Raw genomic sequence first — 70,187 nt, 5'->3', positions numbered from 1 at the left:
TGTTCCATCTAGTGTTTTCAAATAGAACATGTATTCAAACTTGGGATTGAAAACACTAATTCAATCCTAATTCTGCAGAATGTATGAATATGAGAATTAAATTTAGAAAGCTTACTTGGTGTACTTATGTTGTTCATGATAGCCTTCTCCTGATTTCGCCCTTACGTTCTCTTAGTTTATGGCACTAAGACAAGAACAAAACGTGCATCAGAAAAGACCAATCTGACATATATATAGCAATGCAACAAATTAGTTTCATCCATAAAGAAACTGATTTCATTGCTTAACTGCCTATTCAAATTTCTAACTGCTCATCAACTGTATTTCTATTTTGAATTCAAATAGTATATAAGCTTATCCATAAATAAAATTAATTGACAGCTTACACACATATTATTTAAACTCTAATCAAATTCCATATTTATAAAAATATATGTACATTTGCATATCAGTATATAAATTCTAAGCAATGTCCAATTCCATATGTAAGCTGTGTCATAGCTTACACGTGGCAGTGTAAGCGATGGTGGACACATAGAACTATTTTTTTGAAGGTGGAGCTAATATTGACGCTAGAGCCATTATTGACATAGGACCCGATGGCGACGATGGAGCAATTATTGACTCCGGATCCAATGTCAACATTATAACGGATTGTGGAGGTTGAGCCAATTTCGGCAGTGGAACCTATCCTCCTAAATCTTGCACGCTGGAGGTACATATAGCAGTTTCCTAAAGTTATTGTGTTTGTGATTTTTTTGTTTTTTTTTTTGTTTTTTGTTTTTTGTTTTTTTTTTTGAAATAGAGCTAGTACTGCTGTCCTTAAATTTTGATCTTTAATGAAACCGCATAATATAAAGAGGGGACATTGTGTGCTAAACCCCATAATACAATAAGCATCGAGAGAACATCTTGAAATGAGACTTTTGAGCAAATTTTTGTTTGAATTAGTTTTGTATTTGAATAATATAATTAAGCTTATTATAGGAATTCAAATTTGACTAACAAAGTTTAAAGCACAATGACATCTATGTTTCCAAATAGACCAAAAGCACAAAAATGTGCTAAAATTATCCCACTTACCCCATCAACAGATTTTCATTTCCACTCACTCCATTTAACATAAAAAGACAATTTTACCCTCAACCTAATTAAATAATTACATCTCTCTCTCTCTCTCTCTCTCTCTCTCTCTCTCTCTCTCTCTCTCTCTCTCTCTCTCTCTCTCTCTCTCTCTCTCTCTCTCTCATGGCCACGTTGACGATCAGTCATTCGCTTTCTCAACCGATACCTTCTCGCTATCGTCGGATTTCTTTGCAATTTCAACTGCCGCTGACTCTTCTCCTCCTTGACTATGCTGAACCGATTCGATGACTTCCTCGACCGGAAGAACCGGTTTACCTTCGAATCGATCAACCTCTTTCATTTCTCAGGCGAATTCAACCCTCCTCTGGCTCTGATAAACCTCTTCGACTCTCAGCCTCTCTTCGATCTGTATCTCCCTCCAAATATGCAGAAAAGGTGGTGTTCGTCGACGGCGAGGGGATGGCCGAGTCGGGAGCGAGTCGTTTAGGAGAACTTCGTGTCCGGGCTCGAGTTCTTCTCGATTGTTTTGGAGTCGCTGGTGTTGAGGTAGAATATCAGGCTAAATCTCCTCTCTCTCATCTGTGAAGATGCTGCAACTGCATCTTTGCCTGCGCTAGTTTCATCTCGTTATGCTTTCGTTGGTACTGATATCCCCTATGATTTCTTTTCTTTGTGTTTGTCTCTTGTTGTGAAAAAACTAGTCTCTGACAAATATTTAAACTTTGAGAACGAAGTTTGAAGGCAAATATTTGGACTTGTTTTATTCATTTTGTTTGGTAGTGTATGTAATTATCTATTCAGTTTTTTTTTTTTTTAAATTTTTTTTTTAAGTAATGCAGAAGGAAAGAAAAAAAATTGAATGTCTATTGGGGAGCAATAGGCGTCTATTGGAGGCCAATAAGCGTTTTTAAATTGATATAATCTTTTTTTTTTCTTTAAACAAAGTTTTATTTTTCTAAATTTAGGGAGATTAGTTCATATTCTTGCAACCGAAAGTTCTATTGGAGGATAATAGATATCTATTGGGAGGCAATAGACGTTTACTGGGGGCAATACATGGCTGATGTCTGTCTATCGGGAGGCAATAGACGTCTACTGGGGGGTAATAGACTATTGGGGGCAATAGACGTCTATTGCCCCTCTATTTGGGGGCAATAGATGTCTATTGGGGGCAATAAACCTTTCCGGTGAGGTTTTCAGAAAAGTTCGGTGGGTAGCGGTCAGTGACTGGCCTCCGGCAAAGTCTTCTATGGTTTCTCTCTCTTCCATTCTCTCTCTCTCTCTCTCTGTAAGTAACAAAGGGGTGAGGGTAAAATAGCATTAAAAAAAAATAAAAAAAAACAAAAAAAAAATCTTAACGGGTATTAAGGAAGACCTCCTTAGAGTGTTTTGGGTAAGAGAGAATTAAAAAAACTTAATGGGATAAGTGGGAAAAAAATCTCTAGAAATGGGGTAAATGGACAAAAACCCTTCCAAATATGCAAAAGAAGAAAACTAACATAAGTTAGTCTTTTCAAAGCAGCATTGTGAGGGATGGAGAGTTCAATAATCCAACGATCAAATGAAGTGATTGTTTGCAAAGGAATTCGATAACCAATTGGATGAATGAACCAAGTTTGAACCACCCATGCATGGACATAAAAGAAGAAGATGCTCCACAGATACAGTAAGACTAAAACAGAAAGGACAAAGAGGTTTCTGACCTTTTTTTTTGGGGTAAATATATCTTGCTTAGTTACATTAATTCAAAATCCATGGTTAAGGCCAATTAAGCAGAGTTAAAAATGAGTAAATGACATGCACTAGCAATTAATATGAGCACATTACAATAACTACGTGTGGTATATATATCGGGATTTACAGCTTCTCCTCCTAATCAAAACCCAAACAGTGGTTAATTAAGCTAAACATTCCCCACCAATATCTCCTAGGCACTCGCAGCATTCGGCACTGCAGCAATCGCAGGAGCCATTATTATCACAGCCGCTTAGAAGATCAATATGGAAGCCGAAAAGATTAAGGATGTCCAGGTACAAGCCGACTGCAGCTAAAATGTAGTCATTGTCTTGTGAGTGGCGCTCAATCAGCATGTAGGTGTCATATACGATATAGAAGCAGAAAACAATGGATCCCAAGGCCCCATATATCATCACCTTGGTCTTACCCAGAGGGTAAAATATCTGAATGAAAGCATAGATAACCAGACGAGAAAAATTTAGCTACCGTCCCCAAACTATTTTGCCAAGGCCAATTTGATACCCGAATTCTCAAAAGTATTAATGTGATACCCAAAGACCTAAATTGGTATCAACGTGATGCTTCCGTCAAAATTTTCAGACGGCGCCGTCTGTTTGCTGACATGGCAAGCACGTAGGTCCAAAAAAGAAGTGAAATGACCAATTTACCTTTTTTTTTTTTTTAGAAAAATTCATCTATCGTCCCCAAACTATTTTGCCAAGACCAATTTGATGCCCAAACTCTCAAAAGTATCAATATGATACCCAAAGACCTAAATTGGTATCAACGTGATACCTCCGTCCAAAATTTCTGACAGCGTCTTATGTTTGCTGACGTGGCAAGCACGTAGGTCTCAAAAAAAGTGAAATGACCAATTTACCTTTTTTTTTTTTTTGCTAATTCATTTTTTTCCTTTTCTTTTCATTTCTTTTTCTTCCTTCTTCTTCTGGGATTTTCTTCTTCTTCTTCTTCTTAGGGTTTCGCGGCGCCAAGCAGCTTGGGGCTGAAGTTTCTAATCGAATCTGATACCGGTCGAAGAACCTGCTGGTGCTGAGATGATCAACGACCCGTCGGCGTAAATTGGGGCCGCCGAGTTGTTGAGTGAGATGAGGCGTTCAGCCTGAAGGTACCGTGAGAGAGTAGCCGTCCAGGCGGAGTATGTAAGGTCTCCGAATGGAAGGCGGTCCAGCTCTAGGGATGCCATTTTAGCTATTCTTCTTCTTCTTCTTCTCTCTCCTCCTCTCTCTCTCTCTCCTCTCATTCTCCTCCGCCCAAACCATCACTAACGCCGCCGAGATCCTCTCCAATTCCTGCTACAAATCCATCTCGGCGGCGTTAGTGATGGTTTGGGCGGAGGAGAATGAGAGGAGAGAGAGAGAGAGGAGGAGAGAGAAGAAGAAGAAGAAGAATAGCTAAAATGGCATCCCTAGAACTGGACCGCCTTCCATTCAGAGACCTTACATACTCCGCCTCGACGGCCACTCTCTCACGGTACCTTCCGGCTGAACGCCTCGTCTCGCCCAACAGCTCGACGACCCCAATTTACGCGGACGGGTCGTTGATCATCTCAGCACCAGCAGGTTCTTCGACCGGTATCAGATTCGATTGGAAGCTTCAGCCCCAAGCTGCTTGGCGCCGCGAAACCCTAAGAAGAAGAAGAAGAAGAAGATCCCAGAAGAAGAAGAAGGAATCACGTTGATATCAATTTAGGTATTTGGGTATCACATTGATACTTTTGAGAGTTCGGGTATCAAATTGGCATTGGCAAAATAGTTTAGGGACAGTAGATGAATTTTTCTATAAAAAAAAAAGGTAAATTTGTCATTTCACTTTTTTTTTTGGACCCACGTGCTTGCCACGTCAGCAAACAGACGGCGTCGTTAGAAAATTTTGACGGAAGTATCACGTTGATACCAATTTGGGTCTTTGGGTATCACATTGATACTTTTGAGAGTTCGGGTATCAAATTGGCCTTGGCAGCATAGTTTGGGGACGGTACCTGAATTTTTCTCTAACCAGACAAAGCAAGGCTTCAGACAGGAAAGGTCCTAGTAAGCTAAAGTCCTAGCCTCTCCAAGCAGCCCAGAATGTGTATAGTGTGAGAGTAACAAAAACCACAGCGGTTAAAAACACAGACTCCAAAATCACCATCCCACGAGTGAAAACACAAGTAATTCCGACTTGGAATGCAAGAGAGACGGTGAAAATTGCAACCAACAAGTAGTTAACCGGCTTGAGGTGTCTGAGACAAAGCATTGGGATCAGCACGACAAAGGGCGTCACGAGGATGAGGACGTAGACGGCAATGCCGGCGTGGGTTTTGAGCAAGAAGTGGGAAATTGAAGGGTCCAGTCTGACCATGGCGCCGATGCCGATGGTGGCGAGTAACTGAAGGGTGAGGATGGCGTACACTTTGCCAACGAAGGACCAGCAGTTCATCATCCTCCAGCTTCAGGGAAACCAAGGGCGGGAAGGAGGGGCTTAACCAAATGAGTGATATTCTCTAATCTCCAGTATGCTTCTCGATAGCTAGACAAGGGACCAAGGTCTTCTTTATATAGGCAACTGATCGAGTTATTCCCATAAAGGCAATATTCCTAATCCCAGTAGTCATATGAATATATATCTTTCCTAGTTCATGTACATAAGCGTTTACTTACAATGTCAAAGAGGGATTCTGACCTACAAGAAATTTATTAAACCAGATGAGTGTGCTATTTCATATACAAGAAATTCATATACATAAGTGTGCTATTTCAACCAGATATATGAATGATGCCCAATTTCGATTGCTTAATTTATGCATAGATAAATATGGTTCTACAAGAAATGGGAAGAAAAGGATCTCAAATCTCAATTTGTGGTGATGTTTAAGATAGATAATAATGGTGGAGAAGAGTTTTAGAGGGAAACTTGAGAGGGAAAAAGAGCAAAGCAGTACAGTTTGAAGGGAAAATGGAAGTGGACTGGAGGCTAGGGATGACTAAAAGGACCATTGTTGGAGGTTTTTATGGTCATGTGAGCAACACGTGGTTTCATTTAACTGAATTGTGACGGAAATTCGTCGTAAAGGGTCCAAGCATCTGTTTATGAGTGTTCGGGGTCCTTATTGATCACTTCCAAACTTTGAGTACCTTTCTGTCCGATTGCCCAAAATTCCTGTGGTACTGGTGAAACCCTTCTTTTTCCTCATTCTGTGTTTCTTCTTTCTTTCCTTCTTTTGCAGGAATAGTTTTATCGGTGCTGGAGTGTGTTGAAATTCACGATTAAATTTGATGAAAAATTCTGGAGGATGATATAAAATTCTCCACTGTCAGAGCAAGAAACTTTATCAGTTCTCCCCATCATAAATTCTTGTTCCTTGTTTAACTTGAAGGGAGCTACGACTGCAATTGGACCAGTTTCCCTGACTGATTTGGTAAGGGAGAGGAGAGTGGTCTCGTTTTTTAAAAGGACAGGATCAAACTTATCAGTTAAAAAATAAAATTTTGATAATACCAATGGTCGGACACCAATCCAAAAGACACCTGATTTTGACAGAAGAAAAGTTAATTGTCTGAGACTAACAATGCTTGCCATCCTAGTAGTTTTCACATTTTGTGGAAAAAAAGAAAATAGCACAACAGTTGGAGTACATGTGGTGTATTTACTGACTGCATTAAGCTACAAGGTAACATAACCAACATATCAACAAAAATCATCTACACTGTCCCAAACATCCATAATCAAGGTGAAAATCCATAACTTTCCAACTATTCTGGGGTTTTTTCAAACAACTTTGGCCACAGCTCTCTCTCAATGGTATCACTTGAATTAGTAGCTGCATAAACTAAACACAGAAACTACACATAATAGTGCAACTCCTGCTTCTAAATCGCAAGCTATCAAAAGATATACAGTAAGTGCTTGATGCCTATACCAGAACCAACCATTCATTACCTACTTTTTTGAAACATTGTGGGCCTGTATCAACATGATGCACGCAAACATAATAAACTCAAGAAAAGCAAATAAGCACACATGGTCAGCAACTCTAATGCACAAACCCTAAACCACAACTAGTCTGGCTTACCTTATAGAGCCACTAGGGGAGGAAAAACAACCAAGTTGGTGCGCACTAATACACACCTAGTTCAGGCAGGAAATGTCCTGCTTACAAATGACCATTCAGAGCAATAACATGAGTATGTAGCAGCCATCCATAACACAAGTGACAAGATTTCAAACCATTTTGCACAGGTCACGAAACAAAGCATATAATCACAATTCAAGAAAACATCCAGAACCTCCCCACAATATCCATCTTACATGATCTTAGAAAGAAGCTGTGTTAAAAATTCACAAAGCTTTAATCTTTACACCTATTTCCACTTGATAGTTCAATTAACATCAACCCATCAGACCAAAGGTCCAGCATATTTAAAAAAGCTTTGATCTTTCAAACACAGAACAAGACAGAGTAAGCCAGGGAAGTAAATGCAGAACAAAAATGATAGCAAAGTTTTCTTCCTCTCCAAATTAGCAACAAACAGCAGCAGCAACAACATTCCATTATTGCCAAGTGAAAATTCAAAACACAACATTGTAAAAAATACAGTATGATTATTTAAAAGATAAATAAAGATAGAACACATACAAAACATCTGGTTCAAAGCAAAATTAGCAATAAAAACCTCTAGTTTCCCAACTTGACCCAAATCCCTGAGTCCAATAAATACAACTACTTAGCTTTTCTAATCAAAAACCCTCCTTTCCTTACCACATGAATGAATAAGAATCACTTGAACTCGAAAGAGGGCACTGGAGGCGCATCAAAACTCTCGAGGACCTTCGTCTCGCTTCCGCTGCTGGCCGGCTCAGGCTCTTTGGCTTTCCCAAACCACCCTCCCAACCACGACCCAACGGAGGAGGTTTCTTCCGAGCCGGGAGGCCCGCCCATCTGCGGCATCCCAGGCAGAGCAGCACCAGGATCCTCCATCACCATCTGCTGCTGCTGTTGCTGCTCGCTCATGATTTTGTTGAGCATGATCCCGGCGCCTTCGATCAGGGCCAACAGAACCCCTCCCATGGCGGCGGACCTCGCGGTGGCGCCGAGGCCCTGCCGCATCTGGAGGAAGCCTCCGGTGGCCGCGCCGGCGATGATGGAGTTCCAGGGGTCCTCTTTCTGGCGGAGGTAGACCATGGTGCAGTCGAAGGTGGAGAAGAGTCCGCCCCAGACGGCGAAGCTTCCGCCGACGCGGGGGGCGTTCATGCGGACGGCCTGGGAGCCTCCGACGAGACGCGCGCCCTTGGGGGAGTTGTAGATGCCTTTGATGAAGTGGAAGGCCGCCCCTCCGACGGCCCCCATCCCGAAGGCTCCGCCCACGTCGTCGAGGATTCTGTCCGGGCACGGCTCCCGAGATGTTTCTGGAGTTCCCATCTCAACGCTGGCTTGGCTTCTTCCTTCGGCTTTGAAGAAGAAGAAGAAGAAGAGAGAGAAATGACGAATGTGGTGGAGGTGGGGGAAGAAGACTAGGTTTTGGGGTATTGTGTTTTGACGAAAATACCCTTACTTGTTTCATACTACTAGAGAGGACTCTCTCTCTCTCTCTACTCCTATAGTTCATTTTGCTCTCTATTCTATTCTAGTTCTCCTCCTCCGGCCGCCGTTTGTTTCGTCGGAAAATGTCTTGTGTGCGGCGAGCGGTAGCTAAGGTGGTGAAGGAGAAGAGGCATATAGTTAACCGTTTTCTCTCTCCTTCTTCTTCAACTGCCGGAACCGGAACCGGAACCATGACTACTGCTCCGTTCTTCTCCGGCGGTACTGGTACGTAATCAATCGCCAAAACAAACAAACAAGCAAGCTAAATCTGCCCTGAACTCACTGGTGTTGCTATTGTTGTAGGCGGTTACAAGTTTTCTGATCAGCATTGGAGGATGGACCCTCGGCTCTGGTTTTTTCTATCTGGAAATGCAGGTTTGTTTCTCATATCCATCTCTTATAATCCTTTCAATTAGCTGCCTAGTCCATTTGGGGAAATCCTCTAGTATAACCTTAGCTACTAGTCTACAACAAATAGGGATGAGGTTACTTATTTGGTTGATTACTTTCGAAACCTTTAAGAGGGATGAATTTGATATTGTGGAACCATGCTGGGGAAGCTGGTTTCTAAGGGCATATATACAAAAGGTTTTTATGCTTCAGAGGACATGTGAAAGGAAAATCCTTGACTGAAATATACTCTTTTAGGCTCTTATATCCTCATTAGTTGGACTATTCTGCACATCCTTGCAGCAATTATTCTTGCCATAAATTCCAACACCATCTTGGCAAAAGATGCATCACTTGATAATGAGGCACAGGGGATGGAAGGGGATGACACAATGCAGTTACGCAGAGTTGAGGATGCTTCTGTCAAATCTAACATACATACCTCTAAGTGGAGAGTTTTTACAGATAAAGGGAGGGAATTCTTCCTTCAGGCAAGCATCCTATGCCTATATGTGTTTTCTTTTTTGATCATGTGCTTATTTTGTTTATCTAGTAGCGTTACTCAGAATCATCGTTTCTGTTTCCATCCGCTAGGGAAAAGTGGAGCAAGCTGAAAAGCTCTTTCTCGCGGCTTTACAGGAAGCTAAAGAAGGTTTTGGGAAGAGGGATCCGCATGTTGCATCTGCAAGCAACAATTTAGTATGTGCACTATTATGCCTTGATTAATTTGATTATTGTTTTCTTAAGTTCACACGAGAAACTTAGAAGATTGAAATGGCGAGACCAATATTAGATTAAAAAAAAAGGTTGAATTTCTTTCTTTTGCAAATTTTAAGTAGGTTGTGCCAGCTATTCCACATCTACAGAGTGGAATATGGTGGCTGATAGTCTGGCAAAACATAGCACAGACCCTGATCTGGGTTTATGCAGATTGCCTTCTATGCCAAGCTTCATTGCTCAAGATATTCTGGACGATATTGATGGCCTAGTTAGGCCTACAGATGTGACTACAGCTAGTACTTAGCTTCTTTCTTTTTTTGTCTTTGTTTTTTTGTTTTTTGTTTTTTTTTTTGGCCTTTGGTTCCTGTTGTACCAAAAAAAATATATTTCAAGTAGGTTCTAGTATACATACAGCTCAAATGTAAATAGTAAGGAGTTTATTTGAGTCAGAAACTTCATTGTTAATCCACGACAAAGTTTAACTTGTAATTACTTATACCTGAAAAATGTGTAAAATCGTTTTTTGTTTCATGAAAGTATTTATGCAATATATTTCTGGTTTTGGGGAACCTCGGTCTTTGGTGAGAAATTATAGGTTTCTATTATTGTTTCAGGCAGAGCTCTATAGAGTTAATAAGCTATATCATAAGGCAGAGCCATTGTATTTGGAGGCCATCAGCATACTGGAGGAGTCATTTGGTCCTGAAGATATACGGTATACTGTGATTAATCTGCACATTATGATGGAGAATGCTTACATGTTCATTATTTTATGATAGTAATTAAACAATTAACCATGCATTCGTGTTAAATAACCCGCATAATGCCATTTGTATGACAATAGTATGTTGCATTTCTATAGTTCAATAGCATATTACATATCAAAAACTTTGTTATGGTAGTGTCAATGAATTCAAATGTCACTATCTCTTCCTCAGTCAAACTCGAGTTTAGAGGGGACATACTTGAACTTTGCGTCTTTGTTTTGTAATAGAGGAAGGAACAAATAGAGAGATTCTTTGGGTTTAAATAAGTTGTCGGAGAATGAAACGAATCCCACTATATTGCTGTTCTGAAAGATGATACCTATAGGTCTGGCACCAGTGAAAGGCCATAACGTTTCACCTTTTTGGTGATAAAAAGTCGAACATTTTTGTTCCGGAAAGTTGCTCTATGGTGGTGAATAAAAGTAAGGTTTATCAAGAGGATCAAAGAAACAAAACATATTTAGAGTCTATGTACTGGAAGAAGAGAGTCAGATTGCAAGTTCATTACGTTGTAGTTCTGATTGCATTTTGTTAAAAGTAGAGTTTCCTACAGGATATTTGAAGTCAACTAAGACATATCTGAACATATCAGCATTGACTTGGCATTTCTCATGATTATATTACAGATTTATGCTTCTAGAGCGTTATTACACCATTCACTGTACCACAGGAAGGAGAAACACAAATGTACCTGCATACTTTAGAAGTATGAGCACCTAACCCAAAACTGTTTGGAAATGAATGGAGAAGCCCAGAACAATATAAGTGTAAGGCTAGGCTTCACATTCCCCTTGTGGGATAGTCTGAACATATAAAACATATAATAAGAATCTTATTATTAATGATAGTTTATGCAGTCACTTGGTTATGTTTGTATACTAATACTCTCTCTCTCTCTCTCTCTCTCTCTCTCTCTCTCTCTCTCCCTCTCTAGTTATATATACGTATATATAAATATTATATATTTATATAGAGGAAAGGAGTTTTTTTAAGACAAGCTTAGGAGATACTATGGACAGTCATAGATGAGAAAATTTACAGGAAGTCAAAACAGCACGAAGTTTGCACCTTAGAAAAAATTACTGTGTTCTTCCACAACACCGAAAGAATTAAAGAACAAAGTGTAACCTTAGATTATATATATTTCCTCCCTTTATTGTAAACTTCAGTGGAGTCATTTCTTCTTCTTTTTCTGGCATACAAAACTTTGTTCCTGTTTTTAGTGTCATAATAATTTGAAGTTGTATACAGAGTGTATAGCCCAGGGCTAGAATTATTCACTATGCATTTTCTCGTCTGTCCCTTCCACACATTTCTCATTTCTTTCCTTAACTATTTTCTCGTTTTTCCTTACTGTATCATTGACTCACTAATGCCTCATTCAAGATGACCTGTGCACAGAGTTGGGTCTGCCTTTCATAATCTGGGTCAGTTCTATATTGTACAGCGGAAGCTGGATGAAGCCCGTGTTTGCTATGAGGTGATAACTTAAAACACTTTTACTTCCTGTATATGTTTTATGATTTTGAGTCTTGTGACTATAGAGATTTTCCAAGAGTATCTATGAACTTTTTTGGCATTCAATTAAATCGCTTTTAAATTTTAATCATTGGGCTTTTCCTATTTTTTGGTGATAAATTTTCACAAGTATATGATTACTTTGTCAGTCATGCTCATGATCCAGAACATGGAAATTTTTGTATGTTTAGCCAAGTTTGGTCAGTCATTCTTAGCTTTTTAATTTTTGTTTATCTAGGTGCAGCTTGTATAGATGCAATTTGTTATATGTCTTCTGGACTAGCCGGTTCTTTAGTGGATCTTCATTTTTGCGCACATCCACATCCTGAGTATTCTGCTGTGTAGGGCAATGATCGTAACCATCCATCCCTTAGGTCAGGTACTGTACTGGCAAAAAATCATCCCTATGCAATACAATTTGGTTATCCAGACTGTGTAGATGAACACGGTTTGTCAGATAAAAGTGAAGTGAATACAATGGTAATCAAATGGATAAGATAATTAATTTTTGGGAGGGGTCATGCTTGAAGGAGGACATAAGAGATGGATGGTTCCAATCAATAAACTGCCAGCAATGTGTGCCCAAAAATTTAGGCTGACTCTGCATCCTTACTGTTTCTCTTCATTAGTGGATAGAATTATTTGATTTGTCTCCTGCATCATCTCACAACACATATTCAGCATCAATACACAAGCAAAGCATTATTGCCCTTTTGGAACAATTGGATAAAATTTTCTTTCTATAATTATCTGCCAATGTTTCGTTGCTCTCCCACATGTTCGTTGATGTCTGATCGATGATGCATTTGGACAGCGTGCTTTGAAGGTATCGGCTTGGCCTATTTTACAATAGACATAATAGTGTAAGTGTTTATGCTGCTAACTTAAATGCTTTAATTACTCTATTCAGATTAAACGCCGTGTTCTGGGTCTTAACCATACGGGTTATGCAGATACTATCTATCATCTTGGAACGGTAGTCTCTTCAATCCTCCATATCAGAAGTGTAAAGTTTTGAATAGTTGTAGTATATAATAAAACTAACATATCTGAACTGATTTGCACATCTGAGTTGAATAGTGGTAGGATTTAAACATTTACGCTCTCTTAATTTTGAATGTTTTGTTTGTAGTTTCTCTGTGTAACTTGTTAAGTGAAATGCAATTTTAACTGCAGGTGCTACACCTCCAAGGAAAAGAGAAGGACTCTGAGGCCCTCGTTCAAGATTCCATTCGAATACTTGAGGTTAAGAGTTATTAGAATACTTCATTCTCTGTTCAGCTTAAATATTATTACTGTCTTACCCTCAGTTGTTATTGGACGATGTAGGATGGTGGTCAAGGAGAGTCGGTTATGTGCTTAAAGAGAATGCGATATCTTGCTCAGGTTTTGTTTTCTCCCACGTTGCCAGTTTGACTCTTATATCAAAGGATGCAATTAAATGCAAGAATTGGATGAATATATCAAAAGAAAATTTGGATGCTTAGATGTACTATCTTGCAAGATTGAACTGAAATTTATCTGAGATTTTGACGGTATTCCATCAAGGGCCTGCTACTTTAGGTCCTTGCTTCTCAGTTAGTTTTATAATTCTTTGTAGGGTTTAATTCATCTATTATTAATCCCAAAAGACTGAACTTGTTAATGCTTGAAATCTTCTGGACTTAGAGTGCCTTCTGCTGTATGCAACAGTTCCTTGATAATTACATTCTCTCTCTCTCTCTAGATATATCTGAAATCCAATCGATTTGAGGAGGCCGAGAAGGTACAAAGAAAGATCCTGCATATAATGGAAATAACAAAGGTTTGGCACTTACTTTTATCTTTATCTTTTTCATTTTATATATTGCTAAAACTTGTTTCGGTTAAGATCTGTTGCATGCTCAAATATATTAGGCGGGCAAAGAGACTATGCATCTAATGATTACAGTCATTATCAAGTAGTCTGCATGGTGATAACCTATCTCTGTTCCAAATCCCAAGGCAAAACTGATGTAAAGCTACGGATGGATTTTTTTTATTTTTGTAAAGGTTTTGATGAAGGGAAAGAGGAACATTTGGTCTATTTTAATTTGTATCTCCACCTAACCAGGAGGGTGATTGGATGGTTGGAAATTTGGTTAAAAACGTTTTACTACTTGGGAAGAGGTGGTGGAGATTTCTTGTCAAATGACATTCCTTATGGCATGCTGTTATAAAACCCTAGTACATGTTACATGTTAATGGATGAGATTCTAAGCAGGGTTGACTAATTTGTCCATCGAAAGGTGTTTCTTAAAACTTGAGTGGGATTTTAATCAAGTTGGTGGTCAGAAATTAGATGAGGGTTAGGTTTTGGGACGAGTATTGCTTTTTGAAGGTACCTTGAAACCTTTCTTTTCTTCACCTACATAGGCTCTCAAATGATCATAGTTTACTCGATTCCACAATGTTTCTAAGTCCTCTTTTTTCCTTCATGGTGGCATTTTCAGTTTTTGGGCCCTAATCGGTATTTTTTTTCGTTTCTTTTGATTTTTAAAGTTGAACACGTTGATATTGAAATGCAAACATAAATAAGTACTTTCTAAGAAGTTGCAAATTTGGGCACTCTGTATGGTCTGTTATGTGGATGGAGAGACTTAATATGCCAACTTTGGTTGTGACACAGGGATGGAATGTATTGGATACAGCAATAACAGCTGAAGGGCTCGCACTGATCCTCCAATCCACTGGGAGCTTAAAGGAAGCTGAAGAGCTTCTTGAAAGGTAAATATTATTGTAATTGAAGAACATAAGAAGTGATATCCCATTAATTCTGACAGAACTTCATTTATATGTTCATTGCAGATGTCTTGATGCTCGAAAAGCCTTACTTCCTCAAGATCACATTCAGGTTTGCCGCTTTGCATCTTATAAATTCATGTCTTTGCAACATTCCCGCAAATGCAGTGCATATATGTTGGGATGCTTATCATTCTTAAGAGCATCTACTTCTTATTTCATAATGAATACAAAAAAAGGTTGTCGTTTAGCATTGTTAATTGGTAGAAGAAAATAATATAGTAGTCATGACTGTGTTCATATATCTTGATATTTTTTATTGTTCCCTGTTATAAATGAAAAGTTTGACTTTAGAAAGAAAAATGAATACATATGCAAACTTGATCACTTGAGTATAAAGGCAGTACAATCATTTATAATAACAAAGGGATTTGTGGATGTTAACAAAATCTTCTAGAAGATTTTAGAAAATATCTGTGAAGTGAAGAGCATTCTGCTTTTGGCAGAGGAAAGGGGTAACCTTTTTTGGGGCTGCAGTGGCTGTTATTTGGCTACTCTGAATGGAAAGAATAGGATTTTTATTTATTTTTTAGACTACAGAGATACAGGGGTAGAGAGCTTTGGGAGACATTTATGCTCTTGTCAGCTTCATGGGCTTTTTCTTGGTAGAATTTGAAGACTGCACACCGGCAAGAGCTAAGGATATTCTCATGTAATTTTTTTTTTCTGGGCTTCGGGCAGCCATTACACCAAAATAAAATAAAAAGAGTACACTCTTTCTTCTATTATTCTAGATTAGAAGGGAGCAGTCATTAAAGGTTTCTGGCTCGGATAGGCTGGTTTAGTGGTTTGACTGCAGTTTAGTTTTTTTCAATCCTTTTATCCACACTGTGGATTCTTGTCCACTCTTTTTTATCATTCTTTTCCATAAAAAAAATAATAAAAAAAATAAAAAAAAAATTGTTCCTGAGGAAAAACAAAAAAAGGAGAATTCTTGCATACAAGATGAAGACTCATATGTAAAAATTATAGAAATCATCAGCTCTCTTGTGATGTTGTCGCATATAAGAGAGAGCATTTACCCAACACCCAGGTCCAGAGTATGACCCTCCTTTCCCCTAACCCATATTTGAAGACAAAAATTGATAAAAAACTTATCAATTGTAGAGACGACTGTTCAAGCTGTCTCTGTATGGCAATAATGTTATGTCATGTTTTTGTTCCATGAAAGTTTTGGCTTCTTCATATATGAAATGTTCAAACATAGAGAGAGGGAGTGAGGAACAGAACGGAGACTGTAGAATTCCAGTTTCATGATTTGGATCTATTCTTACAGTGTTACACCAAAGTTTGCAAAGAGAATTTCAAATGACCTTAATTTAAAATCTGTAGTCCTATTAAATCCCTACAATCCATCAGTATACAACATAATAGCTCTAGTAAATTTCCTTTCATCTCTTAAGTTCAGTCGAGTCCCTAGGCCAATTCTGGGTAAAGGAGAGTTGCCCGAGGTCAACAGAAAGCACAACACTTAAGCTGTAGAATGATCTTTTTGGACAAGAATGACTCCTATAGATGAAAAGTTCTTGGGACAACATTTAATTGATTCTCTCTTTATCTAATTGCAATGCATCTTTTGCGTTCATCTGTTCTACTCATGAAAACATGTTTACCATTAGCCTGATTTTTACTATCTTCATGAACAGATTGGTGTGAACTTGCTTCATATTGCTAGAGTGGCAATGCTCAATTCCGACCAACTGAAGAATATTGACTATCCAAAAGCAATTTCTGAGCTTGATAAGGCCAAAGAAGTTTTACATGAGTCCATGAGGTTTGTTTTTTTGTCATAGTTTTGAGTGAAATAGCTTGTAGTATTAAAATTAAATTTAAAGTGCTCAGTTAGTCACTTACTCAATAAGTCAATATATTTGTAATGCTTACATATCACCCCAAACTACCCGCTATAGATCAAGTTTGAGATTGAAAGCAAAAAGGACTAGGAATGCAATGGAGAAAGCCCCAGTCAAGAGCTCCTGCCATTGTGGGCATCTTGTAAAAAAGGAAAAAAAGAAAAAAAAAGTATGGATAGGGTTTATGGGTATGTTGATAAAAGGGTGGATGGTTTTGTTATTAATGGCGACTTACTGAGTTCAGCTCCTAGTCAGGTTCTTGTATCGTGTTGTTTTTTCTGCTTTAATTTATTTTACAACTGGCGCTTACTTTTTAGCCTTGATCAGCTATCTTTGTTTCCCAATCCTTCCTTCAAACAAAACAGAGAAGATGGGACAATTCTCCATTTTGTTTTCCAATTGTCCAAAATTCTTCATTTTTATTGACTTTGAATTTCCATTTTGTTTGCAGTGTGGCCAAATCACACCACATCCAAAATCAAAATGGCCAAACTAAAACAAGCTAACTGCAACAAAGTCTTATAAAAAAAAAATAATAATAATAAATAAATAAAAAAGCTCCTTTTAAACTCTTTAGTTGCCAAACACCAAAAAGCTGACCAATTTTCAATTCTATCCAAAGTTCTTCTAACTCAATGCTTTGTAATTTTCAAAAATTCTCTTATGACGCTTCATCCAAATGACCCAAAGAACATATATGAACAATCAACTCCACAAAGTTTTAGCTTTGGGACCTTTCCCCAAAGCCTTGAATGTGACTGAAATTGAAGGGTTGGTCGTGTCTTCTTAATGTACTCATGCAGAACTCAATCTGAATAGGATATTGTTAGCTTGTGAGAATTCCAACTTTAATTGGTACTTGGCATGTATTTTGAGAATTTTATAACGTTTGTGTTTTGTTCTTCTGCATGTTTCAGTCTTTCATCAAATTAATGGCATTTTATTAATGGTACAATCATATGCTCTCTTTTTTTGTAATAGGATAGCACAGTGTTCCTTGGATAAATTCATGAAGCAAAATAAGAAGATTCGTAGTAATGGAGCACCAGGTGAAATGGGAAAGAATGGTCAGGTGCCATTAGTCATATTGGTCAGTCTCTGTCTGCCTCTTTCTCTCTCTCTCTCTCTCTCTCCAGCCACCAAATTGCATTTATAAATATGTAATTGGGGTTATTTATGTAGTTCTATTCTATTTAAATAAGTCAACTGCTCTGCATTTAATAATTGCAATTTCTGCTTCTTATTGCTTTAAAATTGTTATCAAGTTCTGTGTGAGACTGTAAGGTAATAGTGGTTGTTGGAAATTCTTGATGTATGAATGTCTTCATCTATTTGTTGATCATGATATAGTGGAATTTGCCCCTTCAACAATTTAGGACTGTTGTAGATTTACAAAATACGAGTCGCTTTTTGATTATTTCAAATTGATTGAAATCAACTCAAATTAAATACAAGACAGATGGATAAAGCAAAGAAATAGAATTTATTACTATCTAAAGTCGATCTACAATATTGTTAGATAAACAGACCATTAGAAAGTTGAACTGCCCAAATTTTCCTAATCACTTCCAGTTTAGTAATATTCTATGTTTTAACAGTTTCATGTGATATCATTATTTGATCAAAACCTTTTTGGGGGGCATATTTTCCTAATTAATTAACATTTAACAGGCATTTTGTCCTCATCTTTGTTCAAACAGTTGATAAGGGAAGTGGAGGCATAGTGTGTGTGTGTGTGTTTGTCAAAAGTTTATGAATGAACATATTTCAGGTGGTAAAGCTGCAAGTTGCATAGGTGATTTTATATGAAAATTTGGAATACATCTTTGGTATTAAGGCATATATTGATTGGCTTTCTCCAGAAAATTTTCAATTCATCAGATTGGAAGTAGATAGACTAGTACCAAAAGGGAATTGTTTCTGTGGTGCAGTAATAACCTTAAAATTAAATGTGACTTGCTTGCCTGGACATCTCAAAACTGTGTTGAAACTAGATAGCGATTCAGGTCTGCCCAAAAAAAAAAAGGGAAAAAAGTTAAGACCTAGTAATTCTGACATCTATGCATATGGACATTCTCATTTTGAATCTGATGGATGTATTGTACTTACAGTTGCAAGCTTCTGATGCCCTTGGCCTTTTGGAGATCACAAAGAAACAATTAAAAGGGTCAAAGGTACTACTTATGGTCTTGAAGCACTAGGGCCTGCTCATAAACTTTGTGTTTTATTTTCTTGATAAAAAAGTACTCTGTATTGCACCTTTGAATCAAATATCAATGTTATTTAGTAAATTGTACCAGCATTTTGCACCTTTTTGTTGGGGTCAGAGTAGGTAAATTGTTTAACAACCTGACATTAGTGGGTAATGGCCTAATGGGTTTAGTGCTAGAGATGTTATATCTGCAAGAGTGCATTAGTGTTAGAGATGTTATATCTATCCTCATAATATTCAATAGATTGGGGGCTGTAGGGTTTTAATCTCTTGCTTCTGGAGTGGAGTTTAATGGATTACTTATTTGGGGATATGTTTTTCAGAGTTTATTCTTCGGGTGGTGAAGTAGACTAAAGTTGAATAGAGGGGCGAGTTTTTAGTGTTTTTTGACACCTAAACAACTGCTTTATGATATTCTCATTTCAAATTAAAGAGTTACAATAGCTGTTTCTGGTAGGTCTTAAATTTTGCAGTCAGTGATGCAATTGTTTAAGGATTAAGATACCTCAGTAATGCAATTGTTTAAGGATTCAATGATGACCCAATTTTTATTCGCTACAACTCTTTTGTGTAACAATTTTTAAATTGTAACCCCCCTCACTAGTCAATTAATCTGCCTATTTGATCTTGCTGATTTATTACTTTTTTGTATAATCTAGCAGTCTGAGCATGCACCTAATATCGAAGTTGAGAATGCACTATTTAAATGTATATCTGCTTACAGAGAGGTACATCTATGTCACTTATTAAGCTTTCTTTAATTCCTTTGTATAGTTTTTCTCTTTTCTTCTTGTCAATGGTTATTAAACATGTACGCTTTCTCTTTTGCTCTTTCTAATACCAATTCAACAATAGTGAGGTTTGATCAGAATAAAAAAAGTGTCATTGATATAAATAAAGATGACTGCATTGTTTATGTACTTGCAAGAAGCTAGCTGTTAATGGCAAAATAACAGAAGAAACCCCTGCAAAGTCACTATTTTCTTATTTTAAAATCCTTGCATTTAGTTAAGGTTGGGAAACTTCTGAAAACTATGTTGTTTTATCAAATACGTTGTTGCAGGGTCCCAATAAATTTTTGGAAAGTAGTCGATCTTTTTGGGTACTGAACTTGGATCCATCTTCTGCTGTAAAAACTCTTGTTTGGATCTGCTTGACTTTTGCCTAGCTACTGCCACATGATCATGTCATCATCATGTTACCATCCAATGATTAAGACTACAAGGCTTCCAAAAAGTTAAATTGCATATGTTTCACCTAAACTAAGCATTGATATGTGAGATTTATTACAATGAATGGATGGACTTAACAATAAAGACCTGCCAAACTTGGCATTGAAGTTTGTGATCTGGATACAAGGTTGTATCATAGATCTGAGTCCAACTGTATAATAGATCTTAGTCTTTGGCAGGCAACTAAGAGAAGAGGTGATGCAGAATTCTCACTGCCTTAGAAACAAGGATCAACCAACTCTGAAGTTTAGAGCTAAAACACAGATTAATTAGGATATAAATAGAAAACTACAAAATAGGAATCACTCCCGGGCTTCTCACCAAACTAGCTTCACACCAGCATACTCTGATAATTTTTATTCATCAAAACATATCTGGCCATTTGGCACTTCCACTTGCTTATACATGAGCAGATAGCTCACAGATAAGACTCTTTGACTTCCCAAACCTGAAGCATACAAGACTTGATGAAGGAAACTTTGAAACTCTTAAACTGAAACAGAAGTATTTGAAAAGACACCAGACTCAAATAGACTTCTATAATCAGATTCATTAATCTTTCCCTCAAAAGCTGCAGTAATTATCTTGAGAGCAATTAATCAAGCCATATGGATAGGGAAGGATTAGGTGCTCTACTTTTCATTTCTTTCGCTCATAAAACGTAAGGGTTTAACTATGATGTCCTCGTCAAGAGGGAGTTGAGTGGGAGAGGAGATCTGGTGCTACATGTGCAATTTAGCTTTTTGGAAGCCTTGAACTCTTAATCACTGTATGTTTTATTGATAACGTGGCAGTTTCTTGGCGAAAGCCTGGCAAATCAGAGCTAGAATTTTTCTAGTATTGTATCCCATTCCCTGAAACGATATTTTTATTAGCAGTTGGTTAATTTTCCAGGACTTCCTTTGAACATCATACATGAACATGTTAGTTTTATCCAGCTGTACTCTTTGAAGTAATTAAAATCTAAAGTATATCTCTGTAGCCACTAATGGAAAGTACTTTGGCAACTCACGATGTACCAAATTTTTCATTTTTGTTTATATGACACTGCAGTACTTAATGAAGCATATCCCTTGAAAATTGTGGCTTATCTGTTCTAATTTTAACTGTTCAATGTAGTTATTTTCTTTCGTCACAATACGTGTGTGTGTGTGTGTGTGTGTTTCTTCTTCAGATTTGAAATACAACGGAGATAATTTTGGTTTTGGTTTTTTTTTTTTTTTGGTCTAATTTGCAGTTCGTAACTGAGAGATCAATCCCTGAGTCTCCTGAAATAAAGGCCGAGTATCTTAAATGTTTGAAGCATCTTTTGAGCTTGAATAGTGATAGCACTACAGAAAGAACACAGCAATCTACTGGAGTCAATTTGCAAGATCTGAGAGACGAAATTAAGCGTCTTGAAGTTGAACTTTCTCCTCATAGGAAACGCAAAATTTGAGCTACTGAGATTCTACTCGTGGGAGTTGTTACAGCCTATAAAGCATCATTGTAGAATTAAGGATAGCCATTAGTGACCTAAGATAAAAATTGTTGCCATTACTGTTAATATTATATCCATTAGTTACCTAGGAGTTGGGACATTTCATTTGTTGATAGAGTTAACCTTTTTAAAGTTACTGGAAATGCGACCCAAAATTGTTACTGAAATATTTCTATTAAAAGGGGTTCTTATTTGTTGTAGCGTTAGAAGTTAGAACAGGTTCTCATACTGTGTTTACTGTTTCAACCATCTAAGATAAAAATTAAAGTTTACATGACATTGAACATTTTATTTTATTTGTGGGTTGCTATCCCAACCCTATTGGCATTTGATTTTTGTTTAATTTTTTTTTTTTTTAGACTACATTTGCACATATTGTTATTTGTTGCGGTGGATGTAGAGTTTAGAAGGCAACAAGGGTATTTCATAAACCTCCCAAGATATTCATGTATTTCCAATGGTAAAGACAACCAATTTTAGAATTTTGGAATATGTCTATTGCAAATAAGGTGAATAATTGGCATTTAGCATATCCAACGAGGCAAGCATGATTCTGAGGATCAAGAGGGTTCGAATCATTATGAGATGTTTGATCCAGTGCATTGTGCCAAGTATGATGAAGCGGTTATTCCACTCATATAGGGAACTCTGGGCTCTATCCTCTTTCGAACGAAATTGATCTCTTTTAGCATATATACTATGACGATTATGGGTGTGTTCAGAGACTCTGCTTTATCCTCATTAAAGCGCCCTAACACCATCTGGGTGTAGTGTGATTGATGGACTAGAATACTATCTGCACGATACTCGAGCTTCAGGCTGATGCAGAATTTCGTTCTCCCAAGATCCTTCATCTCTAATTTAGACTTTAAGTGCATAGAAGTTTTCTCAATCTCGTGTGAATTACCAATAAGATTTATGTCATTGACGTATACTATTATGATAGGAAACTCAGACCTTGATTTCTTAATAAACACACAAGGCATAACTCATTATTCACATATCTCATCCCGATCAAATATTCACTCAAGCCTAATCGGGACAATAAAACAGAAGAATTTTAATTGGGTTGTAGTTTTAAAAATTGTACGTTATAATTTTTATAAAAAAGTTTGTTAAAGAAAAAAAATTGAATTTGCATCTATTCGAACCAATTTATGTTTCCACTTTTGTTACGAATTAACAAAAAAGATATAATGGTTGGTTAAAGCTACTTTTATATCATTCATTATAAGTGGTATTCCTATATTATATTTACATAAAAGCTATTGATATTGACTTCTTTATGTTACCATAAACAGTTATCTAATAGTTCATGTTCATGGAAATTACCTGATATCTAGAAGTATTCTGCGTGGCTGTATACATTCAGTTGACTTAGCAGCAAGAAAACAAATTGATAAATCTGAGGTGATGGGTGATAGATTAAAGGAGGCACAACATATTAACAAATCTCTCTCAGCTTTAGAAGATGTCATTGCCTCTCTTGCTCAAAAGAATTCACATGTTCCATATAGAAATAGTAAATGATCACACAACTGCTCCAAGACTCACTCCGTAAGATTGTTTAGTTACTTTGAGCTTACATAGAAAAATTATGATTTGTGGTCTTCTCATTTGTAATCATTTGATTGGTCTTTGTGATATCATGAAAGCAAGCAAAGACACTCATGTTTGTTCACATTGGCCCTGAGTATGATGCTCTCGAATCAATTTTGAGTGCCCTCAAATCTGCATTACGGGTTCCCTCAATTGAATTTGGTGATGCTTTCTACTCTGCATACTGAAAGAGTAAGCTCACCTAAAAGGTAGGGAACCCTTTTAATGATAGAATCTCCTAGATAAATCTAGATAATATCGCTACAGTTTGTCGTATTCAAATATAACTCGAATTACCTAAGTAAAGGAGAATCCGATCAAATTCTATTTACTTAAAAGACAAGTAACCACACTAGAGTTAGTTACGCAAAGACATTACTACCCGGACATGACATCCTCTATAAAAGGAGGGAAAAGGCACAAACTCCGGTAACGCATCACACTCAGATTATACTTGAATTCATAACTGCGGATAAAGATTCAATTTTCATAGCCGAAGCAATGCATGAGCTTACAGACAAGTTGGGCACCAACTTGACCCACTCAACACCATGCAAAAGCGAAGCTATTAATCATAGACATACTCAAAGAGATGATCAAAGAGATTTACGACTTTTGTTGTTTGAGACTTTTATGGGTTTTCATACTTCCATACACACAGCCACATGTACAACACCTTCCGTGTTGACTTATGGGCACGATGCCATATTTCTACAAAGAGAAGTGAATTTCACTTCTCATTTTAATTTTTCATAGCCGGCACAATGCCTCACAATCCACACTCTATGTTTCTTTTTTTAGTAACTTAAAATTTATCTTGTTATAAAATTTTCAACCAAAATATTTGGACCTCGTTGTAACAAAAAAAAAAACAATTTCAACCAAATAAGGAAAGAATGAGTGTGGAATTCAATTAGGGAGTGTGAATTTCATTCTCCTACAATTTATGGTTTGTGGATTTGCTCGTTAAGCAAGACAAAATTGCATGCGAAAGTTCCCAGATAAAGAGCAAAGTGCTATCTACATTCACCCATAATCCTGACCAAACAAATGTAAAACTCGAATTGAAGGGAATGGTAAGGATGTTAGATAAATCCCTGAGAAAAAGGGAAATCTTCTGACTTTCATTGTTCAACCTTACAGCATCCTTCCTAATAGTTTCACATGAGTCCTGGGATCCCCTATTCGATTTTCAGATTTGATACACGTCACTCTTTAGCACCAATGTACATTTGGTGGACATTACCTGAACACCTTGAACTTATCACCCCTATAGACTGCAGCCAGTGCGCCTAACACAGTTATTTGGTCGACAAATTAGCTAATCATTTCTGACAAATTGGAGCTCTATGCCAGATCGCAATACACTAACAGGATATGGAGACTTAAAATATATAGTGCTGGAACCTTATAGCTTAGAGGTATGAGCAGGGACTTTACTCAAGGCAACAGCTGTCTTTGAACCAGGTGAGCGCCCCAAGTGCTTGCAGATAAAGTCCCCAGCCAACATGAGCTTTTGAAGATCTATGTTGGTCTTCACTCCAAGCCCATTTAGCATGTACACAACATCCTCAGTGGCAACATTGCCAGAAGCACCTTTAGCATATGGACAACCCCCAAGGCCAGAAACTGATGAATCCACTGTGCTGATGCCCATCTGCCAAGATAAAAAAATGTCATCTCATTCTACCATCTTAAGAAAGCATCCTAAGATTATAAGATCAAAACTTCTTGTCCTTACTATCATGCATTGCATCTTCAAAAAGAGAAAAAAGAAATAAGAAAACCCATGACGCATTACAAGCAGAGAGGACATTCAGACAAACAAGGAATTGAACTGCAAGGGGAAAGGTGCGAACTGCAATCAGCTTGCCAAGATTTACATCTATATCATAAATCATGAACCTATTCAAAGTTCACTCCTTTAGAAAACTAAGAGAAACAGCTTGAAGTTACTTGTGAAGTTGGCCAAGATTAGGATTTGGTCAGTTGGCTCATTTGTCAGAAATGGTAATTTACTAGGCATTCTGTATCTTAGAGAATTGTAATTATAAAACAATCCATAAAGTCTTCAGAATCAGGGATACGAACCAAAAACAGCTGCTACATCAGTTTGGTCAACTCATCAACGTTTAAATTCAATTTGATGAATACTCAGCCATTCCTCAATTACAATTCCACATTTTTCATTTGCAAAATTAAGTCATAATTTTGCTTATAAATGAAACGAGCAACACATAATAACCAATCAAGTTTTTTAGACCTTAATTTGCATGAAAAAGGCTAGAATCATCAAAAGGTAAGTGGATTGTATACAAGCCTACTGCCTACCAATGGAACTATGAAAAGTATAAACTCATGTCACTAGGAAGGATCATTGATTTCTTTCTTAAAATAGGGGATTCAAAACCTGAGTTATGTGCTTTTTAAGTCAAAATGAAATGAGTTTTACACATGTTTGTACCCGTCAATCTACCCTTTCCACTTTCCTAATTTATAAGTTAGGCTTTTGCACCTTTTTATGATCTAGTATATATGTTTCTTAGTTGAGATGAATGGAATTACTCATAAAGTCACAAAACCTTACTGACACAAACTCTTTGTTTCAAATGTTAAATGAGTGGCCACAGTACAAAGTGAACATGATTTTTCTTGGAATAGACACAAATAGTCATGCAGAACAAAACCATCTACTGTAGAGTAATCATGTTGGTCTGATTCGTGTTAAAAATTGCCACCCTCACTGATCCTCCCATGGGAACGAGGATGGCAAAGATGAAAAGGAAAGCCACCGATGAGAAGAAAAAGAATTATGATAAGATCATGGCCGATAACCAAGCAATAAAAGAGCTACTTGAAAAAAGTATGCTGGAGAGATCAAGCTTCGCTTCCAAGTTTGACCATTACACGTCAAGCAAATTTGATATTCAACGTCAGAGCGAAGAGAATAAAATCATGCTGACCAATTTGGATTCCATAACAGATCCAATAGACCGTGAATTCTTGAAGAGGAAGGCAGAAGTTATGCAAAGAAGAGCTCGTGAGTCTCAATCACAAGGATCACCACCTACTACATTTGGCTATGGTAACTTTAGTAACCTTAACCAGTTTCAAAGTGGTTCTGAAGCTACATTTCATTCTGGAAATTTTGGTAGTCCTTTACAATTTTCAAGTGGATTCGGAGGAAGTGGTGGGAGTGGAGGAGTACCACATACTAGAGGAAGTAGCGGTGGAGGAGTGCCTGAGTACAATGAAAGTGGTGGATTCGGAACAAGCGATGGTTATGGAGGAAGTGATGCTAATCTACCGGAATACTAGCTAATTTTAGTTTTTTATGTGTAATTCAATAATTGTTAGTTTCGTTATTTTACTTTATGTTGTTGTTTATGTTTTAGTATTTCACATTCTAATACTCTTTTTCCCAGCTCAGAATATATTTCCGAGTATGGTTTTGACGAGACTATCAATAAAACTAGTCGATTTAGTTAAATGAAAATAAGTATATCATAAAAATTAATGGTTACACATTTATTTTAAAAATTCTAAACATATCAAATATTGGGCTCATATTGAAGATCTCAACAAGAAATTTAAAATGATGTAATTTTAATATTTAGTAATATTATAAATAACCCATGTATATAGGAAAAATGAATTTTCTTAAATGTAAAATTCATGTTATTAATGAAAAAAAAAAAAAAAAAAAAGGCAGCAGGTCCCACATTTGGCTTACCAATTTTCAGCCCAAATTTGGCCTAGCATATTTGAGAATGCCAAATTATTTTCTTGGCATTTGGGATATAGGCTACGGTGGGAGGGTGGTGAAGGCCATAAATAGGCTTACCGTGGGAGATACCCTTAAGACATGAAGAGTTGAAGACAACCTGTTAGAGTTCGAGAAACGGCGCCGCTTTGATGGAACCGCTCGATCTCGATCTCTCAGATCCTCGTGAGATCAGGAAGCGTTGATTTCAAGCTTTGGGCTCACGCAAGTAAAGCAAATGACTGAAATGCCCTTGCCGACTTGAAGTCCGCAGGTGAGTAGGAAAAAGGGAGTGATGGGAAATTATAAATAGGATCCGAGGACTCCACGAATGAATCCACTGCTCTCTTCTTCCCAATTTCGGTAGAGAGTGTTAAGTGTGCGCTAGGCTAGGGTTTCCGATTCTTTGGGTTTCCAATTCTTCTGAGGATGAGTAGTGTGGTGCGAAATCAACACTGATAAGACTGCAATTGCGAGCTTTTCAATTCTTTGATTTGTGTCTGGCCGGGTTTTGTTCCATGGATAGATACGAGATAGTAAGGCTGGTTGGTGAGGGGAGTTTTGGGTGGGTGTATCAGGCCATCGACAACGACACCCATCACTTTGTGGCGATCAAACGGCTGAAGCCAGACGGCGATCCGTGGGCACATGTACCGGAAATCCGTGCTCTCACTAGGTTGGAGCACCCCAATATAGTGAGCCTCAAGGGTGTTGAATACCAAGACGACGACGTCTTGTTTGTTTTTGAGTACATGGAGGGGAGCCTTGGTGATCTTATTGATGAGAGGCTGAGCAGTAGAAACCCTTTCTCGGAGGCCGAAATCCGATCACTGAGCCGTCAGGTGTTGCAAGGCCTTGAATTCATGCATCACCAACGCGGGTTCATGCACCGGGATCTGAAGCCGGAGAATCTTTTGGTGAACAAGGGCGTCATCAAGATTTCGGATCTGGGTACTGCTACGGAGATCGACTGCGGCGACCAAGTCCATCATCATTACGTCACCACAAGGTGGTACAGAGCACCGGAGATGCTCTTTCGAGTCTTCGTGAAAAACGAGGGGCTTCGACCTTTTGAGTACGATGAGAAAGTCGACATGTGGGCAATGGGGACGATCATGGCAGAGCTGTTTCTGATGCGGCCTCTGTTCGAGGGTGACGATTCGCCGGATCAGCTGTACAGGATCTGCGAAGTCATAGGGGCTCCTCCTTCTAGGCCTAAACTTGGGCCGGAGAATGGTGTGGGTCTTCGAGCATTGATGCCAAATGCCAGTGAATCGGCCATCGATCTCATAGAGTCTCTTTGTTCTTGGGACCCTTCGAAAAGGCCTAGTGCTAAGGAAGCTCTCCAGCATCCCTTCTTCAAGAGAGGGCAGAATGTTGACGCTCCTCCTGGATTCTCATATTGCACTCATACAAGGAACAGTGTGGTTCCAAAGATGAGAGAGTTATCAACCATGCAGCCAATACTGGGAGTCTAATGAGGCAAGGAGACCAGAGTTGCAGTAGATGTCTAAGTTTCGTAAAAATCTGACTGTTAGGAGTCTTAACAATTTATTTGCCAGTAATGAGGCACAAATAGATCTGATTTTGAATAGGAAGTAATGTAATTGTACAAACTTTGAACTGATCTGTTCTTTTAATGAAGATGGTGACATTCATCACCCTTATTGTTCCATCATTTCTTATGTAACTCTATTGTTAACTAGTCTGTTCTGCATTTCTTTCAAGTAATCTCTAATCTCATTTCTAGTCTGTTCTGCATTTCTTTCATGTATAATCTCGAACGAAAAAGAAACAAAAATGTTACCAAAATATCATCGTATGAGTAAGGAATGAGCCAAGAAAAGGAAAAACAACCTGCATATAATTGCTCGAGGCCCACTATCTAAATTTACAGTACATCCTTCCAAAAGATAAAAGAAATTTACAAAGCATTTCCACCGCAGAAGAGATCCCTTGTTTCTATTGATCTGGTCATATTGAAAAGAACCGCTATGAAACTGCTGGTTTTCCCGTAAATAGAAGTAACTAGCCATAGCTGCCCGCGCGTTTCTGCGGGAGTTATGGTTGTTAGTGAATTGTTAGCAGCCAATTCGATTGAAAACTACAAACCAAAATTCATCAATAAAAATCACAAATTGAGAAATCCTCTCACCCTTTATCAAACTATAACACGCCGATCACAAAACTCTTTGCACCAAAAGCAAGCAATCCGAAAGATCCAACAAAAAACTGCATCAAAAGCCAATCACAAAATCCAATTTAGAGAAGATAGTGAGCAGAAAAGAATGAACCAAATCCAAACTCACAGAAGAAATGACCCACTCACTCAATCTTGGTCATACAACTGCAGAAGCAAAACAAATCCGAGGGTCTCGCCGCCAAAGGAAGGCTTGTCCCCAAGCTCCACTTCTAGCAACTTAATGCAGTCAATGTATTCCTTCTTTGCTGCCTCATGTTCGTCTCCCTTAGTTGTCCATGTCTTCCTCCCCAAACCATGTATCTGCATTTCCAATTACCAAAAGTATCAGAAAATTTAAGGCTCAAATAATATGAGACTCCATCCTGTAGTGTTTGGGGAAAGTTCAGAACCTCTTTTTTATATACAACACTTGCAACTTCAAATATGTTATTCAGAACTCCATTTGACAAAGTTTTGTTACAGCCAAACACAATTCATTTCCCAACATCGCCTCAGAGTGAAAATTCCATTTGATGTGTCTTATGGGATTTAGGGATAATCAAGTCCAAAATATAAAAAGTTCCAATCTTTCCATATATTGATCTTTTTTATATGGCTTTCAATTTTGCTAACACAGAAATATGCACCATACATACCAAAACCATAAGACCCAAATCCCAACCACATAAGAAGAGGACCTTCTAAATCCAAGAAACCATTTTTCCTTATCAGTACAATAATCACTTTGAACACCATTTTTCCCCCAATCATTCCTAAAGATCATATCTTGGTCACACAATCATGCCATCAAGTATCAACACATAAGTACAGAGAAGCCATTTCAAATCAAACAGATTAGAGTCAGCTCAAACATATTCCAAACCAAATCACCGAAATTTACCTTCTTGTCCACAAAGTCGGCCCAGAACTTGGCTTGGGATCTGAGGTAAGGATCGGAGGGCAAGAGTGGCTTAACAGTCCAAACCTCGTCAATGTACTGAAGAGGGGCCCCAAGGAATCTTAAAACTATACACCTTCATTAGAGCAGTTGAAACAGTTTAATAACCCCAGATTAAAGTTAACTATGAGAATTATCTCTCCCAAACGAATGACTACAAAAACCAACTATCTAGAATTAAAAAAAAAAAAAAAAAAAAAAAACACCAACAGCAATCACTCCTACCAACACACATACATAAGCAATAGCAAGAAAATTTGTTCCAGTATGTATAGTAATCAAAGATAAGAAGGGATTGTCATCAAAGAAAAAAAGAAGAGAGATAAGAAGGGATTAAGATGATTAAGCAGCAATGCCACTCCAATTTTAACTTTATACCATCCACAACCATAGGATAAAGATTAAATAAAAAATTTATACCATATGCAACCAAAAAAAAAGATTGAATAAAATTTATAACAGAGAAGAGACTGTCATCCATTTTCAATTTAATTTTATGGCGATTTCATAATAATAGCTTCAAAGGCAAGTTGAGATTGGTGATATAGCTATGACCATCCATTTTCTAGTCCGACTTCTGATTGCAAGGAGCCTTTTTTTCTGTAAAGCCAAAATTAAACATGAAGTGGAAACTGGACATGAATTTGCACTGGACCTCTTAGCTAACCCAAACCATAATTTGCACTACACCTCCTTAATTGTTTCTTAAATGTTCTCTTCTGGAACTATTGCCAATTGATGCCAATAGTTTGGCAAGGAAACCCTCGTAGCTTTGGGAGTGAGGGTGTCGCTTACTTTTGAAAGGAGGGCCTCTTCTTCCCCTGTTTAAGTCATTCACTTCTCACCAAAAAAAATCCAAACTTTAACAGAAGAAGAACAAAACTCAGATAACAAAAAATCTCAAACCTTGGGATTCAACAGCGAACCAATCAATCACAAACAACCCAACAAATCTTTCACAGAAAAGACTCATCAATTGGCACCATCCTCTTCAAATAAAAAGCTTTGCTTGAATTCTAATATACTGAGAGGGCCAAATGTTTTATGAACTATAATCGATTTTCCTGTTGTGCAATTCATTCTCAAATCCTGGTTATTGGTAGTTACCCCTATTGCAGATCATTCTTTTTGAGCTGCTATGATTTTTCTGTACTCTTTAATTTTATCATCAGTATTAATTACAATATTGACTTCATGTCTGTTATTGGGTAAAGTTCTTCAATTTCTGCAGCAAAGCTTTCCAGTTGGTATTTCATTTGTATTTTACTACCAGTGTGTGCATTGAATTGACTCAGTATCTACATAAATTTTACTTCTTTTTCCAGACCAATCCTAAATCCCTAAAAGTTCACCACAGTGCAAATTACAACATCCTTTACTTGATCTCACCCTTAGGGTCACTAAAATCCAATTAAGCCTAGTAACAGACCAGCTATAAACCCTAGCAATTCAATCCGTACACAAAAGAAATAGATAATGGTGAATGTAAAAATCAACCATACCTGCAGCTTCACAACACTTATTTTCCCAACCCCAGTACATTTACCGTTTCAAAAAAAAGTAAACGAAAAATGTACCACCTCCAAAAAAATCTGGAGTTGTGATCATAATGCATGGAAGAGGATTTTCAGTTTAAATTGGAGAGAGAAGAAGAGATCCATGTTGGATACCTCATCATTAAAGAAGGTGGTGGACTATATGTCACTACAACCCAGTACGCTAATACCTGTCATGATAACCACAGCCTGCAGGTTCAAAAGATGAAAGTCGGGTATAAGCTGAAAGAACTTAAAAAGGAAAAACAAAGCAGATGACTACAATATTATATGATTTATTGCCTTACCTGCTGCATAGCAGTCAAATTCTTCTACTTATTGAGAAGCATCATGCTTCTTACAATTTTTCAATTAGACACGGGAAACTGTTCTACTAAAGTTGTGTCTCACCATTTCGCAACTACTTAAGAACTCACAGTTAATCACACGCATAGTGTTTAAACATATACTCCCAGAAAACTACCTGACATCCAGGAAATTTATAGCAAAACTCACTTTTTGTTGTATATTTATAATATTAACTACTCGCAAGTTAAAGCAGTAGATATAAAATACAGAAGTCTAAAGACTTGAACAAAGGGAAGTATGAAGATTAAGTGAATCAAAGTTGAGATTGTTCACCATATATAAGTGGGATTAAAGATGTTTAATTCCGACAGTCTTTTTCTCCATAGCTTCCAACGTACTCCTCAGGACTCATGAGTGGGTTGGGCAGAGGTGACAGGATATTGACAGTATTATAAGGACAGCGAACTTCACTGCAAAAAAGTTTTACGTTAAAAATAGCATCTCTGTTAGAAAGATATACATGTTTTAGATGAGATGCTTACACTTGTTTGTAAGCTCCAGCCCCTGGAATGTCAGGATTGAGGATGTAAAAAGTGCTTCATGTGCTTGACAGTGAAACTTTGTCTAGAATACCGAATATATGGTAGTTAATATAAAAGTATGATTTTTCGATGACACTATATCTGAATGACAAAATGAAAGTTATGGCTTACTTTGATATTGTTTCAATTTGAGGCTCGTGAAAACTGCGAGCGTAGGTGGCGGTGTAGTCCTGATAGCCTCAATATCAAGACTGCGTGAAATACCTCCCACAATGTCACCAGTATATCTTCTTTCCTACATGTTTAGATTTAAACAGTTGTCAATTATGTGTGATATAATTAAATCAGTTGTGTAGACATATATCCACTGCTATCCTTACTGCTAACATCAAACAAAATGTCAAAAGTGTTATTCATGGAAACCACTGCTATCCAGGGTACATCTAATACAATATTTTTCCACCTAGTTTGGCACAAAGCTTGCAGTTATTCTAATAATTTACATAAGTTAATGACATAAATTACAATGCAAAACCATAAACTCCAAAATATTATCCCTGTAATTAACACAAACAGCACAGATAGATTCGAATACTCACAGATTGCAGCCATACCACTAACATCGGAACTCATAAAGTAAGTTCCCGCGCGATGGCCTGAATTTTGTAGTCAAATGCGGCATTTTGATACGCAACCCAATCGCAAAGAAAACCTTGGTTCTATCTGGAAATTGATAACACAAAAATCAAAGAGAAGAACACACATAACAAATTCAGGAAAATCAGCCTGAATAAAACACAACCAATACAAAACAACAAAGCTCAATACCTTTCTCTTTCTTCCTGCAACGATGAGAGATCAGAAGCTTCGAGCTTCTCTCTCGATCGCTCCTACACACCTATATCTCGCAAAAGTCGACCACATCAGAGATTTACCAAACGACAACGTCAATAAAAGCAGGGACAGCTACGTCACTTCTCACCCCGATCTCAACTCAGTTTTAATACGTGCGGTGCTCTCCACAGACCTCTTCTGACTCCCCAAAAATACCCGCACCAATTTTGTGATTCAAACCCAAACCCAAGGACAGCTGGGTCATTTCTCAACGCCGATGAACAATTGAAAATAGTAACCTGCACTCACATTATTCAATTCAGATTTTAAAAGATTATGGCTGACTTTTAATATTCCACGGATTCTGCTAATTCCACATGGAGTTTAACAGATTTTATTAGATTTTTTTTTTTAAAAAAAAAAAAAAAAAAAACCCTTAACCCACCCCACCCTTACATATGTCAGTGGATTCTATAAGGCCTCGTTTGGTTCACGGAAGGGAAATCAATTCCCTTGTCTTTCCTGTGGGGAAGGGAAACTGAAGTTCCTGTCAGATTTCCTTTCCTGTGTTTGGTAAAGCAGGGAAAGCATCCAGGAAATACCATTTGATTTCCCTTCCGATGTTTGGTTGGTACAGGAAAGGAAAGTAAAAATATATCAATGTTTCAATAATACCCTTCTATTTTAAAATGAAAATAACCTGAAATTAATTTTCAACACTACCAACTCAAGCAATCAAACCCCAAAGAAACAGTACTGACTTGATAGTCAAGTTTCTGGAGCAGTTTACTAGTCACAGTCTTGTTTACATTATAATCATCTGTTACTGCAACATATCTCTTCCTAAAGAATGAAGAGCAGTTCAAAATAGATAATAGCCTTACATTGGTCAGAAGTTCAAAATATATCATAGTCTTTAATAAAAGTTCAAAATATCTAGACCATTACTTGAGTCATCATGCTGTCCTAGAAGCAAAATAAAAGAAAACTGAAGCCAACATTAATCTCCAGCACATGCCATTTCCGGGGAACCTAAGATTCTCATCTATCCGGGAAATATAGGAAAGACCTTCAATCCAAACCATTATCTAGTGTTCGGGTATTATCAACTGAGTGATAGCTAATTTCAATTTTCACTTCCCCAACTATATACATATTTGGACCTTACAAATCCCAAAGCACATGCTACAATTGAGTTTTGATTGCATATGTGCTCAACTGTTCTACTTGATTATATTTGTATGGATATAATTGGACCTTAAAAATCCCAGTGCAGATTTTACAAATGAGCTTGATTGCTCATGTGTTCAACTTTCTAAATTACATATCAGTTCTGTCTCTATTGAGGACTCCTACAAATTCAAAACTAACATGAGCAGTATAGCACAAGAACAACCTTTGAATACCCTAGATGATCAAAATTGTAAGCGCTCGCAATCAAGCAGAACAAATTACGGGAAAATTACAACTTCACAGAACAATTGAAATAACCCAAAATTCATAATTCCAACTTACAGCATCCATCATACATGACCAAAATCAAGCACAAACAAAACAAACCCACAATCAAACAGAGAAAAGAATCTATTATATTCTATTTCCATCAATTGGGTATTCCAGAAAACCAATCCTCTGGAATTCCAGATAACCAATCTAGTCCTCATCAACCAAACAATTCTCATTTCGTACACAAATAGAAACACACCAAAGTAAACTAAGAGAACCCAATCATATTATTAACAAGATTAGAGAATTGGGGCCTGACCTTTGATTACTTGGGAGAGAGAAAGCTGATTGCAGAGGAAGAGTGAGCCGAGTGAAAGCTGAAGAAGACGAAGAAACAAATCATATACCCAATCACAAAAAAAAAAGGTAATGGATTTATATATCATACATACCCAATCAGTTCGTCTCCTCTGATAAAGAATTTTTTGGAATGCGTGAGTGTGTAGGTGATGAAAGAAGCGCGAAATAGAGAGTGCCAAATTGAGGCGCGAATGCGTGAGGGTTTGATGGGTAAATTTGGTAATAGTGTATTTGGGCTGGGGTATTATTGTCTAAAATACTTGCAATTAATGCTAGGAAATGAGATGGGAAACTCATTCCCATCAAGTTTGAGTGGAATGACTTTCCCCCATATTTTTCCCTCTGTCAGGAAAGTAATTCCCGAGTTTGTGGTTACCAAACAAAGGAAAGGAAAGACTTTCCTTTCCTGATGCCTCAAATCCATGAACCAAACATGGCCTAAGTCCATAGATTGTTGTAAGAGCAATAAATAAAAGAAAAAATTGGCCAAAACACAAACAATAGAATAAAATTTTGACTTGAAACAAAATGCTCTAATACAATGACATAAGAAACTAAGAAACTATTATTGAATCAAAAGAAATGTCCAACCCATATTATCTTATATGAAATATTCATAGAAAATGCAAAAGAAATCAATACAGAAAATGCAAAGCCAATTATAGAAGTACATTAGAATGATGCATACTCCTCCATTCCAACCTCATTATCATCGTAAACCTCCTGATTCTCATCATTTATGTGTTCCTCATTATTCTCATTGTCATTGTCTTGATCCTCATTGTTATCCTCTTGATTTCCATTGTCATCATTCCACGGCCTATCATTCCACATAGCATCAGCAATGCTAATTCTCCAAGCATTAGCTTCCGCTCTTTGTTGTTGTTGGCTTTGAGAAAGTAGTTCAAGATTTTCATCTTCCATGTCTAGATATGATGAAGACTGATCATCTTCTGGTTCAACGGGAAATTCATCGGAGCGACATTCTTTGCGAAGAAAGTTATGTAGTCCAGCACAAGCTAACACTAACTCCGCTTGTGTCTCAAATGGGAAGGGAGGTGCGATTTTGAAAATTGTGAACCGTGATTTAAAGATACCAAATATCCTTTCAATCACATTCCTCAATGATGCATGGCGAAGATTAAACAACTCACTTGCATTTCTGGGGTGGCGACCTTGACCACCAAAATCTTTCAGATGATATCGGACACCTCGTAGTGGAGCTAAAAATTGGCGTCGATTAGCAAATCCACAATCCACGAGAAAATATTTTCCTAAAAATACAATATATTTTAATTAGCATGTCATACACATAAATGAAGCCAATAGAAAACCGACACTATAAAAAGAATAATCGTCAAGTCTTAGCAAAAATGACTTCCTATATACTGAAAGTTCATAAAAAATGAAAATAGTTAATTACCTTGAGGCACTTCAATTCCATTTCTTCTTGATAAGGCATCATTTAGCAATTTTGAATCATGTGCCAAACCTTCCCACCCACTAAGCACGTATATGAATTCCAAATCGAAATTGCAAGCAGCCAAAACATTTTGAGATTGAATACCATGACGGTTACGATAGCTGCTTACTTCTCGACCTTTTACCATGGTTGGAATGTGAGTTCCATCAATAGCACCAATGCAATCCTAAAATAAAGCCAATATTCAATAAGCGAAAATTACAAAATTTCCTAGGTCATATAATGAAAAAAATTATAAAAAGAAAATTAGGTTTAAACATACTATAAATCATTATTAAAAAAAAACATACCTTAAAATAAGGGTAAAACCTTGTACTTTCCCTAATTTTAGAGGGCACACCTCCAGGTTTGACCATCATTTGTGGTACTATAGTGTTCAAGGCCTTTAAAACTTTGTTGAAGTTTTGACTAGTTGCGAAATGTGAGCGACCAAACCTTTGACGAACATTACAATATCGATCATTATGCCCCACAATCATTAAGAATGTAGCTACCCTTTCTTCGACACAAATATATCTTGTATCTTCCAAAGCAGTTATCTCTCTAATAATAGTGCACAACTTTAGAAAGACATCCGGATACATTCTGTGCAACTGTCGAAAACTTTGTGGGTCTTCCTCCAACACTTTATGTATATAATGATAACCTAACCTGGTAACTGGTCGTCGTTTGAGCGAACACTCAATACGTCGAGGCCTAATCATAATCTCTCTCAACACAACGATTACTGCTTCAATTGCCATCAATAAATACTCAACTTTTTCATAAAGTTCTTCTTCAATTTCTTTGTCATCTATTATTTCTTTTTCCATTACTCTAGGATGAAGTAATTTGCTGCATCAGTTAAAATAAGTGTATGTATAAGTAAACAAAATAATCAATTTAAAACATGCATGCAACTAGAGGAAAAAAAATGCTGAACACAACTAGTGATTGCATTTGTTTAGTTACAGACAAGCAAAATCAATAGATCACTAGCCAACAATAATCCAACCATATCAAGGAAAAGAATCAGAGAACAAATAATACTTTATCAAGTAGCAATAACAGTAAGAAAAAGTACCACTTCATAACAAAATAACAAAAGTCATACAATAGTTAAACCAACAGTACTTAAAATAACTCAGAAGACCAAATGTAATTAATCCAGATTCCCAACAAAATATAAAATACTCTCAATTGAATACACCCCCCTTAGAAACTGTATACAAACAATTAGTGTAGTAATTTGGAAAAAAACTATTTGGGTAAAACACTAGATTTTACCAACTTTTGGATTCTAATATCTGATTTAATGCAAAAGATATCTATATATTTGTCACGGTTGGTATCTCCAACTTTTCATTTCTTCAGTCATCCTCTTGCATGTTGTTCCACTTTTTTCTTTCCTTTCTTTGTGGCTTTGAAAGTTGAAATGTGAAATCTTTCTAGAAGAGATTCATGCCTGCATGTTTTCCGAGTGAATGCTCTCACAGCAATAAAACCCACAATTAATTATTTTTAATAATTTAGTACTAAAAACACTAAAGTATATTTGACACAAGGTACAATTCTCCTCATGCTAAATTATCGTTTAAGAAAAAAATTATTATTCTACAAAAATATTACTAAGCTGGCAGCAAGGGTATCATTACTTTTTTTTTGTTTTAGGGGAATGAATAATATATTCTCACGACTTCATAGAGTCATTGTCAGAAAAATTCAATCACTAGAGCGTAAGTTCAAAGCATCACTAGTGCTATGCCTTTTCAGCCTAATCGGGACAATAAAACAGAAGAATTTTAATTGGGTTGTAGTTTTAAAAATTGTATGTTATAATTTTTATAAAAAAAGTTTGTTAAAGAAAAAAAAATTGAATTTGCATCTATTCGAACCAATTTATGTTTCCAATTTTGTTACGAATTAACCAATTATATCTGTTAAGCTTTTATATCATTCATTATAAGTGGTATTCCTATATTTACATAAAAGCTATTGATATTGACTTCTTTATGGTACCATAAACAGTTATCTAATATTTCATGTTCATGGAAATTACCTGATATCTAGAAGTATTCTCCGTGGTTGTATATATTCAATTGACTTAGCAGGAAGAAAACAAATTGATAAATCTGAGGTGATGGGTGATAGATTAAAGGAGGCACAACATATTAACAAATCTCTCTCAGCTTTAGAAGATGTCATTGCCTCTCTTGCTCAAAAGAATTCACATGTTCCATATAGAAATAGTAAAATGATCACACAACTGCTCCAAGACTCACTCCGTAAGATTGTTTAGTTACTTTGAGCTTACATAGAAAAATTATGATTTGTGGTTTTCTCATTTGTAATCATTTGATTGGTCTTTGTGATATCATGAAAGCAAGCAAAGACACTCATGTTTGTTCACATTGGCCCTGAGTATGATGCTCTCGAATCAATTTTGAGTGCCCTCAAATCTGCATTACGGGTTCCCTCAATTGAATTTGGTGATGCTTTCTACTCTGCATACTGAAAGAGTAAGCTCACCTAAAAGGTAGGGAACCCTTTTAATGATAGAATCTCCTAGATAAATCTAGATAATATCGCTACAGTTTGTCGTATTCAAATATAACTCGAATTACCTAAGTAAAGGAGAATCCGATCAAATTCTATTTACTTAAAAGACAAGTAGCCACACTAGAGTTAGTTACGCAAAGACATTACTACCCGGACATGACATCCTCTATAAAAGGAGGGGAAAGGCACAAACTCCGGTAACGCATCACACTCAGATTATACTTGAATTCATAACTGCGGATAAAGATTCAATTTTCATAGCCGAAGCAATGCATGAGCTTACAGACAAGTTGGGCACCAACTTGACCCACTCAACACCATGCAAAAGCGAAGCTATTAATCATAGACATACTCAAAGAGATGATCAAAGAGATTTACGACTTTTGTTGTTTGAGACTTTTATGGGTTTTCATACTTCCATACACACAGCCACATGTACAACACCTTCCGTGTTGACTTATGGGCACGATGCCATATTTCTACAAAGAGAAGTGAATTTCACTTCTCATTTTAATTTTTCATAGCCGGCACAATGCCTCACAATCCACACTCTATGTTTCTTTTTTTAGTAACTTAAAATTTATATCTTGTTATAAAATTTTCAACCAAAATATTTGGACCTCGTTGTAACAAAAAAAAAACAATTTCAACCAAATAAAGAAAGAATGAGTGTGGAATTCAATTAGGGAGTGTGAATTTCATTATCCTACAATTTATGGTTTGTGGATTTGCTCGTTAAGCAAGACAAAATTGCATGCGAAAGTTCCCAGATAAAGAGCAAAGTGCTATCTACATTCACCCATAATCCTGACCAAACAAATGTAAAACTCGAATTGAAGGGAATGGTAAGGATGTTAGATAAATCCCTGAGAAAAAGGGAAATCTTCTGACTTTCATTGTTCAACCTTACAGCATCCTTCCTAATAGTTTCACATGAGTCCTGGGATCCCCTATTCGATTTTCAGATTTGATACACGTCACTCTTTAGCACCAATGTACATTTGGTGGACATTACCTGAACACCTTGAACTTATCACCCCTATAGACTGCAGCCAGTGCGCCTAACACAGTTATTTGGTCGACAAATTAGCTAATCATTTCTGACAAATTGGAGCTCTATGCCAGATCGCAATACACTAACAGGATATGGAGACTTAAAATATATAGTGCTGGAACCTTATAGCTTAGAGGTATGAGCAGGGACTTTACTCAAGGCAACAGCTGTCTTTGAACCAGGTGAGCGCCCCAAGTGCTTGCAGATAAAGTCCCCAGCCAACATGAGCTTTTGAAGATCTATGTTGGTCTTCACTCCAAGTCCATTAAGCATGTACACAACATCCTCAGTGGCAACATTGCCAGAAGCACCTTTAGCATACGGACAACCCCCAAGACCAGAAACTGATGAATCCACTGTGCTGATGCCCATCTGCCAAGATTAAAAAAGTCATCTCTTTCTACCATCTTAAGAAAGCATCCTAAGATTATAAGATCAAAACTTGTTGTCCTTACTATCATGCATTGCATCTTCAAAAAGAGAAAAAAGAAATAAGAAAACCGACGACGCATTACAAGCAGAGAGGACATTCAGACAAACAAAGAATTGAACTGCAAGGGGAAAGATGCGAACTGCAATCAGCTTGCCAAGATTTACATCTATATCATAAATCATGAACCTATTCAAAGTTCACTCCTTTAGAAAACTAAGAGAAACAACTTGAAGTTACTTGTGAAGTTGGCCAAGATTAGGATTTGGTCAGTTGGCTCATTTGTCAGAAATGGTAATTTACTAGGCATTCTGTATCTTAGAGAATTGTAATTATAAAACAATCAATAAAGTCTTCAGAATCAGGGATACGAACCAAAAACAGCTGCTACATCAGTTTGGTCAACTCATCAACGTTTAAATTCAATTTGATGAATACTCAGCCATTCCTCAATTACAATTCCACATTTTTCATTTGCAAAATTAAGTCATAATTTTGCTTATAAATGAAACGAGCAACACATAATAACCAATCAAGTTTTTTAGACCTTAATTTGCATGAAAAAGGCTAGAATCATCAAAAGGTAAGTGGATTGTATACAAGCCTACTGCCTACCAATGGAACTATGAAAAGTATAAACTCATGTCACTAGGAAGGATCATTGATTTCTTTCTTAAAATATGGGATTCAAAACCAGAGTTATGTGCTTTTTAAGTCAAAATGAAATGAGTTTTACACATGTTTGTACCCGTCAATCTACCCTTTCCACTTTCCTAATTTATAAGTTAGGCTTTTGCACCTTTTTATGATCTAGTATATATGTTTCTTAGTTGAGATGAATGGAATTACTCATAAAGTCACAAAACCTTACTGACACAAACTCTTTGTTTCAAATGTTAAATGAGTGGCCACAGTACAAAGTGAACATGATTTTTCTTGGAATAGACACAAATAGTCATGCAGAACAAAAACATCTACTGTAGAATAATCATGTTGGTCTGATTCGTGTTAAAAATTGCCACCCTCACTCACATAAGGTAAAAGTTTCCATGCTAAAATCAAGACGCACAGCGTGGTTACCTGAAGAGATACTAGTATGTTTGAAAGAGCTTGGCCATAAGTGTCATGGAAATGGACAGCAAGGTTTTCAGTGGGGACCACATCAATCACCTCTTCAAGCATTGGAATGACGGTACCTGAAAATAAAAAAGAATCTAGATCAACTTAACAAAAAAGTGCAACAACTATCCAAGGGTTCAACCGTATATACAAATGTTGAATAATGTTCCTGTAAGAGGTCTATCATAAATTAGGTTACTACAGTTTCACATCAAAGCACATTCAATGCACAATCTGCCTAGTGCCACACAGCATGCCAGCCTATCCGACAATATCTTCCTAAAACCGATTAAGCAATAACTAAACAAAATTACCTTTCCCAAAGTCATTACACAAGATTGTGGGCCAGTAATTCACTTCGAGAGAAAGTTAAAACAGTCAGTTTGGACTTTTCTAATAAGCTCCTTCAGTTTTTAGATGACCCGTAGAGGTGCTTTAGGTTGATAGGTCTAATATACATCTAATAAGTCTAATTCAACAAATTATAGAAAAATAAGATGTGTGATTCATGCGGTTGGAAGGAAGTAGAAGAATTGTTTTTCAAATTATAAGGGCTGAAGTTGCTCTTAGAATACATACAACACCTTCTACTTCCACATGCAACCAATAATTGTCTGATGACCAGTTTAACCCCGGCTTTAGAATAGATACAAAGGCAAAACAGTTGTACCAACTTGAGTGACAACCAACGAAAAGGACATTTACCTGGAGTACCAACACCAATTGTATCACCAAGAGAAATGTCAAAGCAACCCATATCATACAGTTCTTTGGCCACATATGCTACTTGAGATGGGGGTACAGCTCCTTCTGTTGGACAGCCGACAACACATGATATATATCTAGCAAAAGCATTAAATGGTTAGATCAGTTGGAAATAATGTCAAATTACCCCTGATCCATATGCATTGACCATCTGTGGATGAATAGCATCCAAAACTCAGACATTTGTCCCAAGAAAGGTACGTGATGTTCAACATGTTAAATATGTCAAACAATACAAATAAAGAAAAAGACCTAAAAGAAGTCTAAATTCTTGAAGAAAATTTTTAAGGTTCGGAGGGTAGGCTGGGATTGAAAAGTACTATAAGAAAAAAGTCTGTAAGCTCTAAAACAATGTCATTACTCCAGAAGAAGAATTTAGTGGTCTAATTAATCATTTACGAGGCTAGAGTTAAAAAGTCATCACTGGGGACGATTTAAGAGAAACTTAATTGGTTTCTTATATTTCAAACATCTAATGAAGATAAGAACTCAAAGAACTGGAATAGTGTCCAAAAAACAAAGGTGTTAGAAGAGCTATACCCACGAACAGGAATAGAAAGCTTTCTAGCGGCACTAGCAACATCACGGTAACGTCTGAGACTGTCTTCAATACTGCAGTTTATATTTGATTTTGAAAAAGACTCAGAAGCTGAAGCAAAGATGGCAACTTCCTTTGCACCAGCAGCGACAGCAGCCTCGAAACCCTATAAGAAAGCTTTATGACATATGAGTTAACTTCACACGTCCATATGAGTTTAGAAACAATGCTTTCACTAGGAAATGCTCACTTTGAGATTAGGGGTTAAAACGGGAAATCTAGCACCTCCCACATTCCGAATCGCCTCCATTACATCCTTTGCATCTGCCAGCTGAAATTTAAAGGTCAGCGAGATACCATACAATTTTAAATTCACCAACCATAAGTCTTGGGCATGTAAAGAAAACTACACTGGAAAAGATGGCTAGTAGAGAAATTTAATTCAGAGATACTAACAACGTTGATTTATAAATGAAACTTGTATTGGTTTCAAGGGCACAAACATAAAAAAAGATGAAGAAATAGAAACTAATTGGAACAACACAAAAAAGACAACTTTTTTTTACAATTAAAATTTGTATGATTTCAGGGAGCACAAGTATAAGTGGATTAAGAAAACAAAGCTGAAAACCAGACGTAATCTAAAACAGCCCCCAAAACATTTATCTTAGACTACAAAATCAAAAGCTCAAATCCATCAACAGTAGGACACTGGTAGACAGCCTATCGATCAACAAATTTCCATCAACACTAAGATAACGGATGACAAATAGATGAGTTACAAAAGCATGGATCTTCGTTCTAGTATGAATATAAGTTACAATAAGCAAGCATGAATAAAGATTGAAGGCATAAGTTAATGGTTACCTGCGGAACCCATTTGGGAGAGACAAAACTGGTAGCCTCAACAACAGTGAGGCCGGAGGAAACCAGCATTTGTATCAACCTGACCTTGACGTCAGTAGGAACAATCTGCTTCTCATTCTGGAGTCCATCTCTCGGACCCACTTCTACAATCTTTACAAACTCTGGAAAGTTTCCTAAAACCGGCTGGACATATGATATGAAAGTATGAAACCAATTCAATCATATGGGTATACCTCAAAATCAAAATCAAAATCAAAATCAAGAACAAGTATTATTGGGGTTGATATATTTATATGAAACAAGGTAGGTGAGCTGGTACCTTATTGATTGAAGAGGTGAAATGACGACGAGGACTTGAGAAATAGCAAGGCTCGAGGCCTCCTCCGCGTGCAACTGCGTAATACATATTCCTCATCATATGTCTTGATACCTTGATCATCATATGCGACTCGTGGAGAGCCAGATGGTTTGGTCGACGGCGACCGCTACCGTGGAGGCAAATTCTTGGGTCTCCGGCCGAATTGGGATTTTGAGATGAGAACAGGGTTCTGCAAAAATTTGGGTATTGAAATCAGAACAAGACGACGTGGGTAATATCAGTAATTGAAGATGACAAAGTAATTCAAAATCATCATTAATGGGGTGAAATTTGCACCCCCAAAAATGCAAATCACACCCCTTTTTATTATTTTAATAATATTTTTTCTCACATCTCTTTTCACTTCCTAAAATGCCCTTAGGTCAGATCCCTCCTCTTTTTTTTTTTGTCTTTTTTGGTCCGTGGACATCACACGTTGAACTAAAGAGTGGGACTGTTCAAAGGGATTTATCTTGGGCCTAGGAAGCCTTTGGGTTCCCTTGACAAAGTTAAAAAAAAAAAAAAAGAGTGGGATTGTTGACTGTCTTTTCCTTCTACCAACTCAGAAAGAGTGAGCTCCTCCTCTGTACTCTCTCTGAAACAGAGCTCTCTCTCTCTCTCTCTGACTTTTTATTTATCTCTCTATCTCTGAGCTGCACGCTCTTCTGATTCGCATGGTGGTTTTCTGGCTTTATTACGCCTCCGAATTTGTCACATTGTGTTCCCTATACGCCTCTCTCTCTCTCTCTCTCTAGCTAGCTCTCTGCTCTGTTTCATTCATTGTTTGCTTCCTCTGTTTTTTCTATTCCTCTGTTCTCTACTTCATCTTTCATTTTCTCTGTTTCCTTCTTCTTTTTCTTCTTCACCAAAACCCATCCATGACTGTGAGCAACAGCACCGGCAAAGAATGCCTTGTGGTGGAGGTGGTGGCGGCCCACAACCTCATGCCCAAAGACGGCAAAGGCTCATCGTCCCCATTCGTCGAAATCGAATTTGAAAACTAGAGGCTCCGAACCCAGGTCAAGTACAAGGACCTGAACCCGGTCTGGAACCTCAAATTAAAAAAATGGGGACCTAACCTTCTGCAAAAATCAATAAAAGCCCAGATTTTAGATTAATGAGCAAAACAGATACAAATCAATGAATCATACAATTTAATTCCTATCTAAAACTAGAAAAACAGATTCAATTGACAACTGAACACCTTGGGACTATCCGCTTCTCCAAACTAAATGCCAAAACTTGGGGGTATTTGACAATCATTTCTGAAGGCAATTCCATCTTGTTCAAGAAAAAACCATTTCTTGCATTATTTTCTTCTCCGACTTAAATTCTTGAAGGCAGAGTGAACATCATCCTCAACCTCATCTCATCGTATAAACTTGGCTACTTCGATTCCATATCAACTTACTATTCTCAGTACCAATGCACGTAGTGCAGAAAAAAAAATTAAAATTAAAAGAACAGGAAGTAAAAAGGTGTACCAAAACCAGCAAAACTAAAAATCAAGGAAAAGAGAAAGACCAAATCATGAATACCACATACTCAATTCACTGACATAACCTGTGGGAATTTGACAACTATTCCTGAAGGCAATCCCATCTTGTTCACCAGAAAATCCATTGTTTGCATTATTTTCTTCTCCGACTTGAACATACACTGAGGGAACTTCTTCAAGGCAGAGTGAACATCATCCTCAGACCAACCCCATTTCGTCATATAAACTCGGCGACTTCGATTCATTATGGACTTACTATTTTTAGTACCCAATTGGCCTAGTGCCACTACAGATGTTGAATTATCAAAACTAAATCCAATTTCCTTAACCTGACATGAACTAATGCACCAAATTCTTCCTAATCTTGAAGCAATACCTGAGTAAAATGAGCTACAAACAGAGAAATGCATGATTGGGGCTTTTTTTTTTTTTGACAACTAGCAACTTACCAATCTTGAAGAATCCGAAATCGAAAAGTCGAAAAATGAAACCGAACCCAGAAATCTGCTTGAGCCTTGAAGATGTCTAATCGTCTATGCTTTGCTACTGAAAATAGAATACCCAGAAGCACAAAGTAAGAGAAACAGAAATCGATTGAATACCCATAAATCGATTGAAGAGTGAAAAATAGAAACCCAGACTTACCACCGTCGCACTGTCAGTCCATCATGGCGTCACCGTCGAAGAGAGAAAAGGCGTCCGTGCGCCGTGCTGCCATGCCGGGGGGGTGGGGGGGGGGGAGAGAGAGAGAGTGGGAGAGAGGCGAGCTTTAGTTTGAGTTTAGAAAGTTTCAATGGAGATTGGAGAAGAGAGAGTCTGTCGTTGTTTTGAGGAGAGAGAGAAAAATAAGAAGGGTTCTATCGTGGAGAGAGAGAGAGAAGATAGAGACCAAAAAAAAAAAAAAAAAAAAAGGGATCTGACTCAAGTGCATTTTAGGAAGTGAAAAGAGATGTGAGAAAAAATACTATTAAAATAAGGGTTTTTGTCCATTTACCCCATTTCTAGAGATTTTTTTCCCACTTACCCCATTAAGTTTTTTTAATTCCCTCTTACCCAAAACACTCTAAGGAGGTCTTCCCTAATACCCCATTAAGATTTTTTTTTTGTTTTTAATTTTTTTTAATACCATTTTACCCTCACCTTTGTTACTTTGAGAGAGAGAGAGAGAGAAACCATAGGGGACTTCGCCGGATTCCGGTCACCGGCCGCCGCCCACCAGATTTTTTTGAAAACCTCTATTGCCCCCAATAGACATCTATTTCCCCCCAATAGAGGTCTATTGCCCCCAATATTAGAGGGGCAATAGAGGTCTATTGCCTTAATAGGCGTATATTGCCCCCCAATAGACGTATACTGCCTCCCAATAGAACTTTCGGTCTATTGCCCCCCAATAGACGTCTATTGTCCCAATAGTCTATTGCCCCCTAATAGACGTCTATTGCCCTCCAATAGAACTTTCAATCGCCGAAATTAAAACTAATCACCCTAAATTTAGACAAATAAAACTTTAATTAAAGGAAAAAAATGAGAAGATTACATCAATTCAAACGTCTATTGCTTCCCAATAGTCGTCTATTGCCCCTAATAGAATATATTTTTTATCTTTCTTTCCTTTCGCCCTCATTTGACCAAAAAAAAAAACTGACTTGAACACCCATGTCAAGAGCTGGATATTAAATGTCCAGTGGGTTATGAGACTAACAATCGACCTTGGAAGGTGGAAACAACCTGGTTATGCAAACTAATTTATATTAGAACACTAGAGAAGTGGCTTTGGCCCCAGACTCACTTAAATAGAACGAAGAAAAAAAACTTTGATTTAAACCTCACAGGATTGTATCTGGGTTGGATGATTATGGGGTTTTTAAACACCTTCAAGAAAATACAATATTGTTCCATACCACTCCTCCCATTAAAAAAAAAAAAAAAGCAACAAATCATTCATGTCTGCAAACTCAAGTCTAGAAATTTGAATTTCTAATAAAACCCAACATAGATGATAACAGTATACTCCCTACAAAACTAATAAACCCCCAACAAGGAGAACCCAGTAAAATATGAACAAGCTTAGCGATAAAGCTAACAACAAGACTTAACTGATAAATCAAATTGATGAAATCCCAGGTCTTGAGGGTCAGCTCCTCCTCGTCAGATGGCTTCGCCTTGCAGAGCATACATACGGCATCGCCGTCGCAGGGCCGTTGGCTAACGTGCACCATTGTCTGGGATACGAGCTTGTACTTTGCCCTACCACCATCAGAATCGCCGGAACGAGAAGTGGAGAACGCCAGGTCGGAGAGACTGATCCCGTTCCGGTGACTAAGAACCTTAACTCATTTATGAAGAGCTTCGAGGAATAGATTTCCGGCGGCGGGGACGAACTCCGATCTATAATCCTTGAGGACGATGACGATGGCTACTAAGCTAGCACGTCACCAATTGAAGATTGATATAGACCCAATTTATGAAGAGAGAGAGAGAGAGAGAGGAGGTGGAGATCGGGGAGAGAGAGATGAGAGAGTGGCATGTAATTTATTAATTAAATTGAGGGCAGAATAGTACTTTTATTTTAAATTGTGTTAGTGGGAATAAAAATCTGTTGCTGGGGTAAGTGAGATAACTTTGGCTCATTTTGGGGCTTTTGGTCAAGGACCCTTAAAATAATAGAAAGGGGTGTGGTTTGCAATTTTGGGGGTACAAATTTCACCCCCCATGATTAATGGTAAATATTTATGATTTAATTTAATTTAAGTTATCCAAATATCTCTCAATCTTTGAATTAAGTTTTAGAAAATCATATTCAACAAAATAATAATAATAATAATAATTTAGAAAATCATACGGTAATTGAGCAAATAATCCCTAGTCAGCGACTGGTCCGATCCAATTCGGATGGTCAGTCGTTTTCTATATTCGGTTGTACTTAATTATTATTGGATTTAAATTTAACGATGGAGAATATTAAGACAAATAAATAAAATTTTAAAATTTAAATCTAATTAATCTTTGTAAAAGAAAAATGCAATCAAAGCAAATAAAAATTTCAAGACCTTATAGCTATTCTTCAATATTAATGTATTTTCTAAGTTTCTCTCAACTTCTTGAAGAACCCCAAGGCCGTGTTCGCCGTTGTTGCAAAATTGGTCTCGTCCGACGGCGCCCGGACGTCCGGGGTGGCCTCCGGCCTTATCGTCGTCTTGGGATGTGCTGCCGGACGGGAGATTGATAGCTACTGCCCTTGGGACTATGTCGGAGAGGTTTTTTCCCGGCTTTGTCAGTTTGGTTTGGCTGGGTTGGAGGCGGAGGCGGTGGGTTGTGTTGTTACAGGCCGGTTGTCAATCCCCGTGGAGGTTTTCTTGGACTGACGACGCCGACACGGTTTTCAATCGGTGGAGGTGCGGGGCTGTGGGAAACCGAATCGGGGGACGATGTTGTTTAGTGGTGATGCAGGTCGGTGGTGTGCTCGGGACGGTTTGGATCGCTGCCATGGTGGTGTGAATCGTGATGATGCGGGTTGGCGGTTGGGGTCAGATCAAACTCGGCCGAAAAGTGACGTACGACGAGGGTTGGGAGCAGATGGTGGACTAGGCCCGAACTAGGTTGATGGGCCGTGGGGATCTTCTTAGCTGACTACCCTATTGGGCTTCAGGTTGTTGGGCTCAGGTTTCTACCCTAGTCCAGTAGCTTCTAAATTTGGGCTAGGATTTAGACCCTTGGCGTAACCCTATGTTTTTAGCTTTTTGTCTAATTACAAGAAGTTCCCTTGTTTTAGGAACCAAACGAGTGTTTGTTTTGGCTTGTCTATTCTCTATGTTTTTTCCATAGCTTATAGGCTCGCTGTTATGTGAGCGATAAGTTCAAATATAGTTGGTTTATCCTATGTACCACTGTGGCTCCTCCACGAATCCTTGTCCTGACCATTATTATGTGTCAGCGGGTGAGTATGTAATGGTCTTCTTGGCATACGCTATTATTATCAATGGAATTTCCATTATTTCAAAAAAAAAAAAATGTATTTTCTAAATTTTATTTTAGGGGAAATGATCATTTACCCAATTTCAGCTTAAAAATTGTCCACTTGCTCCACTAACAGTTTTTTAACCCCATTTACCCAAAACACTCTAAGGGATTATTTCCCTAATACCCAATTAATTATTTTTTTATTCTTTTTATTTATTTTTGGGACACTTTTGCCCTCTCCTTCTTTGTCACTTAGAGAGAGAAGTGATAGGAAACCTTGCCGGACTCCGGTGACTAGTGGCCGGCAGCGTACTCCGGCGACCGGTGACCGGAATCCGGCTACCGGACCGGTGAACGGATTCCGGCGTTTGATTTTATTACCCCCCCCCCCCCAATAATACCCAGTAATCATATTATTGCCGCCCAATAATCATATTATTGCCCCCCCAATAAACATATTATTGGGGATCAATAATTAGTGAAAAATGAAGTTGTTTTGAATTTTGAAAGCTTTCGGAAGTTTATCCAAATAAATAATTTTATTATTGCCCCCCAATAATCTTATTATTGCCCCAATAATCTTATTATTGCCCCAATAAATATTTTATTGCCCCTCAATAATCTTATTATTGCCCTCCAATAATCATATTTTTGCCCTCCAATAATCATATGTTTGTCCTCAAGTGAATGGCATAAACTCCCAAAACCAAAATGAATACACTACAGACACAATTGATCAATTTATATGTTCAATTGTACACGTTTACTTTTTTTTTTTTTTTTTTTTCCTTCCTCATTCTCGGAACTCAAAGTATATATACCAAAAAAAAAAAAAAAAAATTCTCTGGGCACCCATCAGCGTGTGAGGCCGGCTGGGTTTTTCGCCGGTGCTTCCCCGCGGCAGTTTGGGGTCGCTTTGTTTCGGGTTTTCACAACAGCGTTGGCTTCCTTGATCTGCTGCTTGTGCTCGCTAGGTTCTTGCCTCCGAAAATGGTTGTACTTGCAGATCGGTCGGAGTACTTGCAGATCGATCAAATCCTCCTCGAAATTCTGGCCAAGCTGCCAAAGCCGGATTGGAAGCCGAGCTCGCTGGTCTGCAAGCAGTGGATGAGCCTCCAGGGCCGGCTTGTGAGGTCCGTGAAGGTGAAAGACTGGAGCTTTGTGGAATCGGGTCGGGTTATTTCAAGGTTTCCGATCTTGACCCAGGTTGATCTGGTACTCGGTTCACTGATCTCGGATAGGAATTTCCGGCTTGAGAGAGAGAGAGAGAGAGAGAGAGAATCTGAGACGAGTTGAGAGAAAGAGAGAAATCGGTGAGGGGGATGAGAGAGAGAATAGATCGAAGAGGGGAGGGGGGAGAGAGAGAGATGATTGTAATTTAATAATTAAAATAAGGTTAAAACCGTCAATAGTTGTTAGATTGGGTAAATGGGGTTAAAAAACTCTTAGTGGAGTAAGTGAGCAATTTTTAGCCTAAAATCGGGTAAGTGGTCACGACCCCTTTATTTTATCTTTAATACAGGTTTTAATTTTAGATCAATGATAAAAGATATCATTTTGAAGTGCCTTATTATAATACAGATATAGGTAACACAAATGTCCCCATGATAATTAAGGTTATCTCTTTACAAGCTACCACTAGAGTTAAATTTAATTACAAAAACTGCCACTAACAGCTCTCTCTCTCTCTCCCTCCTGTTACCCAAACCCGTCTAAACCCTTACCTATTCAGACTCTCGACCCTTACAAAAATATCTCTCTTTGTGAGATCGGAGCTAGCCATGTCCAACGAGGAGCACCACTTCAAGTCTAAGGCCGATGCCGGAGCCTCCAAGACCTCTCCTCAGCATTTCATAGTTTGATTGAACGGGACGGTAGGGATTCGATTCCCTCCAAACAGTGCAGACGACCCATTTCGCCTTCTGATTTTGTCTCCGTCTCCGACTCTCATCTCTCTCGTGCAGTACAGAGACGGTTGAAAGTCTTCGCCAACCACACGATGATGGAGAAGCAGGTGATCGTGGTCGTTGAAGGCACTTCGACCATGGGGCCTTACTGGTCAGTCGTCGTCTCCGATTACGTCGACAAGGTCATCAGGTCGTAATTTCTTATACTCAGTTTATCGTTTTGTTCGTTGAGTGGTTAGGGTTTCGGTTTCTCTATCTTTGACTCATTTGATTGTTATTTACGCTTGAATTGAACTTGATTTTGGGAATTTGCTTTTGTACTTAAACATGCTCGGTGGAGAGTGGGTGATCGATGGAGAGAATTCTCGGTGGCAGCAACTGCAAACTAGTCGACATGTCATCATTGGCGGCGGCGGAGAGTGGTTGATCGTCGTCGGAAGTGAGTCCTCCCGGGCGGTGAAGTCAATACGGATTTGATGAGAGTTTTGGTGGAAGTGAGTATCAGAGGCTTCCTCCTCCCCACAATTGGAAACAGTTGAGCTCTCTCTCTCTCTCTCAAGTTGGCTTTGACGTCCTCTTTGACTATCTCAAAGTAAATTTCATCACTTTCTGGAATTTAGTATTTGATTAACTGATTCAATTCAAGTATTATGAGTAGAGTATTGACATTTCAGATACTTGAATTAGAGGATCCAATTGCACATATGAAGATCATTCACAGTATTGATCATTCTATTAGTGGCGATCGGGGAGCTAACTTACCTTTTCTTCTCTGCTATTTAGTCAAAAATATCCATATGTCGGTTAGTTATTTAAGATAACTATATACCTTCAAGATCTGATCCTCACCAGTCTGGTATGGAAAAGAAAAAGAATATATATATATATATATATATAGGGCCCTTCTAGTAAGGGATCCCTTTTTTTGGTTTTTTTCTAAGGATAGGGCATGAGACCAACTTTTCAATCATATTTTAACATCTTAACCGTTCAGATTTTAGGTCCAAATGTGTATATTTCTTCTGCAAATTTTCAGCCAAATTGATTATCGTTAAGGCATTCAAAACGGGGACTTAAGATTATAAGTATGAACGGTTCACGTTTGACAGATTTGGTTTGTTCATTGATTTATTCTAGTTTGATACCTTAACGATCACCGATTTGGCTGAAAATTTGCAGAAATGATCTACACAGTATGACCTAAAAACTGAACGGTTGAGATGCCAAAATGTGGTCGAAAAGTTGGTCTAATGCCCTATCCCTAGAAAAGACCAAAAAAAGGGATCCCTTAGTGGGTGGCCCTCTATATTTATATATACAGTCCTTCTTGGCTAAGGATGTTCTTACCTTAGCTTAGGAACGGATTTCAAGTTTTTGACCACTTTTCGATCACATATTCACATCTTAACCGTTCAGTTTTTAGGTCCTAATGTATAGATCATCTCTACAAAATTTCAGCCAAATTGATGATCGTTAAGGCATTTAAAACTACAATTTACAATAATGAACACGAACGGTTCCGGTTCGATAGATTCGGTTCGACATAACAAGACCTCATTTTTCAAGTTACACAAGTAAATCTCTGTTTTTGCAGAAGTATTGAGTTCAACCTGGGGAATGACTTCTCTCACTGGTTCACTAACAAGTGAACTTGAGACCTGAGACCTGAGACCTCAGAAGGCCCTTAGGCTCATTTCACAAACTAGGTTAACAAAAATGAAAAACAAAGGATATACAATACCTATTGCATCTCTCCTCAAATTCAATTCTCCCTACTTTCTACATTCCATTATTGTTTTGATAGTATCTCAATCCAATTATTTTCCAATGTTCAGTAGCAACTAAATTAACATAATCAAGGAACTATATCTATCGTCTAATTTCAACAGAATTTATATCAATCAAAAGAATAACAACAATTTCTATAAAGCACATCAACTGAAGAAAAGAAAAACTAACGTGTTTCATAATTCCTAAACTTCTATCAAATTCAACATCAAAATTAATCACAGATCAAAACCGTGGATAGATAAACCTACAATGTATACTTGAGAAATTCATGACAGTTCTAGATTGAAATCACAAGTTTGATAATTCTGGATCAAATCTAGACTTGAAGAAAATAGCATAAACAGTCTTATAATCGTTTCATCCAAAGCTCAATTCCAAAATCAAAGCCGCTATGAACAATCTCCCAATGTCTAATTCGATAAGCCAAATCTATACTCTAATACAGCGAATTGCCTTTGAAGCCCGAACAGCACTGCTTCCGGAACCAAAATTCCGCCGTTTCGGAGCCTCGAAGTCTACAACGTCGACAGCGAGGTTCTGAGGAGGACGTCGGAGAAGAACTTGGAGAGCGCAGCGGTGATCGGCAACTGTTTGATTCAGAGGGAGACTTGGAGGACGGGATCGTCGTAGAGAGAGCAAGCTCAATCGGAATCTGGCGGCGTAGAGACTAGAGAGAAACTTGGAGAGAGAATCTCCGATCAAATCGAATCAAGTTTTCTGACCAAAAGAGAGAGAAAATTTGAGCTCTGAGATTTTGAATGCACAGTTATAAACGTGTATTAGGATTTAAGGGCAGAATGGGAATAAAAAAATTAAAAACTGACATTTTTTAACATCACCTCATTATTCATTAGGACTAAATTAATATTACTAACAATTCATAATGTACCTTTTTATCAAGTGAGCTGAGTGACTTTTTTATCATTTCACACTCTAATGTGACATTTTCCATCATTTTTTTTTTTGATATAGAAAGCTGATATGATAATTGGGATGTAAAGTTTTAATTAAAACAAAATTGATTTCTCATTTTCATTATTTTTCTGTTAATAATTGTTGTTAAGGACAATTTTAGAATTTTAAAGAAAATATTTGGTTATAGGGTGAACAAAGTATTTAGTAGGGGAGACAAGGACATGAGGCGACAAGCAGTGGTCCTTCTTGCGAAGAAGAAGGAGAGTAGGGCCGGTCTGTTTCCAGATCGAAGGCGGGTTTTTACGCTGGTAGTTTAGAACAAGTCGATCGGCGAGGTCGACGTGAGAGACAGGTCGGGGTCGTGCATTTACTTGAGTCCAGTGGGTATTTGAGTGCAAGGGATTGGATTCTCTTGTGCTAATTCCGGCTTGGATTCTTGGGCGGCAGTGAACCCAGCGGACGGTGATGCAGTGCTGGAGAGGCCAGCCGCCGGAAAACTTGGTGGCGGCGGTGATGGGGCAGAAGCAGAGTCGGGCTTTTGCTCACCTTGCTCAGATTTGGGCTTGGGCTTTTGGGTTTGGGCTCAAATTTGAGTTGTTGGGCCAGTAGGGAGGGTGTCTTGCCATCCTCTTTTGTCACTTAGTGGTAAAGGTGGGCTTGGCCTGAGATGTGGATCTTCTTGGGCTTTCAGGTCTACTTATGGTCTAGGACTAATCGTTTCGGATCAAGACTGCTACGGAAGTTGGCAATTATTTGGAATAAGATTGGCGTTCATTTTTAAGCGGCTTATGGATAATTAAGGACTTGCTCCTATTTGTTTGCTAGGAAGTGGCTCTCTGTTGGTACCGCAATTGCGCGTTTGGCTAATGGAGATGTTAGTCAATGGTTTTGCCCTAGAAGACACGGAGTTATTCTTTGTCTATGGGTTCGCTTTACAAAGCGGGCTCAAATTGACTTGTAATGAGTTTACATTGCTTAGATAGGGGCTTGGTAGTTTCTGTTTTAAATGTATGTTAGACTCTGGCTATTTGGCTAGTCATCTAATGCAATGAACATTTATTAAAAAAAAAAAAAAATTAATAAGGTGGAAATAGAAGCACTCATTAAAAGAACTTAATGGGATATCTCATTTAACTCTAGAATTAGGATAGATGGACAAAAACCCTATATATATAATTTTCTAAAAAGCCTAACGTTGAACCCTTTATAGCCGACTCAGCCCTAAACCCCCTCTTTACGAGAGCGACACGAGAGCCTAAACCCTTTATACTTTCATTTTTATCAGCTTCAGATTAATTCATCACAGTATCACACTGCGGATTGATTTCCTTAGTTCACTCACCCTAGAAATTCAAATCTGTAGTTAAAGCCTATTTCTTTGTTGATTTATATCTAGAATTTGTTTATATATATATTTTTTTTGAAAGGGAGAATTTGTTTATATTTTTTGAACTGAAAGATATGGTTGATTCTAGTGGGTGATGTGTAGGTATTGGTACAATTAAATACCTTTTTCTGGGTGAATTGAGGAATCGATTGTTATGCTCTCTTATTTGTGGTGAATTGAAAATTAGATGTTTCCGTTTCTTTCTTGTTGAATGGTTTTAATCTGTTTCATGTTTAACTTATTTGGTTTTCGGGTCGAAGTTTGGTGCTTAAGTCGAGTCTGTTTTGTCTAGACAGAAAACCTTAAAGATGGTGCAATATAATTTCAAGAAGATGACTGTCGTCCCCAGCGGGAAGGACTTCATTGATATTATCCTATCTCGCACCCAGCGGCAGACCCCAACTGTAGTCCACAAGGGTTATGCCATTAACCGCCTGCGTCAGTTCTATATGCGCAAAGTGAAATACACCCAGACAAATTTTCATGAGATGCTCTCGGCAATCATTGATGAATTTCCTAGGCTGGATGACATCCATCATTTCTATGGCGATCTTCTACATGTTCTCTACAACAAGGACCATTACAAGCTCGCACTGGATCAAATCAATACTGCAAGGAACCTTATTTCCGAGATTGCTAAAGATTATGTCAAGTTATTGAAGTATGGCGATTCACTTTACCCATGCAAGAGTCTCAAGGTTGCTGCTTTTGGCCGTATGTGCACAGTTATAAAGAAGATTGGTCCAAGTTTAGCTTATCTAGAACAAATTAGGCAACACATGGCAAGGCTACCTTCAATTGACCCAAACACCAGGACAATATTGATTTGCGGCTATCCCAATGTTGGAAAGAGTTCATTCATCAACAAGATCACCAGGGCCGATGTTGATGTCCAGCCTTATGCTTTTACTACAAAGTCACTCTTTGTGGGGCATACAGATTATAAGTACCTGAGGTACCAGGTTATTGATACCCCTGGGATTTTGGACCGACCATTTGAAGACTGTAACATTATTGAGATGTGCAGCATCACAGCATATTGGCACATTTGAGAGCAGCTGTTTTGTTCTTCTTGGACATCTCAGGGTCTTGTGGTTATACCATTGCCCAACAAGCAGCCCTATTTCATAGCATTAAGTCTGTGTTCATGAACAAACCATTAATTATAGTCTGCAACAAGACTGATTTGCAGCCATTGGAGGGCATATCTGAGGAAGACATGAAGTTGGTCACAGAGATGAAAGCTGAAGCTGTGAAGACTCTGCTTGGTCAAGGAGGCAAGGCTACAAATGATGATGGGGACATGGGGTACTCTTCACCATGAGCACTTTGACCGAGGAGGGGGTTATTTCCGTAAAGAATGCAGCTTGTGAGAGGTTATTGAATCAGAGAGTTGAGTTGAAGATGAAATCTAAAAAGATAAATGATTGTTTAAATCGTTTTCATGTTGCAATCCCAAAGCCAGGTGACCAAAAGCTAAGGCTAAGCAAGCAGCAGAGAAGGAAAAGAGAACTACTGAAAAGGATTTGGAGAATGAAAATGGTGGTGCTGGTGTATACTCTGCCAGTTTGAAGAAGAATTATATCCTTGCTCATGATGAGTGGAAAGAGGACATCATGCCTGAAATTCTTGATAAGCACAATGTATTTGACTTCATTGATCCCGATATTTTGAATAGGCTTGAGGAGTTGGAACGAGAAGAAGGAATCAGGCAGGCAGAGGTGGATGATGATGTGGAGATGGGAGGAATGGAGTTGACTCCAGAAGAGCAGAAGACATTGGCTCAGATAAGGAAAAAGAAAAGCTTGCTGATTCAACAACATAGAATTAAGAAAAGTACCGCGGAGAGTCGACCTACAGTACCTAGGAAATTTGACAAGGACAGGGAGTTCACAACAAAGAGAATGGAGAGGCAGCTGTCAGAGTTGGGAATTGATCCTAGTAAGGCAATTAACTGAGCCCCGCAGCAGATCTGTCTCTGCGAGGTGCCGAAAGAGAGAGATCAGTTGACAAAGGTGATACTGAAGGTGGTGGTGTCATGGATATGGATGTGGATACACCCAACAAGAAGCTGCGCTTGATGTCTAGACCCCCTTCAAGATCAAGATCAAGGCCGCCTACTGATGTTATCCCTGGTGATGGCTTCAAGGACTCTGATCAAAAGTCTAAAGCACTGGAAATCTGTGAAGAACAATTGAGTATAGAGTAAATTAAAAAAAAAAAAAAAAAAGTGTTAATATCCACCATACTCGGTTCCTTTGTGTGTGTACCATATCTACATCAAAATCCAAATCCTTAGCAACTAAATCAGACAAATTATAATTTTTTCTTTTTCCAAACAGACAAATAATAATTGGAATGGGTTCTTCTAGTGACTAGTGGTCTCATGCTTCACCTCTTAAGATATATGCACCAACCATAGATTAAATTAACTAAATGAAATTTATTTTAAGCAGATAGACGACCCGAGTCCTGTTTAACAACAGGTGGCTTTTAGCAAAGTGGTTCTTAGTTCCTCGTTTTAAGGACAGTAGGAGTGAGACTCTTTCCTATTTGTGTTTCGACAATTGATGGTCTGTGGATTTGCGTTCAATCTTACAGAATCAACTCTCTCTGTACCAATGTACATTTGACGTCGCCCATTACCAGAACACCTTAAACTTTATCACCCCACTGGATTTCAGCCAGTGCACCTGAGAGTTATTTGGCCCACCAATTAGCTCGTCATTTCCAACAAATTGGAGCTCTACTCATACTTGCATAACGAATACAGGGAGCTAACAGATACTGTGGGAACCTTATAGCTTAAAGGCATGAGCTGTGAGCTTTAGTCAGGGCAACCGCTGTCTTTGAACCAGATGAGCGCCCCAAGTGCTTGCAGATAAAGTCCCCAGCCAACATGAGCTTTTGAAGATCTATGTTGGTCTTCACTCCAAGTCCATTAAGCATGTACACAACATCCTCGGTGGCAACATTGCCAGAAGCACCTTTAGCATATGGACAACCCCCAAGACCAGAGACTGATGAATCCACTGTGCTGATGCCCATCTGCCAACATGAAAAAATGTTATTTCATTCTACTGTCTTAGGAAAATAACCTGAAATTTAAGATCAAAACTTGTTATTCTTACTATCATGTATTACATTTCAAAAAAGAGAAAAGAAAAAAACAAAGAAAAATAGAACACGATGACACCTCAAAAACAGAAAGGACATTCAAACAAACAAAGACTTGAAATGCAAGGAAGGAAGTTGCCAATTGCAATCAGCTTGGCAAAATTTTTATGAGTCATATAAAACATAACATATTCAGTTTGCTCATTTAGGAAACCAAGAGAAACAACTTGAAGTCACTTATGAACTTAGCCAGGATTAGGATTGAGAAACATAGCAAGTTGGCTCATTTTTTAGCAATCAGAACCATGATAGTTTTGCCTTTGGGTATTCACAGAAAGAATTTGACGGCAAAGAAAAACATTAGTGGTATACTCGATTCCAATCCGTCAGATATTCTTCCATTAGTAATTTACCAGGCATTCTGTAGCTTATAAATTGTGATCATAAAACAATCAATAAGGTCTTCAGCATCAGGGATAAACAAACAAAAACAGCTCGTACATCAGTTAGGTCAATTCATTAATGTCCAACTTCAATCAGTGAATACTCAGCCATCTCCTTTACAATTGAAGATTTTTAATATGTCATAATTTTTCTTATAATAATAAATGAACGTACAACCTCTAATACAGCCGTCACATTTTTTTGGACCTGAATTTGTACAAAACACGCTATAGTCATGAGAGGTAGTGGAGTGTATACAAGCCCAGCAATATGGAACGTATAAACTCATGTCATTTTAGAGAGGATCTTTGATTTCTTTCTTCACAAAGGGGATTCACAAGCAGCTATATGCGCTATTGATTCAAAATGACACGACTTTTAAATAAGTTTATACCCATCAATGCCCTTTTCACTTTCCTATATTTATAAGTTAGGCTCACTTAGGCCATTGCACTTGTCATGACCTAGTATAAATGTTTCTTAGTTGAGATGAATGCAATCAATCATAAAGTCTCAAAATCTTACTTACAAGAACTCTGTTTCAGATTCATGAGTTGCCACATTTACGAAGTGAACATGATTTTTCTAGGTTAGACAGGAATAGTCATGAAAACAAAACACTCTACAGTAGGTTAATTGTGATGGTCCGATTCATGTTAGAAATTGCCATTACTCACATAGGGTAAAAGATTCCATGCTAAAATCAAGATGCAGAGCGTGGTTACCTGAAGAGATACTAGTATATTTGAAAGAGCTTGGCCATAAGTGTCGTGGAAATGGACAGCAAGCTTCTCAGTGGGGACCACATCAATAACCTCTTCAAGCATTGGAACGACGATACCTGAAAAGAAAAAAGAATTTAAAACACCTTAACAAACATGACAAATGCTAAAACTCCGCAACATCTGCAGAGTTCAACTGAGTATACAAATGTTCAATAATGTTCCAATAAGAGGTATATCACATATTAGGTTACTAGAGATTCGCATCTTAAAGCACAGTCAATGCACAATCTGGATACGCAGCACCCCAGACTATCTGGCAAGATTTTATTTTCCTACAACCGATTAAGCAATAACTAAAGAATATTAACTTTCCCCAAGTCATTACACAAGATTGTGCCCCAGGAACCCACTTCGAAAGAAAGCTTGAACAGTCAGTTTTGCCTTTTCTAATTAGCTTCTGCAGTATTTAGATGGACCAAAGAGGTGGTGCTCCTGGAGTGAAGCTAAATTTCATTGCACAATCAATTGTTAGGAAGGGTGATGGAGGACCAAACTGGTATCGTAGATTCGTAGGCATAGTAAAATGGTTTACGCTGACCAAACTGGTATCACAGAACTATATTTTTTTTTTTCGGGAAAAGAGACAGTGTGTATAGAAAACAAAGAAAAGCAACTGTCCAAGATTACGTAGAGCCATAGAGGTAGTCTCTTTCTCTTCCTCTCCTTCCCTTCCACAGCCCTCGCAGCTCCCCTCCCCTTCCTGTATCATCTTCCTTCCCCTCCACTTTCACTCACTGTACTCCTTCCCCTAACTACTGTCCATCTTTCCCCCAACTCTAGATTTCTTCCTGGGTCATTAGTGGAATTTTCTTTTCTTCGTCCTTGTAAGAAGATCTAGAAATGCTAGGGTCTGCCTAACATTAATATTTTGGCATGGATTGTGGATCATAACAGCTTAAAACATGGGTGTTGCATTCTTTCGTAACAATGAGGGGGCACGTCTTAATCATATGCTCTGGCACTGCCCAATCGTAGGGAAGATGACATATGTTGTAACCGCATGTAATGGAGATCGTGTAAGGAAACTGTTATTTGCTGTTTGATGAGTAGCATAAGGGACCGGGTAGGTAAAACAAAGAAGAGGACCTAGACGAGAAAAAATATGGATTTACATGGTTTACACCAATCTGGGCCACGCCCACAAGAAAGGACAATGATCCATTAACAGACAATAAGTAAATTACCACTAAAGAACAAATAGGTTTTTTGCAATCACCATAAGTAGTTTCTCTCTTACACCAACAAAGGCCTCAACTCATAGGATGACAAACTCTCACCTCTAAAACTGTCTCAAGATATTATCTAAAAAGGTGATAAGTGGGAAACTGGCTAAAGCAGAAGGCTCTAGACTATATTCTCAAAATCTCTTAAAAAAGAAAACCCTTAAAAGTGCTATAGCTAATAGGTCTAATCCAACGTATTAGAGGAATGTAAGATGTGTAGTTATACGGTTGGAAGGAAGTAGAAGAATTATTTTTAAAATTATAAGGGGTGTAAGAGTCAGTCCTAGGATACAAACAACATCTTGTACTTCCAGATGCAACCAGTTAACAGGGCTCATGTGTATATAAGGCTTTAGAATAAATTCAAGAGACAAAACAGTTGTACCAACTTGAATGACAACCAACGAAAAGAACATTTACCTGGAGTACCAACACCAATTGTATCGCCAAGAGAAATGTCAAAGCAACCCATATCAAGAAGTTCTTTGGCCACATATGCTACTTGAGATGGGGCTACAGCTCCTTCTATTGGACACCCCACAACACATGATATATATCTAGCAAGATCATTAAATGGCTACATCAGTTGGAAATAATATCATGTTACCCCTGGTTCACTTGCATTGACCATCTACAGATGAATAGCGTCTGAAACTCAGACATTTGTCCCCAGAGATGTACATGATGTTCAACCAGTTAAATATCTCAAACAATACAAACACAGAAAAAGACCTAAAAGAAGTCTAAATGCTTAAGAAAATTTTCTTTCAAAAGTTTTCAGCCATGATGGGATTAAAAAGTAATACAAGAAATACTTTTTTAAGCAATCTCAGACAATGTCAATGCTACAGTCCCATAAAAATTATCACTGGGAACCGTATAGCACTTCGAAAAATCATAATGCACTAACAAGTAGTCCCATAATTTTTTTTTTTTTTTTTTCAAAATGAAAATCAAAACTTCGGTATGTCCTTAAAATGATTGAAAAAAAGGAGGATGAGAGGGTAAAGAGGGATTTAAGAACAATTTGGATGCCTTCGTATGTTCCAAACTAAGTATACTTTGAATGATTGAAGATAAAAGAATCCAAATAGTGTCCAAAAGAACCAAACATTTTACAAGAGATATACCCTCGAACAGGAATAGAAAGCTTTTTTGCAGCAACAGCAACATCACGGTAACGTCTGAGACTGTCTTCAATACTGCAATTTATATTTGATTTTGAGAAAGACTCAGAAGCTGAGGCAAAGATGGCAACTTCCTTTGCACCAGCAGCAACAGCCGCCTCAAAACCCTACAAGAAAGCTTTACGAGATAAGAGTTAAGTCCTCATATCCATTTGAGTTTAGAATTAATGCTTTCACTAGAAAATGCTTACTTTGAGATTAGGAGTTAAAACAGGAAATTTAGCACCTCCCATATTCTGAATCGCTTCCATTACATCCTTTGCATCTGCCAGCTGAAATTTAAAGATCAGCAAGATACTTTAGAAGTTATAAATTCAGTTACCATAAGTCTTGTGCATGTACCAAATTATGAAAGAGATAGCCAGCGGAGAAACTTAATTCAAAGATACCAACAAGGCAACAACCTTTCTTTTTATATACATAAATCAAGCTTATATTGGTTTCAAGGGGACAGAGACAAGAATGTATATAAGAAACGGAAAAGAAAATTCAAAATACAGAGAGAAGCAGAAGAAATTAAGTAAATTAAGTAACTCAGACTTTAATCAACACAAAACAGATACTCACAACTTTCTTTTGAGCAGTGAAATTTGTATGGTTTCAGGGAGGAGAAGTACAAGTATGTAAAAAAACGCAATATTGGTTAGGAGGGCAGCGAAGAAACTTACTTCAAAGATTTAGATGAAGCTTATATTGGTTTCAAGGGAACAGAGACAAGAAAGTATATAAGAAAAGGAAAACAAAAAAGAATTTGAAATACACAGAGAAGCAAAAGAAATCAAGTAAATTAAGTAGAACAACTCGGACTTCAATCAACACAAAAAACAAACTCGCAACTTTCTTTGAGCAGTAAAATACGTATGGTTTCAGGGAGCACAAGTATACATATGTAAAAAAAAGCTAAAGAAAACAAAGCTGAAAACTTATAGAAGCTAACTTAATGAGTAAAATTACTCTTGATATAACCCAGAACAGCCACCAAAAGGAAAGTCTTGTAAATTTATCCTAGATTCCAAAATTGAAATCTCAAATCCATCAGCAGTAGGACATTGTTTTCAACAACATGCACCAGTCAATTGGTCTTCACGTTAACACTAGATGATAGATGACAAATACATGCCACCATACTAATGACTAATATACATTCTGATGTAGAAAAGAAATCAACAAGATGTCTTGAACGAGATGCAAAGAAAATTACTTGTATTTGAATCTCAAGAGACCAGAATTCTCTTAAATAATGAGCTTACAAAGGCGTGAGTCTTGGTACTTTCTTTTCTGATATGAATATCAGTTACAATAAGCATGAATAAAGATTCAAGGCATGGCCACTATCAAAATCATTATATGATACTATTAATTCAGTCAATATGAATCACTAATATTTCTATCAAAGACATGGAAAAGTATTAGACAACTATGTAATGTGTGTGTGTGTATTATATATACACACGTATTTACACTCTCAGAGTCTCAGCCTACCACAATCCCTTCTTCTTTATCATGGCTTAGCTTTTATCATAACGGGTTGAATTAATATAAGATGTGTGTCTGGTCGTTAACTTGCTTAGATTCACATCTTTAAGTTCTTCTATAACTTTAATAAGCCGTTTCTTTCACCAAAGCTGACAAAATTAATACAAACCCTTTCAAATTTCCATAATCCATATACAGCCCTCATAAGATCAAGGATGCACAATGTACTATAAAACTAATACAGGATGGAATTGCCACACAACTTCCAATGTATTCTAGCCTTAAGTAACTATGAACTTTGGCTAAAATGCAATACTCGAAAATTAGTCAGAGTAAATTGAATGTGTACCTGTGGAATCCATTTGGGCGAGACAAAACTTGTAGCCTCAACAACAGTGAGTCCGGACGAAACAAGCATTTCTATGAGCCTAACCTTTACATCAGTAGGAATAATCTGCTTCTCATTCTGCAGTCCATCCCTGGGACCAACTTCTACTATCTTGACAAACTCTGGAATGTTTCCTAATGCCGGCTGGACATGATACCACAAATAAACCAATCAAGCAACTAACTAACTGAGCATTCAATCATATGGGTACAATTTAAAAATATGGAACAAGCAAAGCTAAGCTAAGCTAAGCTAGTAGAGACAGAGAGAGGGAGGGAAACCTTATTGCTTGAAGAGCTTATATGATGAGTTGACAAAGAGGAAGGGTCAAGGGCCCCTGCAACTGCTCCATTCCTGTAACACACATTCCTCCTCATATGTCTTGATACCCTGTGCTTAACATTGCATTGAATCTTTTGAATTTACAGACAAACAAATTGGGTAGCGTATATGGTTGGATAGGTGACTTCTCGCTCTCCTAACCTCCGCCGCACCTACCTGGTATGGCTCATTTAATGACCAAATGACACCTGTATGGCTCCCTTTCATTTCATTTCATTTCCCCACCCATATCCTGCCTGCTTCTTATTCTGTCTTTTGTTTTCTTCCCTTTTTGCCATCTTTCTAATGGAATGAAAATTTCGTTATGGTTCAATTCCATCACAATCTCTGTTTCCTGATATGGGTTCCTGCTCTCATGTCTCAACCCCCCTATGAATTTGTTCTACAGCTACTCAAATTGCAAACCATGATTGACTGAAAACATCCAATATAAAGAAGAATAATGGCAAAAGCCCTGACTTGGCTACAAAGACCATGATTTTAAAGGATGATGAGCCATTTGACAGGTTTGTATTTTGTACGAGTGAAACAAAACCAGAACAATGGGTCGCATTCAGGGAAAAGAACGGAGAAGGAGAGAGAGAACGGCTGTCAAGGAAAAGAGAGGAAGAAAAGTCTTCCGATTTATTTGGGATTACTTTAGGAAAAAAAAAAACTTCTACTTAATGTACTAATACGTAGGCTAGATTTGATACAGAAATAGACTAGTTTGAACTAGTTTACTTAATGTATCAGTATATTAATGTACTTTAGAAGAATTCTGATACAAAGAAGCACTTCAAATACTTCTCAAAAATTATTTTTACAATTTCAAGTGCTTTTGAAATTCACTCGAGCAACATTTTATTTTTAGTAATAGATTTTTTTTAGAGCTAACATCTATTTAATCCATGTACTTTTATCTCTAAAATCATTTCAGTACCTGACTTTCCAATTTCATCCAAAAACTCTTTGGCCTCTCAATTTTCACCCAATAGGTCCAATTTCGTCAACTCTCCATCCAAATGCTCTGTTAAATCGCTGACATAACAATCACCTTCACGCCAACTCAGCTCGATAATTGTGAAATATCTGATATAGCCATGTATTCTTTCTCCTTTTTTTTTTTTTTTGTCCTTTTTTTTTTCTTCCTACCTTCTTTTTCTTCACACCCAAAATCCAAAGCATAACACAACTGCCGTCACTACCACCATAATCACCACCGAGCTCTGTCTCCAAGCCCAACCATCAGTCTCATTGTGAAAACCCCTTAACTTCCACAAAAATTCCATTCCAACCTGAAAAAAAATTCCAAAAATATCCACCACCACCCCCAAGTTCACCATCCAGACCTCCTTGGATTTGCAAATTCAGGATGTGGTTGCCAATCTTGTCATTTCACAAATCCAAAGTCTAATTTCGGCATGAGGTCATATAGCTTCAGGCATCTGTCTTGATGATGCAGAGTTCTATGACAAGGGCAGAGAGGCAGATTGAAGTCCGATGGGGCTGGGTGATGATGTTCCAATGGTTGTGATAATGGTCGCAGAGTCCGGGTACATAGTCAACTAGTGTCGACGGTGTTAACAGCCTGTCTTGGACGTGCCAGCGTGCTAGCTAGCGTCATTGTCAATGCCATCGGTGATGGAAGGTTGTGCCGAAGTTAAACTGATAGAGTCTTGTTTGAGTGAAGCAGATTGGTTGAAAATCTCAGCGAGCTCAATCGAAATTTGAGTCGAAGAGCGGAGGTGGTCGGAGTTGAAGTTGAGTCTGGCCTGGTAGTGGCGGTGGTTATATACTTCTCTTAAAGCAAGTTAAACCGTTGAAGTCACTGGGTCAATATTATTTATTGCTTTTTGCCTTTCATTTCCACCATCTAGGTCACTGGGTCAGATACTGTTCATAAATGGTCACTCTGGGTCAATTTTGTGACATGCAAACTGACATTCGGTAACCTTTATGAACATTATCTGACCCAGTGACTTAGATGGTGGAAATGAAAGGCAAAAAGCAGTGAATAATATCTGACCCAGTGACCTCAACGGGTGAACTTGCTCTTATGCTTTGGATTTTGGGTGTGAAGAAGAATGTAGGAAGAAAAGAAAAAAAAAATCAAAAGAAAAAAGGAAGGGAGAGAGAGAACACAGGCTATATTGGATATTTAACTATCTACCTCGCTGACATGGCACTAAGTTGTGCCACGTCAGCTAGTTAACAGTGTAATTGGACGAATATGACCTATTGGAGGGAAATTGAGAGATCAGGGAGTTTTATGATGTAATTGAAATGTCAGGGAGTGAAATGATGTTGGAGGCAAAGTATGGGGACTAAACAGATTTTAGCCCATTTTTTTATTAATTCTCGTGCTTTCAAAATGCCTCTGAATTAATTTTTTTTTTTTTTAAATTTAAAAGTATTTTTTGGGTCTCTGAAAAACTATTTGAATCATATTTTTAATCTCCTTCAAAGCATGTCAACAAGAAGAGTAGGGAATCAAACAACTGAAACAATGTTACAAGGTTAATTTGTCCTTGTTATTTTTTTCTTCTTTAGAATAATTTTTTCTGTTATTATTTTTATCCCCACCCCACCCCTCTTTGATGCTAGTGAAATTTAAACTGGACACAACTCACTAACAAGTAATTTTTTCTTTTCTGATTGGCTGGATAATGAATAGTTCAAAGAAAATTCATTGGATATCTTTTTATTCTATTACACTAGCTTTCCTGCACGCACCTTGTGCATGCAGAATGACTGGGCTCACACGTGCCTAACATATTTGACAATAAAATAATATCAGAAAATTATTGATAACAATAAAAATAAATAAAGTGTTCAAATTGTTCAAGTAAATCCAGAATATATGTCTGGCCCAAACTCTAGGTTACTTGCTCTAGTTGTAATAGGGTTTATGTTAGAGATATTCTCGGAGATATTTGTAGATATCCAATCATTGTACGATTATGTTTCCATGTACAACCTTATCTCTATTGCTTGTAATCCTCTATATAAAGAGACTCATATTATCAATGAAAGCACAACAAATTCTATCTCAAATATCAATTCCCTAACTTATATGTAATTTGTTAAATATTAGAAAATTACATACAAGCAACAGATCAAATTTACAAAAACAGAAACCCCATCTTGTATTAGATTTATACAATTAAGGACACAAAGCCCAAGCCCAAAGAGAATGGAGTAGACCTAACCTCTGAAATTTCATGTGTAATTACGAATTAATACAATTTTTCATTAAAATTACTGCACTGCCATTATCATACCAAAACTTCTCTCTTCTCTCATCTCTCATCTCTCATCTCTCATCTCTCATCTCTCATCAGATTTTCTTCGATTTCTAATGGAAGACATGAATATCAAGAAGCAAGTTGGGAGCTACGAGTTCGACTCGGAGACTCGGTTGAAGTTAAGCGACGTAGAGAAGACCTACTGGACTTCCTTGACAATTCTGATCCCGTTCCGGCAACAGACTCGTTCATGAAAGGCTTCGAGGAAGAGATCTCCAATTCTTGTTCAACGTCGCCCCGTCCAACTCCGGACACTGCCGCAGCTCCTGTGCCGGTGGTCAATCTCACGTCAAATTTCGGCGAGTCCAACTCGAAGCTCTGGAAAATGCAAAACCCGCCGGAGCTGCTATACGCTTTTCGGCGTTCGTACTCCGTCCATGGTGCACGATCAGATGAAGCATAACCACAGGCGTGACTACGACGGTGTGAAGAACCGAACACGCCAGGTTTCCGGGGCGGAGGTGGTCGGAGCGAAGAATTCCGGTCGGATCTTGATTCGGGTCGTGGGTCATCGATCGGGGTAGAAGAAGCTTGAAGCTTCTGGTAAAATCTGGTGTGCTCGGTCCGATTCCAGCCACTATATTCTTGATCTCAACGGTTGATATCAAGCGATGGATATAACACACGGACCAGATCGGGCCAGAAATTTTTTTATTTTCTGAAATAATTTCTTTAATACTAAAATTGCTAAAATTCATAAAAATTAGTTCGGGTATCCGAAAAATTCTCACAAACCCGTCTTGTCGCGTCCTTTATTATCAAACTCTTAAATCAAGATCAGTACGAGTGCAATAGCAGAACTAGACGAGTATGAGTGCAGTAGCAGGATTAGATGATGAAGAGTGCAGTAGCAGGATTAGACGATGACGAGTGCAGTAGCAGAACACGAGTACAAGTGTCGTAGCAGAACTGGACGAGTATGAGTGCAGCGAGTGTAGTAATGGGATTGGACGAGTGCAGTAGCAGGATTAGGTGATGACGAGTGCAGTAGCAGAACACGAGTACAAGTGTATTAGCAGAACTGAACAAGTATGAGTGCAGCGTGCAATAGCAGGATTGGATGAGTGCAGTAGCAGGATTAGAAGATGACGAGTGCAGTAGCAGAACACGAGTAGCAGAACTGGATGAGTATGAGTGCAGTAGCAGGATTGGACGAGTGCAGTAGCAGGATTAGGCGATGACGAGTGCAGTAGCAGAACACGAGTAGCAGAACTGGACGAGTGTGAGTGCAGTAGCAGGATTGGACGAGTGCAGTAGCAGGATTAGGCGATGACGAGTACAGTAGCAGAAAACGAGTAGCAGAATTGGACGAGTATGAGTGCAGTAGCAGGATTAGATGATGATCGAGATGAGAGTAGTAGGAGAGTGAGGTTTTGTGAAGTAACAAAAAGGGATTATTCTCAAGGAAAAAAAAAGTAACATAAACGGATTATTCTAAAAAAAAAAACAAAAAGTAACATAAAAGGATTATTCTAAAAAAAAAAAAAAGTAACATAAAGAATTATTCTCAGGAAAAAAAAAAGTAACATAAGGGGATTAGAAGTCAAAATAAGTAGTTAAGGGTAAAAAAGTAAATTAACTCATGACATGTGGCAAGTGGAGAGCACATTGTCCTTATTTGTAAGATTTAGTCCTTATATGTTTAATTCAATCTTTAGAAGATGTATTTGTTAAGTCATCTTTTGTCAATAACTTATATGTAATTTGTTAAATATTTTTTTTATCTTCTAAAGTAATCAGGTGCACAAGTACTCTACATACTTCAAAAAATCAATGAAAACCCTAGCAGAGCATAGCTGCTCTATCTCCAACAGCAACTTCATCGATGGTGTCTCCACCAAAGTTTCTTTCAACGACGCACATCTCTGCTGCCAAGTTCAGTACTCTCTTTGGCGACCACAATCTCTGACGTTGCTGGTTTGTTCATTGGGTGCAAAACCTAGCGGGGTTAGGTCTACTGTTGGCAATTTGATTGTTTTAAATAATCTGTCCGCATTGAGGACGGCTCAAAGGGAGGTGTTGCTTCACATGTAGTGAGTGAATTCAGCCATCAATTCTTGGTGGCTTGATTCAAGTCGTTCGAGGCGCAGGGGCTTTGTTCCAGTTTCAACTTCATGGTCCATTTAGGTAATTGAGGAGGATCTTGATTCAGACCCTAGGGGTCTTGCTGATGCTGTGTGGTCTAGTTTAGGATCAACCTTGTATGATGTTGATCGTGGTTGTTGGGAGACATCTACCAAGCCTTAAAGCTATGATGGATTTCTTTTTTCTTTTTTTTTCAAGGTTGCGCATTTGGGATCCAAGAGAGTTTATGTGCATGTGGAGTCAATCTTTCAACGCTAGCAACTTTCTAGATTGCTACATCTTTCTGGTGAACTGATGACTACTTTATTCTACAAGCCTC

The 70,187-nt window shown here is 37.8% G+C and overlaps 6 protein-coding genes, 3 long non-coding RNA genes and 2 pseudogenes across 13 annotated transcripts; 3 read left to right on the top strand and 8 right to left on the bottom strand.

Annotated features, from left to right (window-relative positions):
• Nucleotides 1-2,984: 2,984 nt before the first annotated feature.
• Nucleotides 2,985-5,466, bottom strand: LOC133723182 (protein LIFEGUARD 2-like; annotated as a pseudogene).
• A 1,939-nt stretch (nt 5,467-7,405) lies between these two features.
• Nucleotides 7,406-8,314, bottom strand: LOC133720431 (mitochondrial import inner membrane translocase subunit TIM17-2). The gene has a single exon (XM_062146723.1). It carries the CDS (start codon nt 8,240-8,242, stop codon nt 7,601-7,603), a length of 642 nt encoding a protein of 213 aa, XP_062002707.1. The 5' UTR covers nt 8,243-8,314; the 3' UTR covers nt 7,406-7,600.
• Nucleotides 8,315-8,413: 99 nt separating this feature from the next.
• On the top strand, nt 8,414-21,605 carry LOC133720430 (uncharacterized). Of its 4 annotated transcripts, none has more exons than XM_062146720.1 (18): nt 8,414-8,629; nt 8,708-8,779; nt 9,053-9,285; nt 9,389-9,493; nt 10,129-10,229; nt 11,683-11,761; nt 12,614-12,625; nt 12,710-12,775; nt 12,976-13,044; nt 13,129-13,185; nt 13,526-13,603; nt 14,447-14,544; nt 14,626-14,671; nt 16,266-16,393; nt 17,454-17,562; nt 18,584-18,646; nt 19,347-19,412; nt 21,154-21,605. In XM_062146720.1, the coding sequence occupies exons 1-18, from the start codon at nt 8,488-8,490 to the stop codon at nt 21,352-21,354; spliced, it is 1,725 nt and encodes a 574-aa protein (XP_062002704.1). In that variant the 5' UTR covers nt 8,414-8,487; the 3' UTR covers nt 21,355-21,605. The 4 variants fall into 4 exon arrangements, with proteins under 4 accessions (XP_062002704.1, XP_062002706.1, XP_062002703.1 ...); XM_062146719.1 differs by having other exon boundaries at nt 8,415-8,629; nt 19,344-19,412; XM_062146721.1 differs by having other exon boundaries at nt 8,416-8,629; nt 9,098-9,285; nt 19,344-19,412.
• A 5,671-nt stretch (nt 21,606-27,276) lies between these two features.
• LOC133723181 (cyclin-dependent kinase F-3-like) lies at nt 27,277-28,236 on the top strand. Its single transcript, XM_062150001.1, has one exon. It carries the CDS (start codon nt 27,277-27,279, stop codon nt 28,234-28,236), a length of 960 nt encoding a protein of 319 aa, XP_062005985.1.
• Nucleotides 28,237-28,600: 364 nt separating this feature from the next.
• LOC133723424 (uncharacterized) lies at nt 28,601-28,990 on the bottom strand. The gene is made up of 2 exons (XR_009852999.1): nt 28,914-28,990; nt 28,601-28,810 (listed from the first exon to the last, which is right to left on the bottom strand). It is a non-coding gene; the product is annotated as an uncharacterized LOC133723424 (long non-coding RNA).
• A 2,578-nt stretch (nt 28,991-31,568) lies between these two features.
• LOC133723423 (uncharacterized) lies at nt 31,569-33,290 on the bottom strand. Of its 2 annotated transcripts, XR_009852997.1 has the most exons (7): nt 33,113-33,290; nt 32,884-33,007; nt 32,456-32,579; nt 32,285-32,366; nt 32,076-32,212; nt 31,742-31,917; nt 31,569-31,643 (listed from the first exon to the last, which is right to left on the bottom strand). It is a non-coding gene; the product is annotated as an uncharacterized LOC133723423 (long non-coding RNA). The 2 variants fall into 2 exon arrangements; XR_009852998.1 differs by lacking the exon at nt 31,742-31,917 and having other exon boundaries at nt 33,113-33,283.
• Nucleotides 33,291-35,584: 2,294 nt separating this feature from the next.
• LOC133720443 (uncharacterized) lies at nt 35,585-36,763 on the bottom strand. Its single transcript, XM_062146739.1, has 3 exons — nt 36,698-36,763; nt 36,348-36,573; nt 35,585-35,877 (listed from the first exon to the last, which is right to left on the bottom strand). The coding sequence occupies exons 1-3, from the start codon at nt 36,761-36,763 to the stop codon at nt 35,597-35,599; spliced, it is 573 nt and encodes a 190-aa protein (XP_062002723.1). The 3' UTR covers nt 35,585-35,596.
• Nucleotides 36,764-39,799: 3,036 nt separating this feature from the next.
• LOC133722004 (hydroxymethylglutaryl-CoA lyase, mitochondrial-like) lies at nt 39,800-44,361 on the bottom strand. Its single transcript, XM_062148788.1, has 7 exons — nt 44,038-44,361; nt 43,719-43,901; nt 43,102-43,182; nt 42,854-43,017; nt 42,254-42,390; nt 41,510-41,625; nt 39,800-40,371 (listed from the first exon to the last, which is right to left on the bottom strand). Exons 1-7 carry the CDS (start codon nt 44,158-44,160, stop codon nt 40,123-40,125), a joined length of 1,053 nt encoding a protein of 350 aa, XP_062004772.1. The 5' UTR covers nt 44,161-44,361; the 3' UTR covers nt 39,800-40,122.
• Nucleotides 44,362-44,449: 88 nt separating this feature from the next.
• On the bottom strand, nt 44,450-46,299 carry LOC133719842 (uncharacterized). The gene is made up of 3 exons (XR_009851503.1): nt 46,220-46,299; nt 46,024-46,120; nt 44,450-45,158 (listed from the first exon to the last, which is right to left on the bottom strand). It is a non-coding gene; the product is annotated as an uncharacterized LOC133719842 (long non-coding RNA).
• A 9,519-nt stretch (nt 46,300-55,818) lies between these two features.
• Nucleotides 55,819-57,758, top strand: LOC133721679 (nucleolar GTP-binding protein 1-like; annotated as a pseudogene).
• Nucleotides 57,759-57,957: 199 nt separating this feature from the next.
• LOC133721680 (hydroxymethylglutaryl-CoA lyase, mitochondrial-like) lies at nt 57,958-65,127 on the bottom strand. The gene is made up of 7 exons (XM_062148360.1): nt 64,436-65,127; nt 64,116-64,298; nt 62,482-62,562; nt 62,234-62,397; nt 61,524-61,660; nt 59,821-59,936; nt 57,958-58,582 (listed from the first exon to the last, which is right to left on the bottom strand). The coding sequence occupies exons 1-7, from the start codon at nt 64,529-64,531 to the stop codon at nt 58,340-58,342; spliced, it is 1,020 nt and encodes a 339-aa protein (XP_062004344.1). The 5' UTR covers nt 64,532-65,127; the 3' UTR covers nt 57,958-58,339.
• Nucleotides 65,128-70,187: the final 5,060 nt, after the last annotated feature.

Source organism: Rosa rugosa, chromosome 7, assembly GCF_958449725.1.
Source record: "Rosa rugosa chromosome 7, drRosRugo1.1, whole genome shotgun sequence".
Classification (NCBI taxonomy): domain Eukaryota; kingdom Viridiplantae; phylum Streptophyta; class Magnoliopsida; order Rosales; family Rosaceae; genus Rosa; species Rosa rugosa.
This window is presented reverse-complemented; position numbering and strand designations above follow the sequence as displayed.

Bases quoted from the DNA above. Each gene is read 5' to 3' on its own strand.
- LOC133720431 (XM_062146723.1), bottom strand. From the start codon at position 8,242: ATGGGAACTCCAGAAACATCTCGGGAGCCGTGCCCGGACAGAATCCTC.
- LOC133720430 (XM_062146719.1), top strand. From the start codon at position 8,488: ATGTCTTGTGTGCGGCGAGCGGTAGCTAAGGTGGTGAAGGAGAAGAGG. The intron at 10,230-11,682 runs GTATACTGTGAT...ACCTGTGCACAG, and splicing joins TTTGGTCCTGAAGATATACG to AGTTGGGTCTGCCTTTCATA. The intron at 16,394-17,453 runs GTTTGTTTTTTT...TTTTTGTAATAG, and splicing joins GTTTTACATGAGTCCATGAG to GATAGCACAGTGTTCCTTGG.
- LOC133723181 (XM_062150001.1), top strand. From the start codon at position 27,277: ATGGATAGATACGAGATAGTAAGGCTGGTTGGTGAGGGGAGTTTTGGG.
- LOC133720443 (XM_062146739.1), bottom strand. From the start codon at position 36,763: ATGGTCAAACCTGGAGGTGTGCCCTCTAAAATTAGGGAAAGTACAAGG. The intron at 36,574-36,697 runs GTATGTTTTTTT...GCTTTATTTTAG, and splicing joins GGTTTTACCCTTATTTTAAG to GATTGCATTGGTGCTATTGA. The intron at 35,878-36,347 runs GTAATTAACTAT...CCGTTGAACCAG, and splicing joins TGGAATTGAAGTGCCTCAAG to AAGATGATCAGTCTTCATCA.
- LOC133722004 (XM_062148788.1), bottom strand. From the start codon at position 44,160: ATGATGATCAAGGTATCAAGACATATGATGAGGAATATGTATTACGCA. The intron at 43,902-44,037 runs GTACCAGCTCAC...TCATATGTCCAG, and splicing joins TCACCTCTTCAATCAATAAG to CCGGTTTTAGGAAACTTTCC. The intron at 40,372-41,509 runs GTAACCACGCTG...TAATCTTGGCAG, and splicing joins ACATACTAGTATCTCTTCAG to ATGGGCATCAGCACAGTGGA.
- LOC133721680 (XM_062148360.1), bottom strand. From the start codon at position 64,531: ATGAGGAGGAATGTGTGTTACAGGAATGGAGCAGTTGCAGGGGCCCTT. The intron at 64,299-64,435 runs GTTTCCCTCCCT...TATCATGTCCAG, and splicing joins TAAGCTCTTCAAGCAATAAG to CCGGCATTAGGAAACATTCC. The intron at 62,563-64,115 runs GTACACATTCAA...TTTAAATTTCAG, and splicing joins CGCCCAAATGGATTCCACAG to CTGGCAGATGCAAAGGATGT.